The 72,089-nt window shown below is 44.0% G+C and overlaps 2 long non-coding RNA genes across 3 annotated transcripts in view; both read left to right on the plus strand.

The window, feature by feature from the left end:
• Positions 1-17,329: 17,329 nt before the first annotated feature.
• LOC310669362 lies at positions 17,330-44,072 on the plus strand. Its single transcript, XR_014507140.1, has 4 exons — positions 17,330-17,510; positions 18,999-19,160; positions 40,716-40,918; positions 42,705-44,072. It is a non-coding gene; the product is annotated as an uncharacterized lncRNA (long non-coding RNA).
• Positions 44,073-70,655: 26,583 nt separating this feature from the next.
• Positions 70,656-72,089, plus strand: part of LOC310669174 — a 3,766-nt gene continuing 2,332 nt past the window's right edge. The window contains exon 1 of one of the 2 annotated variants that reach the window (XR_014507059.1): positions 70,656-71,349. This is a non-coding gene — a long non-coding RNA (uncharacterized lncRNA). Of the gene's footprint in view, positions 71,350-71,604 lie in introns of those variants that run through there. The other variant, XR_014507060.1, reaches the window with a different exon arrangement.

A 72,089-nucleotide genomic window follows, 5' to 3' on the forward strand; every position in this document is an offset into this window, starting at 1 on the left:
GATGAGAGGCGCAGGAATGCTTTTAGCATTCCGGTATCAGGTTCAGCCTCTCTGTGGCTTTTAGTAGGTCTTAGTAGTTGATGTTGCTGCTGCTCATATTGGTTTTTATTTATTCTCAGCTTTTAAGCTCTTAAAAATTATTTTTATTCATCTTAGGCCGTGTTTGATGGCTATCTGCCTGCTATTTCATATATTGCCATGTCTTTTATTCTTAAGAGCTGCCTTGGAACATATTTGAATAGAAAAGAGGCACAGGACATTTTTTAACCCCCCCCCCCCACAGAAATCAATCAGATAAATAAGAAGGAAAAAATATATCTGTACTCAAAAAGCATGATAGAAAATGTATTATATAAGGCTAGAGGAAATTTTTTTCTTCCACCCACATTTTGAAACATATCAATTAAACCTTCCAGAATTTTACATATATCTGTATACAGCTTTATCAACATTAATAAAACCCACATATGTAACTGTGTATTTTAGGGGAAGTGTACATATTTTGTGTACTTTTTTAAAACCTTAGGAAGCAGGACTGAATGTACTCATAACTGAACGCATGTGAAACTGACATGGAACACAAACACCAGCTCATTTGCCCTTCCCTAGGGATGAGTGAATCTGTCAATTTTGGTTTCTCTCAGTTTTTAATTTTTCAAATCTCTAGTTCCATTCTCCACATGTCCACATATATATTTAGAACTCATGAAAATTCATCAGTGTTTTCATGCAAATTTCTCCTTATACTGTATAGACATGGAACTCCCTTAAAAGGCTTCTGGCAATTGCTGAAGACACACCTCTTTGCCCTGGCTCTTGACACTTGAGGTAGATATTTTTAGGACCCACCTTATTTCTGTGGTAGTATACTATAGTATAGGGACACGGGTGGCGCTGTGGGTAAAAGCCTCAGCGCCTAGGGCTTGCCGATTGAGAGGTTGGTGGTTCGAATCCCCGCAGCGGGGTGCGCTCCCGTTGCTCGGTCCCAGCGCCTGCCAACCTAGCAGTTTGAAAGCACCCCTGGGTGCAAGTAGATAAATAGGGACCGCTTACTGGCGGGAAGGTAAACGGCATTTCCGTGTGCTCTGCTGGCTCGCCAGATGCAGCTTGTCACGCTGGCCACGTGACCCGGAAGTGTCTCCGGACAGCGCTGGCCCCCGGCCTCTTTGAGTGAGATGGGCGCACAACCCTAGAGTCTGTCAAGACTGGCCTGTACGGGCAGGGGTACCTTTACCTTTACTTTTTATACTATAGTATACGGACAAAGGTCCGTATAGTAAAAGCTGTGGTTTTCCCAGTAGTGAAGTATGGAAGTGAAAGCTGGACCATAAAGAAGGCTGATCGCCAAAGAATTGATGCTTTTGAATTATGGTGTTGGAGGAGACTCTTGAGAGTCCCGTAGACCGCAAGAAGATCAAACCTATCCATTCTGAAGGAAATCAGCCCTGAGTGTTCACTGGAAGGACAGATCCTGAAGCTGAGACTCCAAGACTTTGGCCACCTCATGAGAAGAGAAGACTCCCTGGAAAAGACCCTGATGTTGGGAAAGATGGAGGGCACAAGGAGAAGGGGACGACAGAGGACAAGATGGTTGGACAGTGTTCGTGAAGCTACCAGCATGAGTTTGACCAAATTGCAGGAGGCAGTGGAAGACAGGAGTGCCTGGCATGCTCTGGTCCAGGGGGTCATGAAGAGTCGGACACGACTAAACGACTAAACAACAACAAAGTTATTTTAAACTGCTTTTAATATTGAGTTGTAATGTTGTGTTTAATGTTGTATTCCACCCTGAAACATTAGTGTGAAGGGCAGGTAATAAATAATAATAAGATTAATTTTGAAATGTGTATACATTTTTGCTTATTATACACATTTTTACAAAGCATTTTCCCATATATAACACATTTCTGTATGCTATTGTCACCAATATATGCATTCATTTATTTTTTTGCACATAGTGAAAAATTCAAAGAAGAATTTTGAATGCCAGTATCCTAGATCGTTTTAGGAAGTGTGAATTAACTGCATTCACCTATGAATGTGAAAAGAATCATTTTTTTTTATTTCATCCCTATCTGTAACCTAGCAATGTGAGTGAATCCGAGCACTTTCTTAAAATTTAGACCTCCTTCTATAATTCAGGCACCTAAACCCAGTGTGACCCAGCAAAAACATGTTTGTTTTACAGAAAGCGTATTTATTTCTTTGAAAATCTGTGGCTTCCAAGAGACAATGCATGGATCTTGCTGGGAAGAAGTGGGTGGACAATATAAACCAGCCTCACAGCAGAAGTGAACTTCATTTATAAAAGCGTTTTTAAAGTCCAGGATTCCTGAAGAATGCATAAGAAAGCTCTTTTTATTAACCTTGTAGGCACATAATGAAAAGCCCCCTCAGCACAGTTGAAGTGGGATGTAAAGAAGCGGTGCTGAACTAAAAATGTAGCCCACGGGGTGTCCTTTCTAGACAAAAAGGGAACAGCGGGGATAAGTAGAGGAAGTGGGTGTAGTTCTTCTAATTGCCTCACAAGAGACATATGCTCCAACCACCATACGGTTGTTCAGCCAGGAAGTGCAACGCAGAGATGAGTTCAGCACAATACCTTTGAGCTGAAACAGGGAGGAGAGACACATTCTTCACCCCGTGAAAAAAACACCGCTCCCCCTTTCCAGAAATGTTTTTCACTCACAAGGAGCTCAGCATCAGTGCCATTCTACAAATCCATGGAGCAACCACGCTTGAAAGGTGGCTTGCATCCTTTGTTAGTCTGACTCAGACACATTAAAACGGATGGACATGACTGATTTATGTCCAGTATTTTCCACAGATCCACTCCGAATGCATCTTAGTTGGGTATAGTCCACTGTGCACAGATTTGGTAGAGATACTGAGGAGTTGCAAAGGGCAACCAAAATGTTTGAGAGGCTGGAAAAATTCCCCTTTGATCAAAGTTTACCAACAATCAGGACTTTTTTAGTTTAGGAAGAAAGGGCAACATGATAGAAGTGTATAAAGTCATGCATGGCATGGAGAAAGTGGGTAGAAAATAGTTTATCTCCTTCACTCACAATGCTACCACCTAAGACCATCCAATAAAGCTGTAATCTCCTGGTATGCCCCATGGAGGACCTTAAGGTCCATAAAGAGCGACACCCTAGTGGTCCCAGGCCTGAAGGAAGTCAGATTAGCCTCAACCAGAGCCAGGGCCTTTTCAACACTGGCTCCAGCCTGGTGGAACGCTCTGTCTCATGAGACCAGGGCCCTGCAGGATCTGATTCTGCAGGGCCTGTAAGATAGAGTTGTTCCGCCTGGCCTTTGGCTTGGAATCAACTTGATTCCCTCCCCCTCTTCCTTTTTCCTTTCTCCTCCTGTGATGGAACTCCTATTTGGGGACTTCCCTGGCTTTTTTTCTGGCCCACGGAGGACCAGTCTGGATAGTTGGCCTTGGTAAAGATTTGACGTTTTCATCCCCCCAAAAGTTATTGATATGAGTTCCTACTGACATGAGGCTGCATTTTAATGTTGTATTTTAATCTTGTTTTTAAGTTGTATTTCAATCAATTGTTTTTATACTGGTGTTAGCTGCCCTGAGCCTGGTCTTGGCTGGGGAGGGTGGGGTATAAATAAAATAAAATAAAATAAAAATAATAGTAATAATAGTAATCATCATCATCATCATCATCATCATCATAATCTTGGAAGGTTCAGGATTTTCTTATACAGTGTATAGACAAACTGTGAAACTCATTCTCACAAGATGTAGTGATGAGTACCAACTTGGGTGGCTTTCAAATAGCCTTTGACAATATTCATGGAGGATAAAGCAGTCAGTGGCTTCTAGACACAACGGCTATGTTCTATCTCTGCTTTCAAAGACAGTGATATCCTGGGAATCACAAGTGGGGAGAGGGCTACTGAGCTCATGCCCTTTGTTGATAGAGACATCTGGTTGGCCACTGTGAGAACAGAGTACGACACTAGATAGGCCTTTGTCATGATCCCGCGGGGATGTTCTTACATTCTTAAGAAAAGGAGATGCATCTGTGTTGCCAAGGAAACAAGGCAGATACTGGGCCTTTCGGGGCTGGGCTATGGGCATCAGTCGAAAGTGAGCCACGAATCCAGAGCCTTGTAATTGTTAGAATATTTCCGTTCCACCTTAAAAGGGAGCAGGATGTTTGTGTCACAGCCTGCGTATTTCCTGTTTTCACAGGATGTTTCTGTTGTGTCTTTTGCTTTCGTTTCTCTCTCACTGCCGGAACTCTCTCTAGCAGGCAGTCATGGTTTTTCTTTGTTCTGATCAACACTGAATAAACTTCTATATAATGCTCTCCTGGGTGCAAATTTTGCTGTGTGAACTCTGCTGATAGAGTGTGCAAGAGCTCTAGAATGTGGAAAGCTGTTTCTGGAGCTCCTGTCGCTAATTGCTGATACTGCGTGTCTACGGGAGATCAATGGACATCTGGAGACGACATGGAGGTCAAGATGGACTTTGTCTCCCTGGCAGTATCCCAACAGTAATAAGTAAGGAATCTCCAGTGTTCGAAATTAGCCAGGCTCAGGCTCATTTTGCACCTGGCAATGAGCCACTTGAGACCAAATGAAGGTGCCTCGGTGCCAGGATGGTGCCTGACGTCTCCACCAGGAGATGCATGCCTGGGGATCATTGGATTTTGACTGTTTTCACACACTAATACCACATCCTGTTGAATTCTATAAGTCATATTTTATCTGCAAAATCATAATGAATTTCAGGAACCAGAATGCTTTGTCTGTGCAGCCTGAGCAGGAGCAGTGAACAACGTTCTAGTTAATTATTGTCGCTTGTCTTCACTTACCCCATTTTGGCAACTGTAACCTTGGTTTAAGGAGCCATTTAGCCCCAGTTTATATATCTGAGTTTTTAACACTGCTCTGGACTGTAGGTAAAAACCAAGAAACTGGTTCAAGGAACAGGCCAGTGGTCTGGGAGACTGAAGAGGAAGTCAGCACTGGAGAACAAGCCATGAGGCTTGGTGGGGATCAAGCCAGGCCAGAAGAATAACCAAGTGTACCGGAACATACCAGAGGCCAGGAAAACCCTTTTGCTTAAGCAATGCTTACCTGGAAGAAGAGGTCCTCTTCTACTTTTTCAGGTCTATGAGAATCCAGTTGCCAGCCTGTGGGGTGGAGTTAATTCAGGGCACTGAAGGTATTTCACCACACAGCTTACACACCCAGCAGCCCCTGACACCTCTTCATGTATGGTCATCATATAGTTCAGTCACTAGGTGGTACTGGATTAAAATGTACAGTCTTACCTTGTTGTCGAACGCCTTGGTACTTGGACGTTTTGGCTCCCGAATGCCACAAACCCAGAAGTGAGAGTTCTGGTTTGCAAACATTTTTCAGAAGCTGAACGTCCGACGCAGCTTCCAACTGAGTGCAGGAAGCTCCTGCAGTCAATCGGAAGCCACGCCTTGGTTTTTGAACCGTTTTGGGAGTCAAACGAACTTCTGGAATGGATTAAGTTCAACAACCAAGGTATGACTGTATCTGGGTGGAGTCAGGAGTTCCCAGCCATTGTGATGTCCTTGTTTAAGTGAGCTAATTAAGTGAGTCTTGTCTAGCTTCCTCATAGCATATCCCTCAATTGTCCTGATTTAATTGGGACATCCTGTTTTGGAGGTCTGTGATCCCGTGTGAGATCGTGGCCCCGAAAGATGCACGTTTTGGGGTGCCATGCTCTTGTGCAGGTCAGTGTGACCCTGAAAGTCGCACATCCTGGTTTTCCTCCGGGACATGTTAGGTGGTATATGATGGGTGTATCATCTAAACTTTCCATGACAACTTTCAAATGTGCATCTCCTTCAAAGCAACAGCTATTTCTGGAGGGGTCAAGTGAATTTCGGGGGTGGGAAGCACACACAATCTCGCCAATCCTCCTCAAGGCGAAAAGGGTTGGTGGTCACCAGCACCAGCACCTAAATAAGCCCTAGAACTGGGATGGGTAACCCTTTTCAGCCTGGGGGCTATGTGTCCTTCTGAAAGGAAAGGCACATACCAATACGAGATTGGGGCAGAGGCAAAAGTAGACACATTAGGGGGGAAAAAGTGAATTCTACCTTCATGTAGTAAGATAGTTTCTTTGCACACCCCTCTCTCCATCCTCCATCCAGGCAAGCCAGAGACATTATCAGAGCTAAAGGATATAACCCAGCCATGTAAATCCTTTGTGGGGCAAAGCAGGGCCAGTGAGACATGTGTCCTAGGGGGGAGTTACAAGGCCCAGGCAGAGAGATGTGGAGCCACATTCATCCCCCAGGACTGAGGTTCCCCAGACCTGTCCTAGAATGATGTAGTGTCATTCCAAGTGGCTTTATTTCTGGAACGGGTGGTGATGTTTCTTAGCAGCATGGAATAACACTGCATTGCAAGGTGGCATTATTGGAAAATAAAAATGGCAGCCACCAGCTGAAGGAAGGCATCAGGATTGCCAGACTCTGAACAAAAATCTGGGAAATGGTTATGAGAACATTCGAAAACTGGGGATAATGTCCACCTAATTTGGAAAATTACAGTTTTTAGTGGCTTCTCATTAGTATTCCTGAGTGTTTCGTGCCAATCTGTATACGAATCTGCAAGGGTGTTTTCTGTTTAACAAATGTCAGGGATACTTTGTCGTAAAAACATCCAAAGCAAACATCCAAAAGACTGAAACAAAACCCTACATCTACTCCAAAACCCTCTTCCGGAAAGAAGAAAGCAGCCTTGTATCTAAGAGTATCTAAAATAATAAACAGATAAGCTTAGTACATTCTCATTTGACCTTGTCTGGTTTTGACTTCCATTTATTTAGGTTTTGGTTTGTTTTTTTTAAAAAAGATCTGCCTTTCTCTGCTAGATTAAAGAACCCTCCACTCTGCCATTCCCTCTCTTTCTCTATAGGTACTTATGCACTGCAATCAGGCCACCTCTTAACCTCCCTTTTGATAACCCAGCTTTCATGCTGCGGCAGTTCATATTATCTCCAAAATGGAATATGACGAGCTTGCAAATATAGTTAAATACAAATTTGCTTTTCTGAATGTAAACAAATATTTGCCAACAGGGCTTCCCTTTCCCCCCAAAGGCATTCATGTCGCTCTTGTTACAAGACAGTGATGTAGTATTAGAGCACTGAGCTCGAGGGCATGTGTGTTGCTTTGTAGGCAAAGAATAACAACACATCTCCCCACCCTGCCCCTCTAGGAATTCGCTATCTGGATCACACCGCAGTGCAACAGATGACAGTAATTCCAGGGAAGATACAAAAAGGAAAAAACAAACCCACCACATACTAGGAATGAAGGAGAAAATCTTTCTTTATTTGCATTTTAATGAGAAACTATGTACTTAATTCATACAGCTCGAACCAATATGCAAACCAGAACACAGCAATGCATACAAAAACAATGTCATTTCAATGGGTGGGGCAATATAACCCCCTAGGTGCAATTATTACTGTAAAGTATTCTAATGCCATGGGCTGAGGTCTGACTTAAAATATTTCCCTTCTCTGCACGTGTTGCTGTGAGACCTGGAGACTGACCTCCTGGTTGTGGGTGGGTCTATTGGATAGCCACAACACCCGATTGGTAGGTCCCTCATTGCTGGGTTTAATCTGGCCAATGGGGTGCAGTCTAAACAGATCAAGGAACCTATATAAACCCATGCACATGTCCCAGAGCTTCCTCTTTCAGCGCGTGCATCAGAACACCCACCCACCTCTCTCTAATTTTAGGGCATTTTGCGATTGGCCTTGCTATGCTGTCGTCTGTCATTGGGACAGGGCCACAGCAGGAATTTTCCCCACTTGGCTGATTGGCTGTAGCCATTTGGGTTTCGCCTGCTGTGTAGCAATTCGTCACAACTTGTAAGGTTGTGGATAGGCACTGGTTCATGTGATAGGGATGGGAGAACGGTTTCACCATCCCTATGTGAAGGGTATTCCGTTAAAGGAATCCAGGGACTCAACTTGGTTTGGTCAACCCCCGAAAGGGGGTTGTGCCCATGCCTGAGTCCAGGGGAGCATCTGGGGAGTGAACAGAGTCTGTTCCCAGGCTTTTCACCTGCCTCAGGTGTTCAAAATGTCACAACCAAGCACAAAACGTTGGCATCAGTTTGGAGGGGATCCAGAATTTCGGGGTTACACATTAATGAACAGAACATAATGAACTGTCACTGTGAGAACAGAATCTGGACAAGAAATGCATGCATGGATCTAGAAAATGAGAGAGAATATCTTGTTTAGTTATTATCCTTCCATGCTCACATTTGTGAGATCAGCAGGGGACTAAAACTTCAAAGCTAAGATGAAGTTTATTTAACTTTCTAGAAACAATAATCCAGGATGCTTTAACTGGTCCCCCCCCCCCCCCCGGTTGATATTAACCCCTTTCTCCCCCTTAAAAACAATAATCACAATAATCATAAGACATTGTTTTATGAAGAAATAAAAAAGTATTTATTTACATAATCTTCTAGAAACAGAAGCTTACAGGAACAAAATGAAGGCAGGTTTAAAAGTACTATGTTACAAAAGTACAAAATTAAAGTTCTAAAATGGTGTTCTAAGCTGGCCACGCATGCATGTCTGAGAATGGATTGTCGGCTTAGAAGCATGATGAAGAAAGTTGAGGCTGTCCAAGCAGGAAGGAAGTATGCAGTGTTACAACTTCCTGCCTAGGCATACAAAGGAAGTGACCTCACAGAGTTTTCTCTAGCAAATTTACAGTAAAGCTCTTGTGAGCCTCAGCCCCTTCATGGGTCTGTCTGGCAAAGCACGGGTTGTTGGTTTGGCCACAATAATGTCCCACAAATATGGCCTTTAGTCTGACACTGGCAAGACTTCTCTTCTTTTCCTAAATGCAAAGCTGAACTGGACAGATTTCTCAATCTTGAGGTAGAACCAGCCTTCTCATTCCAACCTCCCCCCACCATTTGAGGGATCAGGTTGACTGACAGGGCCGTCTTACCCATAGGTGCTAGGGGTGCAGGGCAGCCGGGCACTGGGCTCTCCGGGATGCCAGGCTGAGAGTCCGGGACCCTAGAGTTGAGTCTGGAGAATTGTCCGCCTGTCGGTCAGAGTGCTGGGATGGGCTCTTCTGCTGTGGGCAGCTCTGCGCTGCGAGTTCAGGGGCGACCGAGCCAGCGAGACGCTGAGGTGGCTGGCCGGTTCCGCCCTCCTGTGCACCAGGGACTGGGCAACCTGGGGGGGGGGCACACCGGGCCGATCTTTGCGCCCTGACGCCGCATATGCTTAAGATAGCCCTGTTGACTGAACAGGGTTAATGTTCTACTGCAGGGGAAGGGAACCTAGGGGCCAATGCAGCCATCAAGGTCTATCTGTCCCGTACTCACACCAACTCCCTCACTGACCCTCTTTTGCACCCTTGAGTGTCTTTGCCTGGCTGAGATGTGCCCTTAGACTCTGATTATGCCTCCAGCGCGTCTGGAAGGATGTTTGTGTGAAGGGTGTGAAATGAGCCTGCCCTGCAAAGGTAAGATTTACATTCCCCACCCCTGCCCTGTCCCCATTTAGTCCCCCTATCATAACAATTGTGCACCCGAACACAAACACTCATTAAAAGCTGCTCAGATTGTTGTAGCCTTTCAATGAGAAATGCTAAATATTTTACAGAACCCTGCCTGGTCAACTGACAGAGTTCATATGTCAAATTAACTTCTGGGGTGGGATGGGAAACAGGAAACAACACCAACAATATGACCTATATTTAGATCACCTCAAAGTGATTTGCAGTGAGCAATCCCTCTTCTCAAAATAGCGTGAGGCTCATAGCAAGCCGTTCCCAAACATCTTCTGAAGAGGAAAGGCTAGTAACTTCATTAGTTCCATTATTTATTATGAATCCCATCCCTCATCCGCCCCAATTCCATTGTAATATCCTACCTGGTGGGAAGTCGCAAGCAAATAAAGAGACAATGCCATCAGGAGGTTTCTCTGCCCTCCCACCCCTTCCTCAATTTCTGCCTGCAATCATCCAAACACACAAAATATCTTATTGCATTTGATATTAATAGCAGCATGGTGTTTGGCTATTGAAAATCCATATGGCTGTAATATTTACAGTTATGACAGTGTAATAAGTCACAAAGGCAACCTGCTGTTGGGGACTCTGCAGCCAGTGCTTTGCTTGCAAGCAAAGCTACTGCGGGCTGGGAAAGCAGAGCATGGAAAGGGGGAGTTGGGAACAGCTCTGATTTGTGAATTCTTTGTCAATTGGCCTCTTTAAAAATGCATAGCCTGTCCCATTCTGAAGACACAGAGCAAGGAGCGTCTTTCAGTTCTGTTGTGCCTGTCCGACCACTAAGCAATACCCAAGTGTATAGTTAGAATACCCCTCAAAAGTGACCACTGTGGGAACCATAGCCTTCCCTTTCTTTGTAGGAAATTCCCTTATTCCAGTGCCGTTTTCCGCTGCTTCCCGCTGCTATCCCGGATTGTAAGATATCCCATAGACTGTCCCCGGGGCAGGTGAGGCTGCTGATCTCTTATTTTCAAATCTGAAAGTTGACAGCTATGGTGGGAACCAGTGGAGGTTGACCCATTAAGGCAAACTGAATACTGTCCTACCAGCATAGCTCTGCCCTCACCTGTCTGCCTTCCTTCCTTACAACCAGCCCAGAGCCCGACTGTCCATGAGGCAGGGTGAGGTAGTCACTTCAGGTGTCAGAAGCCCAAGAGGCAGCACCTCTGCAGCTACCCTGTCTGCCCCACGGCCTCCGCTGCTAGTGGAAAAGCACCACCATTGGCAGCAGTAGCATCTGGTGAGATCTCATGAGATTTCGGGGAGATATTGAGAGATCTCATTGGAACCCAATGCTGTCATTGCTTGGCGTGCACCACTACACAACCCATGTAAGGTAGACAGTGGCAGTGCAGCAGTGTGGCACATTCCCGTTTTGCCCCAGGCAGTGAAACGGAATGTGCCACCCTGCAGCTTCCTCCTCAGTTTCAGGGTTGCCTCAGTAGCGAGGAAGAGGATAGTTGCAAAATTTCAATGACTTGGTTCTGCCTGTTCTTGGGTCTGGTGCCACCTACTGTTGGCCTCCCTGCTTTTGGCTCCACCAGTCCCAATGGACACCATCCTCCACTAGATGCAACTGTGTTGTTATCAAGATACCTTTGGTGTGGTGTGTTACCAATGTGCAGCAGCACATATGCACCAATGGACTTTGAAGGAGGAAGTTCTTACTCTAAATAGAGCCCCCCAACTCTTCAGTTCTATGATTCTATTACATTTATCGAGCCTATAATCTGTGCAGTAGTGTATGCAGATAGCTGAGTAGTGTACATGTACAGTTATTGACATGTAAGATTCAATGAGTGTGCAGTTGGTGTATATAATAGCTGAGCAGTACAAATCCACAGGTGTATACTCTCTCACACAAATGCTTGTACATGTTCAGAGACAGCTTGTACCTTTCTTCAGTGTAACGGTGGTGTATCTAGTGCTATTCCTACTCAGAATGGATTCATTATAATGAATAACGATGACTAGCTTAGTTCCATAATTCTATTCTGCGTAATTTGACCAAACTGCAGGAGGCAGTGGAAGACAGGAGTGCCTGGCATGCTCTGGTCCATGGGGTCATGAAGAGTCGGGCACGACTAAACAACTAAACAACAACAACATTCTGCATAAAAAATTCTATGTAAAACATAGTTGGTGACAACTCAAAGTCCTCTCCATTCTTTTTTTTGTATTTTTTTTGTAATATTTTTATTAATTTTCACAAAAACAAAAACATTTCATTAAAAAAGCATAAAACATTTAGAACAACTATATACATAATCATTCTTGAATCCCCTGACCTCCCTCCACCCCCTCTCCTGGTTCTTTTATAATATTTTCATTCATGCATGTCAATGAAGTATTTATCTCTGATTACTTCCAATTTCTGTACATTGACCTCTCTCGCCCTGATCTTGCCACTGTGATCCATGCGACAGTCACCTCCAGGCTTGATTATTGTAACTCGCTTTACGTGGGGCTGCCCTTGAAACTGACCCAGAAACTCCAGTGGGTGCAGAATGCCGTGGCAAGACTCCTTACGGGGTTTTCTCCGCGAGATCACATTCGCCCAGTGCTATACCAGCTGCACTGGCTCCTGGTGGAGTACAGGATCAGGTTTAAGGTGCTGGTTTTAACCTTTAAAGCCCTATACGTCCTAGGAACCTCGTACCTACGGGACCACCTCTCCTGGTACGCCCCATGGAGGACCTTATGGTCCACAAATAATAACACCTTGGAAATCCCGGGCCTCAGAGAGATTAGGTTGGTCTCGAGCAATGCCAGGGCCTTTTGGGCAGTGGCCCCAGCCTGGTGGAACGCTCTGCCACAAGATGGCCCTGCCAATTGCCTGCACCTCAGCCAGTACATCACATGAGATTGGTTCTTGGTGGAAGTGGGGCAGCAGCAGCTTCTCCTCCTCGCCCACTCTCCAGCAGCCACTGTGAGCTGCCCAAGGGAGGAGGCTGGCAGCGGTGGCCATGAAGAGGTTGTGGAGAGGCAACAGAATGCCAACAGGATGCTTCCTCACAGCCATGAGCACTGGCTCATCTTCGTCCCCAAGCTCAGCAGTGGTGGCAATGGCAGGAGAAATATGGACGTCCAGGGATCAAATTAGAAACCGGCATGGCTTTCATAATTCGGGAACTGTCCCTGGAAAATAGAGGGTATGGAGGTGATACGACAGCCATCTTCCAATATCTGAAAGGCTTTCACGTGCATATGGAGCAGACTTTGTTCTGCTCCTCCAGGGGGTAGGACCCAAACTAATGACTTCAAATTGCAAGAAAGGAAATTCTGACCAAACATTAGGAATAACTTTCTGGAGGTAAGAGCTGCTTGGGAGTGGAATAGATAACATCAGAAGGTGGTGGGCTCTCCTTCATCATGGGTCTTTAAGAAGAGGTTGGATGGTCATTCTTTAGCTGTGACTCCTGCATTGCAGGGGGTTGGACTAGATGATCTTTAGGGTCCCTTCCAACTCTATGGTTTTATGATACTGTGTAGATGGAAAGTCCTTATCACAACATATCAAACTGAAAGTTTTGATATGTTTTCTTTCTTGAATTGTCCTATTCATTGGGGCACCTTTCTAGATGATTTGGGGTGGGATTTTTAAAATAACAACAACAAATGATTTGATTATAAGGGTTAAGGTTGGAAACCTAAAACTGATCACTTGGAAGTAGGTTCCACTGCATTATATGGGGCTAACATTTGAGCAATGATACCACATGGTAAAGGGATGTGGGTGGCGCTGTGGTCTAAACCACAGAGCCTAGGGCTTGCCAATCAGAAGGTCGGCGGTTCAAATCCCCGCAACGGGGTGAGCTTCCTTTGCTCGGTCCCTGCTCCTGCCAACCTAGCAGTTCAAAAGCACGTCAAAGTGCAAGTAGATAAATAGGTACCACTCTGGTGGGAAGGTAAACGGTGTTTCAGTGTGCTGCTCTGATTTGCCAGAAGCGGCTTAGTCATGCTGGTCACATAACCTGGAAGCTGTCTGCGGACAAACGCTGGCTCCCTTGGCCTATAGAGTGAGATGAGCGTGCAACCCCAGAGTCGTCTGTGACTGGACCTAACAGTCAGGGGTACCTTAACCTTTACCTATCACACGGTAAACCTTGCAGCCCTCCTGACTGTGCCCACAGAGACCTGAACAGAACATCTCCAGTGTTTATCACTCACATCCTCCTGTGCTCTGCAAGCAGAGCTACTGGGGCTTATCAACCTGCAAAAGTTTCCCCAGAACACACGTGGGTCTTTTCTTGGAGTGGGGAGGGAAGGAGAAGAGAAAGCAAGTTGAAACAGGATTGGTTCCTCCTCTGGGGCGCGGTGGCCTTTTCCAGAGGACAGTTTAATCTTTTTAGAAACAGATGAATATAAGACTCAATAATCCGGTAATGCCAACGGTGGATGAGAAGAGAGGGAGAGAATTTCAATAAGGAAGGAATACAGGAGAAGAGGCCCAACTGCTGCAGTTTCTTCTGCATGTCTCCAGAATTTCATGCTGACAGATTTAGGCCTATGTTCCTTGACCTATATTTCTCAGTGAATGCCCATACTGGGCAACATCTGAAAATTCTTGAAACAAGGACTCTTCACACCCGCAATGGGTGGTTGGATTGTTCCCATAAGCTCTGCCTGCATGTTCAAAAGTTCCCAGCACATCCTGGAAGAAGACTCAAGCATACCTAATAATAATAATAATAATAATAATTTTTATTATTTAAATTTTACCCATCTGACTGGGTTGCCCCAGCCACTCTGGGTGGCTTCCAACATATATAAAAACACAATAAAACATTGTTGTATAGTTACTTATCTTAACTCCATACTGTCCAACATTTCTCCAATTAAAAAGGGACAGCGAAATGAGCGCCGCAACCCCAGAGTTGGCCATGACTGGACCTAATGGTCAGGGGTCCCTTTACCTTTACCATATCCTCCAATATTTCTCTGGTGAAAACAGGGATATCCTAAGGGAAAGTGGGACATTCTGGGATCAAATCAGAAACTAGGACTGCTTCTTTAAATCCAGGACTGCCCCTGGAAAATAGGGGCACTTGGAGGGTCTGCTTAAGGGTCAAGTAATGGGAGTAAGTTCATGTTTATTGATCTAGGTATAGAAGATCTGACAATTAATAACCAAATTGTGTAAGTACAAGCAGGTGGGATTGAATTAACATCTATGAGGGAAGTATCAATCAAATTACCCAGGTGTGTAAACCGCCTCATTCTGTTACTCCCCAGCCAAGAGTAGGGCGGAAATGTTCCCTCCTTGCTGAGTGAACCCAACCTGTCCAGCATTCACCAAGGTTTGCCCACTAGGCCTAGAGGACACCCTTTCAGTCCCCTGCAGGCTGAAGTCTGTGCAAGGTAACTCAAATGTGCTCCATATCTCATAAGGCCTTGGGGGGCTTGCCAGTTAGGTTCTGAAATTTCCTTATGCGACTGAACCAAAGATACCAAAAATAAATGCAACAAGGTGTTCAAATGAACCCTACAGTAGTGAGCAGGTGGCCTGGGGCCAAATGAGGATTCGCCCCACATCCTGCTCAGTCCCAAAAAAGTGCAACTAAAAACAACAAAATACCTGCCTGATCACCCTCATCCACTGGGCACTCCTGCTCCCATGACTGCCAGTCTCCCTCCCTTTGTCTTATCCCAAAGGTGGGGGGGGGGGGAGAAAGAGAGAAAGAGAAATTTGCCCCCATTGAAAAGTAGGAGCAGCGAAGTGATTTCTTTATTTCATTTATGAATCACTTCCCATGAAGCATTCTAAGAGATTAACTATGAAAACATAAAAGCCTCACGAATAAAGCCTATATAAAAACAATCTCAAATTCAATACTGATACAGAATTGCTTATAACTTATTAAACAACCTGTGCATGTAAAAGTAGATGAATTATGTCAAACATTCAAGGCAGGGGGCGGGACAGAGTGTTTGGCAGAATCTGCATCTCCTGTTAATGGGGAAGTTGTGTGTGTGTGGGGGGGTCTTTTTGATTCCACAGGCTGGATTCTTATTATATCCTGGCTTTGCAGGCCAAATTTGATAGGTGGGCAGGGCTCGTTACCTGTCAATGTGACCTTGCCATGTGGTTTGGGTGCTTTGAAGTCACACAATCAGGACTTCAAAGCACCACATAGCTCTTGCAGAGAGTCATGCATGGTGCTTTAAAGCTCTTGCTTTTGGCAGGTGTCACCTGAACCATTGAGTTATCGCTGGAACCAATCTGTCACACTTCAACTCTACAACCCAACAGCTGATAGGTGACACAGCTGAAATATTCCCTTTGCACTGGTAGATGTGTCTCTACCTGTCCCACACATGACATCACAGGTTTCGGGAAATGGGGAACTTGCTAGTGCAGCTGATTCAAAGGGTATTGGCTACGAAAAGAGTCTCCATATGGCGACTTCACTTGCTCACCTAGTTCATCAGATTGCAGCTTTACCATCCACAGAACCAAAGTCTGCTTTCCCTTGCAAGTGTCTTCTCAGTGCATATAACATCAGGTGTTGGTCAGATGGATGTGTTTTGGGTGAAAACCACGAATTGGTCCAAATCTGAACCCATGGTGTGTCAATTTTGGCTCACAGGCTAGAGATTTCCCATGCCAGTCCTGTAAGAACATGGGTTACTGGTGTCTCAATGGACTCTAAGGGTAAGAACTGACCAATGAACTATAAGTCATGTGCTACCTTGTAAAAAAAATCATTGGACACCATTTTGAATCACATGTCGCTGGTGGGCAAAGCCAGAGGAAAAAGTTGGTGGAGCAATGAATGTAAATTTTACCATGGTGCCGTAGGCTAGTTTCTACACGCATCTACACACTCCTCTCTATCCTCCATCAAGGAAGAAGAAGAAGAAGAGTTTGGATTTGATATCCTGCTTTATCACTACCTGAAGGAGTCTCAAAGCAGCTAACAATCTCCTTTCCCTTCCTCCCCCACAACAAACACTCTGTGAGGTGAGTGGGGCTGAGAGACTTCAGAGAAGTGTGACTAGCCCAAGGTCACCCAGTAGCTGCATGTGGAAGAGCGGAGACGCGAACCCGGTTCACCAGATTACGAGTCTACCGCTCTTAACCACTACACTACACTGGCTCTCAGTGTGGAAAGGAAAGGAAGATGCTTTACTGGAGTTCAAGGACACAGCCCAGCCAGGCAAAAGCCAGTGGGATGTGAAGCAGGACTAGCAAGAAGTGTGGCTTAAGAAGAGGATTTCTGGCCTGGGGACAGTCCTAAGGGCCAGTTAGACAGGTCTGGAGGGTCACATTTGGTCCCCAAGCCTGAGCATCCCTCCTCTGGATGGAGAGCGATAAAATGAATGGATCACTCTGGCAGAGAAAGTTCAGTCATTGCAAAGTACTGCTTAGATGTGTTATGACCTACAACCCCCACATTGGAGCTGGCTGATTTTATTCCAGTAGAGAAATATCAAGTCTGGCAGTTTTCCATCATCCCTACGATTAAGTCCAGCAATCATTTCAAGCATTCTTAAATGTGATGTGTGTGTGTGTGTGTGTGTGTGTGTGTGTGAACTGTGGCTGATTAACAAAATGCTCTTTGCCCTCAGGTTAATAACAGATTTCTCAGTCCTGCAATGGAGTAATTATTAGTTAAGGAGTTCTCAGCATGAGTTTTTGATACGCTCAAGCCAGCTGGCACCAGTATGAATTAACACTAAGATGCAGCTGCTGTGTGTGTGTGTGTGTGTGTGCATCATTTTCAAATCTAACTCTGTCTGTTCAACATTCAAAGCACAGATTCCGTGACCCACCCCAGTACAAATTCAGAATTTGAGAAGAAGAAATTATCTACTTGCACCCAAATCCACTTTACTTCTGGTGATGGGGATATTTGGCAGCAGTTTAGAGTTGGAGAACCTACAAACCCCTGAATCTACAAAATTTCATTCTGAACAGCTTCACAACTGCTGCCAGAGGTATGTTGCAAGTGTTTGCATTTCATAGATGGATAACAGAGAAACAACTGCTGCACTTGGTGACCATGGCATGGCCCAGAGGCTGTACAGGGATAGCTCAGTTGGTAGAACATAAGACTCTTAATCTCAGAGTCGAGAGTTGGGCAGAAGATTCCTACATCACAGGAGGTTCATCTAGATGACCATTGTGGTCCCTTCCAACTCTATGATTCTATTACTGTAGCGCAGTGGTTGAGCATCTGTCTTGCATGCATAAGGCAGGTGGCAGGGGCCCAGTCTCCAACATCTCCTGGTAGGGCTGGGAAGGAGCTTAGCCCAAGACCCTGGAGAGCTGCTGTCCATTGTTGTGGACAATACTGAGCTAGATGGACCAGCGGTCTGACTCAGTATGATGTAACATCCTATGTTCCCAAGGCAGCAACATGACATATTATAACTGCATTTACTTTGTGTTACAACTGTAGGCTTTATTCAGTTAGGGAAGGACTACGGCATCTAGGAGTAGGGCTGAAGGTCAGTGGCAGAGCAACAGCCTTGCATGCAGAAGCTCCCAGGTTCAACCTCTGGGTAGGGCTTCACACTGGAGAGCCACTGCCAGTAAGCATAAACAAGCTAGACAGACCAGTTATAAGGTGGCTTCCCTTATCCCTGTGGTCCTACCCCCCGTCCCTCCTTCCCTCCCTCCCTGGGGCAGCCCATCCTGTTTGGCCATCCAAGGCAGAATGGGAAGATGGGAAGACCTTGCTGTGGAAAAGTGAGGAGAACCTGCAGCTTCAGGTGAGATCTCAGGGAACTCTTGTGAGGTCTTCTAGAGCTCTGTGAGATCATGCCAGAAGCTACTGCTGTCGATTCTCCTCACTTCTCCAGTGGTGGTGGCAGGGCTGGGTGGGGCACCAATGGAGGTTCCACCCCATGGGATTCTGCTGCCTGAGGCAGCTGCCTCAGTCTTGTGGGTGGGCCGGCCCTGATCCCACCTTCAGATTTTTTATTTAAAAAGTGTTCATTAATCTGAAAAAGAAACTGAGAAACTGAGAAACAAGCAACAAGACTGGCATAACGAGATAGAGGCAGACTGACTTGCTCAAGGCCAGTCATCAAGTCCCCCCCTTCTACACTCCCATTCAATATTTTAGTTAATTTTTCTTTTCTTAGGCCTCCAAGTGAAGATATTTCTATTCCACCCAGGTTCTTAATTGCTCCTCTGCAAATTGTTTTTAACTGCTGGAGTCTTGGAGCACTCATAAAGGGTCTTGTGTCCCTTGGCATGGCTTTTATCGTTGCTCTTTTTAGCTTTGTTTAATGTACTGCTGCTTTATTGACTTATTTTTATGTTGCTTTGAATGTACTATTGTGTTTTGCAAATTGTGTGTGTGTGCATGTTTGTGTGTTTTATCACAGAAAAAGCAACATGCACATGAAGAAGAAGGAAAGCCCAGCTAGTCCAAAATGCTGTTTACTTCCTTTTTTTTATATTGAATTTGTATACAGATCTCCCTCCTGAAGGAGCCAGATTCTCACCAGTTCACACAGTGGCCCACCAGATGACCCAGTAGGAAGCCCAAAGGCAGGACCTAAGCACAACAGTACTCTTCCCATTTGTGATTCTCAGCCACTGGTACTCAGCAACTGGTTTTGCCTCCATCAATGGAGGTAGAATATAACCAGTGTGGTTTTTAGCCATTGATAGTCTTGTTCTCCATGAATTTGTCTAATCCTCTTTTGAAGCCATCTGCATTGGGCCATCACAACTTGTCTAGTGCCACTGAAAGCACAACAAAGCACCCCAGTACCTAGTACAGTGGTACCTCGGATTAAGGACTTAATTTGTTCCGGAGGTCCATTCTTAACCTGAAACTGTTCTTAACCTGAAGCACCACTTTAGCTAATGGGGCCTCCCGCAGCCGCTGCGCCGCCGGAGCACAATTTCTGTTCTCGCCCTGAAGCAAAGTTCTTAACCTGAGGTACTATTTCTGGGTTAGCGGAGTCTGTAACCTGAAGCGTATGCAACCCGAGGTACCACTGTATGGCACTTGAGTTGAAAGGTATATCTTACTGAACAGGTGCACCAATTCATAAGGCAGGAGGGAAGCTTGCATAATGAAATGCTCCTGGGTGCAAAAAGAAATCATTGCAATTAAAAACTAGCAGACCAGTGAAAGGAAGATGCTAGAATATTCTCCATGACAGGCCAGTTTTACTATTTGCAGAGTACCGTATTTTTCGCCCTATAGGACGCACTTTTTCCCTCCAAAAATGAAGGGGAAATGTGTGTGCGTCCTATGGGGCGAATGCAGGCTTTCGCTGAAGCCTGGAGAGCGAGAGGGGTCGGTGTGCCTTCCCACTGTTCCCCGACCTGGTTTGGAGGCTGCCAGCCCCACAAGCTCAGGGGACAAGCCAGGCTCGCTAGGCTTGCGGATAGCAGCCTGTTCTGGAGGCTGGGGTCGGGGGAAGCTCGGGCATCCCCAGCCCCGCACCTGGGGGGGGAAAATAATTTTTTCCTATTTATTCCCCCCCCCCCAAAAAACCTAGGTGCGTCCTATGGGCCGGTGCGTCCTATAGGGCGAAACATACGGTAAATCTTTTTGACATGGAGGCACATTTCATCATGTTCATTGCATGTCAAGGCCCTGCAACCGCTCCTTTGGTGAATAAAGACATGTGGACACCAGCATTTTAGGTTAATGGGCTAAGAAAGGCCACAACTTCATTGGTTACAGAACATGAGTGGTATAGGCTTTAGGCATTGGACCTGAAATGACTATATCAGACTCTTGCCCGCCATGCAGGAAGTCTCTCAAGGGTTAACCACCAGCAGGGGGGGTCTTGTTGATGTACGTAAACTCAGAGCTCACCCTAGGGGCACCGGAACAGTCGTGCCATGGCCCTTGTCACCACCTGGGCTTCGGGCAGGAACCACGACCCTTGGATTCCTTTAATGGAATACCCTTAAAGGGGAGGGGTAGGTGGTGGCCACAACCTCCCCTCCCCAAAACCAAGCTTTCCCAATGCCTCAAGCAGCTCTGAAGCAGCAGCGGTGGATCCATGAATCTCAGGCAGCAGTAGGGCAACGAAGCAACGAAGGAAAGCAGGGAGATCCAAGATCCGTGAAAAATAGGAGCAAGAGGGAGTGCCCCATGTCCACTTAAATGCAGCAAACCACGCCCTCCCCAGACAGCCAGATTGGCTGGCTGGCTGCGACCGTGACACGAGGCCAGGACTCCCTAATAATAATAATAATAATAATAATAATAATAATAATAATAATAATAATTTATTTATACCCCGCCCATCTGGCTGGGTTTCCCCAGCCACTCTGGGCGGCTTCCAACAGAACACTAAAATACAATAACCTATTAAACATTAAAAGCTTCCCTAAACAGGGCTGCCTTCAGATGTCTTCTAAAAGTCTGGTAGTTGTTGTTTTCTTTGACATCTGGTGGGAGGGCGTTCCACAGGGTGGGTGCCACTACCGAGAAGGCCCTCTGCCTGGTTCCCTGTAACTTGGCTTCTCACAGTGAGGGAACCGCCAGAAGGCCCTCGGCGCTGGACCTCAGAGTCTGGGCAGAACTATGGAGGTGGAGATGGTCCTTCAGGTATACTGGACCAAGGCCGTTTAGGGCTTTAAAGGTCAGCACCAACACTTTATTGTGCTCGGAAATGTACTGGGAGCCAGTGTAGGTCTTTCAAGACTGGTGTTATATGGTCCTGAATGGTGCGGGGGCAAGACACGTCCCTGCTAAGCGCGGGAGAGTGCAGGGGCCAGCCTGCAACCCCACCCTCCTGTGAAGGAGAGCAGCTTCCTCACCCACTGAAGTAGTATAGCCCAGACACAGGTTTACCCCCCTTAGTAAAAATAAAACCTGGGAGCCTAGCCTTAGGTGGAGGCATCACAATGAGAAAGAAAAGGGAGACCATTCATTTTCCATTGTGCCCAAGACTAAATTCTGTCTGTCCCCATTTCCTGCATGGAAATGGAGGAAACCACTGCCCCCACCCCCAATGACCTGGTTTCATGGATATTTTAAGAGGAATTCTCACAAATCCTTAAAAAAACTGCATATAACTTAATTGTTTGGTTTTTACTTTAAAAGAATATAACAGTTACAAGGTGATCTAAGGGATGCCACCCCCCTCTTGTCTCTGCCCAGATCCCTCAGGGCCCCAGACCTCTCCAAAGCATAGCTGTCAACCGCCCCTTATTTGGCGGGAAAGTCCCTTATCCCAGCGCTGTGTCCCGCTGCTGTCCCTTATTGATGATGTCCCTTAAATTTCCCGGGTTTCAAAGGAAGCAGCTCCTCTCCCTCCCTCCCTGCCGGCCAGGGAGGAGGGAGACTCCAACTGCGTTGCTTGGCTGCGTTGCTCACCCAATAAGGAGTCTAAGAACGACTGGGGGGTGGAGCTTGCATGCCTTGTGCTGATCAAATCGGCTGCGTTGCCTGGGGACTCGCCTTTGCTCAGCGCTTCCCAGCGGGGAGGTGAGGGTGTGGTTTTCCTTGCTGCATCCCCTTTGCCGGGTTGCTGCGCTGTGGGAACCACCGCTTTAGGCTTCGTTTGGCTGCTGGCTGGGCTCTCTGCCTTTGGCTCGGAGGGGCTCAGAAGTCGAACATACCTGTGCTTGGAAAATCCCTTATTTTGGCTGCTGGTCCCTTATTTTCGAGGCTGCTGGTCCCTTATTTTCAAATCTGTAGGTTGACACCTATGCTCCAAAGCCCTGTGAGCCACTAACCACAGTTTGGAGCCTTGCAGCCTCTTATCAACCCCACCATTACTCAGACCATCTTGCCTGGTTGCTGGTTGAGCTGATCACGAGCAACAGGCCAGCTCAACTGCTTCTTTCATGCTCTTGTTTTTGTCCAAAAAAACGAATTCCCCTTGGTTCTAAGGCGCTGGCTAGCTCATGGGGCTCCTGCCACTGTGTGTATGGAAAGAGTGAAAATGTAGCCATAAAGTTCCTCATTACGTTTTACAAGTCTCAAAGTGACACCCCCCGCCCCGCCACTCCCAGGCTAAAAGTTATTTTTCAAACAGTTCCCCAATACAACTAAGGATATCACAGAATTGTAGAGTTGGAGGGTACCCCAGTGGTCATCTAGTCCAACCCCCTGCAAGGTAGGATATGTTTCAAAACAACACCTGAAATCTGAGGCAGAGACTTTTCACCCATTTAGGGGGGGGGATGCCTTCCATTGTTACTGGAAAGTACACAAATGAAACTGATTTGTAAAAATGTTACATGGGGGGGGGGAAATACGAGAGAGAGAGACATTGCACACACTTTTGTAAATTAAGAAAATCTTTAATAAAATAAATAAAAATAATAATATTATAGTGGGCGCCTGCCGTATTTCACTGGAGATGCTGCTCCAAAAAAGAAGGGCCGTTGTGCTGAAAGCCTTGCTCCGAGTTACTTATCTGGGTTGGGCATGAAGCTGTTGATGAAGCTGAGTCCATTCTGTGGGGCTGTTTCAGTGTTTAGGCCTTGTAACACGTGCTTTTAAAACAAAACAAGAAAAAGCAACCTAAGAAGAATCTCTCCCTGCAACATTTATCATCATTTCTGCCTCCTGGCTAATGAACACCTAAAGCGATTTTCTATTGCTCGTAATTCATCCAAAATTGTTCTAAATGATAGGAGGAAGCAAATTGACAGGTTAATATCACCTCTTGCTTTCTAGGGGAGAAGGGAGCTGATTGGGGCTTCAGTGGCTATCCAGGGGCCTTCAGAATTCAGATAATATCATTGCTGGATTAAATCAACGATCTGAAGGTTGAAAACAAAAGAGGGGGAAGGGGAGGAGGGAAGCAATCAGCAGGCCTGAGTGTAAAATACGTCAGTGCTTCATTGTGAATTGGACATGGCAAAATGGCCTCTTTCTGCTTAGGCAGTAAGGGCCCAGTACTGTTAATAGCTGAACATCAAGCAGATATTTCCTCTCTCACAGCTTCATGTGCTTACTTACTTATCCATTATGAGCCACTCTGAGCACAAACTAGATTGGTGGCAAATAGGGAATGGAAAGGAATTTGGTTTGGTTTGTATTTTAATGCAAAACCACTTGATTAGTGCTTCCTGAAACAATACGTGAAACAAGATGCAGCTACCCTTTGAAATCCACACTCCTCTGAATTTCACAGAAGCACTTCTCCCTCCTAAAAACGTACAAAATGAACATACTAGGGGAAAGTATGTATAAAGATGCATAAGTTTGTGAAGCTACAAACAAAAAATGCTTTATATTAATTTATATTAGGGGCATTGGGAAGAACTGCATACAACAAGGTGCATATTTAGGAGAAATGCAAACTAAAAGGCTGAAGAATCTTCATCGGGACTTGAAAAAAAAATTCAAACCGAAAAAGAAGAAGAAGAAGAAGAAGAAGAGGCGGAGTTTGGATTTGATATCCCACCTTTCACTCCCTTTAAGGAGTCTCAAAGTGGCTAACATTCTCCTTTCCCTCCCCCCCCCCCAACAAACACTCTGTGAGGTGAGTGAGGCTGAGAGACTTCAGAGAAGTGTGACTGGCCCAAGGTCACCCAGCAGCTGCATGTGGAGGAGCGGAGACGCGAACCCGGTTCACCAGATTACGAGTCCACTGCTCTTAACCACTACACCACACAGAATATATATACCCTCCCCTTGTCAGGGCACAATGGGAATGTCTCTCATAGAGTTCTCTCTAGAAAATTTATAGGAAAACTTTGAGCTTCAGCTCCTATCGTGTGCCTTTCTAGCAAAACATGAATTGTTGGTTTTGACTGCAGTTTAAATATCCAACACCAAGGTTTCATAGCTGAGTGGGGATTTGAAGACTGGTCTCCCAAGTACTAATCCTGCACTTTAACCATTACACCATATTGGCTCTATACTACACAAGTTGGTCAATGGTTTAAGTGACATGGAATCATACAGAGTTCATCATATATCCCACTGGTCATGTGATTGCTCCATCTGCTTGAAACTCAGTGCATGTTGACCCTATCACCATCGATCCTTTTATAGCTCCATCATTTCCATCTGGTTGTAGTCTGAGAGAACAAGATACTGGACTGGATGAGCCATTCTTTTGACCCAATACGATCTTTTTTTTGGTCAGACAACAAACACCGACTGCCATCACTATGTGTGGTATGATGGCTAAACTGTCACCATGGTTAGAGGAGTGGAATCCACACGGTGAGAAGACAAAGGTCCATGGAGAGATAGCAATCTGTGCTGCCTGGTGTACAAATTTCCACAGGTGCCTTCTGCATAACGGTAAAGGGACCCCGACCATTAAGTCCAGTCGTGGCCGACTCTGGGGTTGTGTGCTCATCTCGCTCTATAGGCCGAGGGAGCCGGCGTACAGCTTCCGGGTCATGTGGCCAGCATGACTAAGCCACTTCTGGTGAACCAGAGCAGGTCATGGAAACACCGTTTACCTTCCTGTCGGAGCGGTACTTATTTATCTACTTGCACTTTGACGTGCTTTCAAACTGCTAGGTTGGCAGGAGCAGGGACCGAGCAATGGGAGCTCACCCCGTTGCGGGGATTTGAACCGCCGACCTTCTGATTGTCAAGTCCTAGGCTCTGTGGTTTAACCCACAATGCCACCCACGTCCTTTCTGCATACATACAAACATACTGATCTGCCTCATACTGATTCAGGCCACTGGTCTTTCTAGTTTAGTATTGTCTACACTGACTGGCAGTGGCTCTCCAGCTTTGGAGCGGGGGTCTCTCCCAGACCAATCTGTAAATGGATCATGGGAACTTCTGCATGCAAAGCAGTTGCTCTGTCACCAAGCCAGAGTCCTTCACAGCCTTTTGAGGTATGACAAGTGTGGAGATATCACCAGAAAGCATGACAGGCATTGGTGGTAATAGGGTTCAACTTGTTCAGCTGGTTCAGGTGAGGTCACAACCATAAAGAAAATGCACAATTTTCACAGATGCCTAGATATGTCCCAAACTCTCATGAAATAACCACTACAAAAGCCATGGAAGGGCCATAGCCTGAGATGTAGATAACACATAGCTAGGTGGACCAATGGTTTGACTTAGCATAAGGCATCTTCCTATGCTCCTAAAAGTAAAGGTAAAGGGACCCCTGACAATTAGGTCCAGTCGCGGACGACTCTGGGGTTGCGGTGCTCATCTCGCTTTACCGGCCGAGGGAGCCAGCGTACAGCTTCCGGGTCATGAGGCCAGCACGACTAAGCTGCTTCTGGTGAACCAGAGCAGCGCACGGAAACACCGTTTACCTTGTTGCCGAAGTGGTGCCTATTTATCTACTTGCACTTTGACGTGCTTTTGAACTGCTAGGTGGACAGGAGCAGGGACCGAACAACGGGAGCTCACCCCATGCGGGGATTCGAACCGCCAATCAAATAAAGAAAATCAATCAAAATCAGTATTTGGAAAACCAACCATAAAATTCAGCAAAACAGATGATAAAACCTATAGCAAGCTTGCAGATACCAGGTTGAGACAAAATTTAAAAGGTATTCATCCGCTGCTAAGTGACACCAGAGTCGGTGCTGCCCTCTGGAACAGCAGCCCACTATGACTAAAAAGATTAAAAAGACTGCCTCTGAACACCTGCCTAACTGCAGGTGGGGAGAGGCAAATCTGAGAAGGGTCCCTCAAGGTTCAGGCAGTGTCAGAAATTGCGGACACATTTATGTGAGGCTGCCCTTTTGTGGTGAATCATCAAACTGCAAGTGGCAGTCTTCATAGTGAAAAACCTTTGGGACTGACTCTGTTCACCTAGGTCCTGGGGTTTTTTTGGGCGGGGGGGGGGTAGGAAGGAGCAGAAATGGCTTCCTTTTCAAGCTCAGACTTAGAATCATAGAATCATAGAGTTGGAAGACACCACAAGGGCCATTGAGTCCAACCCCCTGCCAAGCAGGAAACACCATCAGAGCACTCCTGACATATGGTTGTCAAGCCTCTGCTGAAAGACCTCCAAAGAAGGAGACTCCACCACACTCCTTGGCAGCAAATTCCACTGTCGAACAGCTCTTACTGTCAGGAAGTTCTTCCTAATGTTTAGGTGGAATCTTCTTTCTTGTAGTTTGGATCCATTGCTCCGTGTCCGCTTCTTTGGAGCAGCAGAAAACAACCTTTCTCCCTCCTCTATGTGACATCCTTTTATATATTTGAACATGGCTATCATATCACCCCTTAACCTCCTCTTCTCCAGGCTAAACATGCCCAGCTCCCTTAGCCGTTCCTCATAAGGCATAGTTTCCAGGCCTTTGACCATTTTGGTTGCTTGAGCAAAATGATCCTTCCAGTGTTTTTCTTCTAGAAAACTGCTGGTGGTACTTACCCGTGAAGTTCTTACAGTTAAGTGCCACACTTTTAACCAGCGCCGTTCTTCTAGGAATAAAAGGTGCCAGTACTTCGTACCCTTGAGTACCCCCAGGAGGAAAAAGTACTGATCCTTCCGAGCTCTGGAGTGTTTCTGTATTCTGATTGATTTCTCCTGTCTTATTCTCACAATCCAAGGGAGAAGTCCTTGATTTCATCCCCTAAGAAGAAGAATCTGATTGCAGGAGCATGACTCTGAGGCTGATGGGAGTAGGAGTCAAGGGTGCAGTTTCCCTGACATACATTCACATCAAAGAACATCTTTAATAATATATATACAGTATACATATATTTTAAAATACTGCTTTATTGCAATGCAGTGCTTAATCAGTGCACATTAGCAAGGTGGAGAGAGCCCTGGTGAATCAGATTAGCTAGTCCAGCATCCTGTTTCCCACAATAGCCAATCAGATGCACCTGGAGACCCCATAAGCCGGACAGCCTTTCTCTGTGTCCTGAATTGTGATGTGGAGAAAAGTGGAAAGAGAAAAGTTTTTCTCCCCTTCTCTAATACTAGAAAATGATATCACCTAGCAGGGCTGAAGGGTGGGAGGCTCAGAATCAGCAAATGGAAGGACTTCTTCACATAACATGTAGATACGCTACGGAACTCATTGCCACCATATATAGTGATGAAATAAAAAAAATTAAGGTCTTGGATATGTAATAAATGTTCATAAATGTACCAAGCAAACACATACATACATACATAAATAAATATATAAAACACATGTCTGAAGCAGCACAGGAAAACAGTCCTGAAACCATTTTGACTCCCAAACTGACCAAATGTTTTCTCTGCAAGGAGGGAGGGGGTGAGGGAACCTTCCCATTGTCTCAGGAATTAAGTAATTACCATCTCAAAGGAATGGCCAGACTACCAGGAAAGGCAATCAGATAAGGCATTATCAGATAACCTGGCAGACAGGAAAAACAACAACATTCAAATTTCTGTTGTAGACCACCTTTTCTGTGATGTAGGTATGATGTTTGTGGGGGGTGGTCTTGGATTACACCCCTTCTGTGATGTATGCATGATGTATGGAGGGGTGGTCTTGAGCTCCAGGGCAGGGAATTTAAAATGTCTATATAAGGGCAGGCACACCTTGGTTCTGGGTCCTCCTCCTTTCCTGCGTGTGGGGGGAGCACCCTGTTGCAACCGTTCAATAAAGATCAGGCTTACTAGCTGCTTTGCTTCTCAATATTCTCTGGTTGGCCTCTGTTATTTTCTCTGACCGATGGAGAACCTACAAAAGACTCTATAAGGACTCTTGTGTCCCCCATTAGAGAATCAGGGCAGATTTTTGTTTATTACAGTGATGATCAGACAGGCAGCTTTAAAATGTTGTTGTTTAGTCGTTCAGTCATGTCCGACTCTTCGTGACCCTATGGACCAGAGCACGCCAGGCACTTCTGTCCTCCACTGCCACCCGCAGTTTGGTCAGATTCATGTTTGTAGCTTCGAGAACACTGTCTAACCATCTCGTCCTCTGTCGTCCCCTTCTCCTTGTGCCCTCCATCTTTCCCAACATCAGGGTCTTTTCCAGTGAGTCTTCTCTTCTCATGAGGTGGCCAAAGTATTGGATCCTCAGCTTCACGATCTGTCCTTCCAGTGAGCACTCAGAGCTGATTTCCTTAAGAATGGATGCGTTTGATCTTCTTGCAGTCCATGGGACTCTCAAGAGTCTCCTCCAGCACCATAATTCAAAAGCGTCAATTCTTCGGCGATCAGCCTTCTTTATGGTCCAGCTCTCACTTCCATACATCACTACTGGGAAAACCATAGCTTTTACTATACGGACCTTTGTTGGCAAGGTGATGTCTCTACTTTTTAAAATGCTATCTAGGTTTGCTATCTAGGTATATAAAAGCTTTAAAATAGTGTCAGACAAATTTAGGGAGGGCAAACCTGTCCACAGCTAGTAGGCATGATGGCTATGTTCTAGTCCCACTGTCAGAGCCTTTGCTATGAATCATGGGTGGTGAGAGTTGCTGAGTTGCACTGGGTTGCCACTCTGCAAATAGGATGCTGGACTATATGGGTCCTTAATGTGATCCACCAGGGCTCTTATTTTATGGTCTTAATATTGAGATGGAACATGGAGAGGGGAGAGGCACAAAATGTACACAATGAGTTGAAAGCTGAGGCCAATGATTTGCTCACAATGATTTGTATAAAATTCAATTCTATCTTATTAAAATGAATCAGTGGAGGGTCCCTAGTGATTAAATTTACTTTGGAAAGATGCCCCCATAATCTGGAAAACTGGGGCAAAGATCAAAATGAGGGAGCGCTGAAGAAGTCTCCTTGTTTGAGAATGCTGACTACTGTTGGAAAAAAAACACCCTATCCGCTGCAAAAAAAAACCAGAGAGGGAAGTTAAAACTTCCCCCAAAGCTTGTCCCTCTAAGGATGGTTAGCTTTACAGACTTGTCCCTTAACCCAGCAGTGACACATTAAATCACTAAAGTTTCAATAACTCTTACTGTATCTCCATGGAGACGTGCACCATATGGAGTTAATTAGCAGCGCAACAAAACAATCAATTAGTTCCTTAATTAGTTTTCCTGGGGAAATGATAACAAACGCAAACAATGTATTCAAACAAATGTCCAATCCTCATTGATGGTTTAGTGGCCCCATGGAAGAGGCTTCACGCTGGGTCCTCTTCGTGGGCTTCGATTTATTCCAGACGTATTGAGAGCCAACTTCAGCAGCTCGAACAGCCGCGCCTTTCATCTTGAAGATCAATTATTTACAATACCTGAATACAATGGAGGAGAGGAAGGTGGGGAACCTCTCATTAAAACGGGGAGGGGAAAAAATGAAAGAACAGAGAATACAAAATCCCTTTGGCAAGATGATTGCGGGAAGCTGGGAAGCTGTGGTGCAGCAATTTGTGCCGCGGAAAACACTCCTGCAGTGCTGGAATTGACAAGATTTTTCTACACATTATCTCAGCGTTAAGGATCAGGTGGGATAACTGGACCTTCATTATTCAAACAGATTAAGAAGATCAATAGAGATTGTCTCAGCCATTAATTTAAGAACTAACAGCTGAATGTTAGGGCACCAAGTCTCCTGTTTGAGGGATGAACTGGGTTGCTCTTTCTTCCTCCTCCTCTTAATAATAAATAATAATTTTTTATTTATACCCCACCCTTCCCGGTTCAAAAACCAGGCTCAGGGTGGCTAACAATAAATTTAAAACACTTAATTGTAAAAGCAGAATAAAATACAGTATAAAAACATGAATAACAATAAAATTCTAAGTTCAGAAATCAATTTAGGGGAAATCCATCTAATAAGCATTAGATAATCACCAGGGCTAGCTGGCTGAATTGGCCCTACTTGGGCCAGCAAGGAGGCCAGGGGAGAATTAGCTATGGGGTCTCAGAGTGGGTAATCTTCATAAAGGGGAGGGGGAGGGGAAATAAGGGAAATAAAAGATCAGGCTGAATTCAAATTAAAGGCCAGGAGGTATAGCTCTGTCTTACAGGACCGGCGGAAGGAGGTTAAATCCTGAAGGGCCCTAGACTCAAGGGACACAGCATTCCACCAGGTAGGAGCCATCACTGAGAAGGCCCTGGCCCTGGTGGAGGATGGTCTGACTTAGGGCCCAGGACCACTAAACTATGGTTATTCATGGACCTTAAGGTCCTCTGTGGGGCATACCAGGAGAGGCGGTCCCATAAATATGAGGGCCCTAAGCCCTTGTATCATAGAGTTGAAAGGGACACCAAGGGCCATGTAGTCCAACCCTCTGCAATGCAGGAATCACAACTAAGAATCCCTGGCAGATGGCCATCCAAACTAAGAACATCCATGGAAGTAGAAACCACCACCTTCCAAGGTGAGAAAGACTGAAATTCTTCATCTGTTATCACAGTGACTGAATAAATCTAAATTAAAAGCTTTCTTGTTTACTCCCGGCCCCTTGAAACCATTGGGAGGGGAGGGAGAGAATTCCTCAGGCCTGACAGAAGCTATCTTCCCACCAGGTCTCTGCTTCTTCCTACCATGAACCGTATCTCTCCTCCTCCCAGTTCTTCTTGCCCCTTGAAAAATCTGATCCTGCAGGGTGCTGCTCCTCCGCAAGCAGTTTTCCTTGTGTGCAGGAAAGCCACTCGTGAAGGAGCAGCACCTTAGGGAATTGGATTCTCCCACTCAACAGGAGGGTCCAATCCTGCATGGTGCTGGTGCATTCCAACCTTTAAAAGAACTTTCATTGTTGTATGTATGTTAAAATAGGGTTGAAAACCCTAAGAAAAACTTTAGCCTTACCCCCAAGTTGCTACAGGGATGGATGTGAGGGGGTGGCCCCCAAGCTATCACAGGGTGAATTGGCCTGATCCTGGGACCACAAATTGGAGCCATAGGTCAAATCGGGAGTTCCATGCAGAGTCCTACTGACCACTGCAAGTGCCACATAATATTTGTTCTGCACTTGGAAGGAAAGGATGCCAAGTATGGCAGCAACTATGCGCTGGAACACTCTACCTACTATTTTTGGCCCTGCTAAAAACTTTTGTTTGGGAAAGGCTTACCCAGACATGTAAAACTGACATGTTATTTTATGAAATTTTAACTGGGGATTTTATTTATTCTGTTACACTCCACCCCAATCTCTGAGTGTGGACAATGAGGCACAGTAGAGACTGTTGTGTCTTTTTGATATGTGGTTTATTTACACATATACACAACCTGAGTCTAGATGGAACATCAGTTTCCAATGAGTTTCTGTTCTTCTCATGACCACTGCTTTGCAGCCCAGCAGCAAAAGGTCATGTCTCTCTCTGACACCCAACTTCCTCCTAAGCTTTTATTTCTCTGCCCTTTCTATAACAACAACAACAACAACTTATCTATTATTTATACCCCGCCCATCTGGCTGGGTTTCCCCAGCCACTCTGGGCAGCTCCCAACAGAATATTAAAAATATGATAAAACATCAAACATTAAAAACAGGGTTGCCTTCAGATGTCTTCTAAAAGTCAGATAGTTGTTTATTTCCTTGACATCAGATGGGAGGGCGTTTCACAGGACGGGCGCCACTAGCGAGAAGGCCAAAGCATCACTCCTTTGATGTGCTAATAGATTATTATCCCAAGGTCCTCAAAGGAAATTAGGTTGACACCATTACCTTTTTTACTCATGTTGATTTCCTGGGGTTAAGAAGTGTCCAATACACAACTTGGGAAGTTTGCCTAACTTAATTAGTCTTCCACACTGGGTAATTAAAGGAATAGATGCCTCTGGCACACAGGTCAAATACACAGATGGATCTATCTTAAACACACATGAGCCTAGTGATTTTCCATTTCTAACACACACACGCACACACACACTAAATTCTTATGTTTACTGAACCCAGGCCTTTGGCACCCACAAACCTATAACAATATCCCCCCCCCCCAAGAGACCAATTTGCTTTTAACTTCCAACTTTCATCCAAAACTTTAATGGATATTCCATATTTGATGGGTTCAATCCAGTGCTAGCCCTACTCAGAGCAGATCCTTGAAAACAATGGCCATCACTAAATTAGATCCATTGATTTCAATGAGACTACTCGTGTAGAACTTGGTTGGATACAACCCTATGTAAACTACTTTTTTTGAGAGCCAGTTTGGCATAGTGGCTAGTGAGTTGGATTAGGTCCTAGGAGACCAGGGTTCAAATCTCTACTAGGCCATGAAGTTCACTGGGTGACCCTGGGCCAGTCACTGTGTTTTCTCAGCCTAACCTACCTCACAGGGTTGTTGTGGAGATTAAATCAGGAGGAGGAGGACCAGGTGCATCACCTTTGAGTACTTTGGAGTGAAAGGTAAGATATAAATGTAGTAACTAAAATAATAAACATTTTTAAGATGAAGCAGTATATAAATTCGATTTCATAAAATAAAATAAAGTTCACCCAGGGAAGGGGTGGGGAAAACAGGGACTCTTCAGGAGACGGAAGAGAGAAGAAGGAGGGTTGAGTAGAAGTCACTTCATGGTAACTTTACAATGTCAAAAATAACTGTGTGATTTGCACCTGAAAGCTGCTTTAAATCTTGGGAGCGTATTCTGAAATGCAGCTTCCCTGACAGCCTCCTGGTTAGAATGCAAATATATGAGCTTTGCTGAAGTGACCTGTGCTAAGTGGTTTAATGCGAGAGGCAGTGAACGACTCATGAATTCTGTATTAGACACCATAGTTCCATGATGTTGCAAGTGGCTTCCCAATAATGAAACCTTAACGTATTTATCACCATCGCTCAGGCAAAGAGCATCAATATTTTCAAACTGCCAAGAGAGAGAGAGAGAGAAGGAGGAGGAGGAGGAGGAGGAGGAGGAAAGAAAATTAACTGGTTACTTTAAAGGCATCTATCTGATTTGTCTCCTTGTACATTTCAGGCAGCCTAGGTCATCTTTACACACATATGAGTTGTATCTTTAAATATATACATTACCGGAGGGTAGTAAGCGGCCATAATTTACATGGCGTATGTATTTTTCTTCATTTGCAAGGGAAAGAACTCCCAGTACTTACAGATCTGTCCTGGCTCTGCAGGTTTTTATATGCCGCAAAATCATCTTGTCAGCTACTCAATAGCTGTTCACTCAGGGCCAAACTATAGGCTGTGTTGAAGCTCTATAGGTGGAATCTCAATACTCCAACATCTAAGGACCTAAGCCAGAGGTGGTTACTAGGGAATGGGGGTGGGGATACACATCACATTTAAATTGAACTAACCCAATTCCCACTTTCCGAAAAAAACAGCCATCCTTCAAAATTTGAACTTCTCTGAAATTTGTAGTGCGGGTCTCCAACCAAGTAATGTGTTCAAAAATGCCCACACTGTGGTAAAGTGTGTGCATAAATGGCTGTATAGTGAAAATAAAATGCAGACATTCAAGGTTGTATTTAGCGAGCTTCTACTTGGAGAAGACCCATAGAAAATAATGGGTCTAAGTGAGGACTTATCCACAACTTAAAGGTCCATGCCCAAGTGCTTTTTTTTCATCTTTTGCCCCCGAGCTCTCCCTGTGCAAACTTGCTCTTTAGCGCTCAGTTGGAGCAAATGGCAAATTGGGTTTTCTGCAGATTGCTGTTTGCTCCAATTCAGCTTTAAAGAGTGGGTTTTCATGGGGAAAGCTCTGGGGCAAAGTGTAAGTGTGGATAAGCTCTTAATCATGGTAATTAATTTCTATAGGTCTAAGTAAAACCTAGATGAAGATGAAAGCTTTGGGGGGCCTTTTAATCACAATCTATCTGGTGTTTCAATTTTCTTTCCCCAAATTCCCTATTCCTGGGTGCTTTGTTGGGTTTAAATTGTTTTAGATGCTGTGCTGTGTGCTGATTTTACCTATTTTGTTGTTGTTTGTTGTTGCTGGGCTTTTGCGGTTATGTTTTGTTCTATCTTGGCTTTCATTTCTGTTGTGATTTTGCACTTTGCACTTTATTATTTATGAAAAGGGAATGTGGTTGTGTTGTAGAAATATGAACCAGTGGGCTTTGGAGGGTCCTTGCCCACTACTAGAGCTTCAAGACCCCTCAGGAAAGATCACTAGGTGATAAGAGAAAAGACAGAGGCAATGCAACCCAGTGTATCAGAGCAAAGCAGCTTTAAGCATGGGTGAAACTAGGATTTATTTCACCTGGGTCAAAGACCCCATTTGGCACCACCCCCATGCGCATTTGAATCCATGCGCATTTTCACACACACACACACACACACACACAGGCTGAGAGCTTCAATGGCACTCCACTGGAGGCTTCACCTGGGACAAAAAACCAAGCTAGCGTCCCCTCCCCAGCCCTGTAGCTAAGGCTGTGCTTTCAGCTTTGATCCTGTTTATTCAGTTGTAACTGAGTTCCTACAGATGGGCAGCAGAAGAACCCAGAACAAAGACATGTTTGAACTTTTATACCTTAGGTTTTTGGGTGGTACCAGAGGTCCCCATGAGGCCTGGCAGCTGAAGCATTTATCTACAGTCAGGGGTCAGCAAACTTTTCCAGCAGGGGGCCGGTCCACTGTCCCTCAGACTTTGTAGGGGGGTGGACTATATTTTGGAAAAAAAAATATATGAATGAATTCCTATGCCCCACAAATATCCCAGAGATGCATTTTAAATAAAAGCACACATTTTATTAATGTAAAAACACCAGGCAGACCCCACAAATAACCCAGAGATGTGTTTGAAATAAAAGGACACATTCTACTCATCTAAAAACACGCTGATTCCCAGACTGTCTGCTGGTCGGATTTAGAAGGGGATTGGACCGGATCCGGCCCCCGGGCCTTAGTTTGCCTACCCATGATCTACATGCACCTCCTGTGTGTGTGCATTCTCTGTGTGCATTCTCTTGCTTTCTTTTTTTTACAACAGCTGGATGCACAGCGTGCAAATATTGATAAGATCAACACCATATTTTTCCTTTTGTAAAAGCATTGAAAGGGGGTAACATGGGGGTGTAAGGTGGGTCTCCAACTATTTCCCCTTGTGCCAGGGCCTAAATCCAGCAGCCCCAGCCCCACTGAAAAAACCCAAAAGTCTGTAATCCTGTAACAGACAATAATCATTATGGTCTTGCAATAAATGGACATGGTTGTTCATTCACAGAGGTTGTCAATCAGACATGACATTATAAATTGCTTTGTATATGTTTTTATTGTTAGAATAATAGAACTGCAGAGTTGTAGAGGATTATCCCAAGGGTGGCGCTGTGGGTAAAACCTCAGCGCCTAGGATTTGCCGGTCGCATGGTCGGTGGTTCGAATCCCCGCGGCGGGGTGCGCTCCCGTTGCTCGGTCCCAGCGCCTGCCAACCTAGCAGTTCGAAAGCACCCCCGGGTGCAAGTAGATAAATAGGGACTGCTTACCAGCGGGAAGGTAAACGGCGTTTCCGTGTGCGGCTCTGGCTCGCCAGAGCAGTGATGTCACGCTGGCCACGTGACCCGGAAGTGTCTGTGGACAGCGCTGGCTCCCGGCCTCTAGAGTGAAATGAGCGCATAACCCTAGAGTCTGTCAAGACTGGCCCGTATGGGCAGGGGTACCTTTACCTTTACCTTAATCTAGTTGCAACCTCTGTAGCACTGGAATCATACCTAAAGGATCCATGACAGATGGCCATCCAACATCTACTTAAAATCATGCAATGTAAGAGAACCCACTAACTTCTGAGGTAGTTTGTTCTACTGTCAAACAGCTCTTACAGTCAGAAAGTTATTTCTAATGTTTAGTTGGAATTTTTATTTTGGGGTTTTTTTTCTTGGCAATTTGAATCCATCTGTTCATGTTCTCCCCTCCGGAGCAGCAGAAAACTAGCTTGCTCCATCTTCCAAGAGACAGCCCTTCGGATATTTGACGATGGCTATCATATTGTAAAGATGTGTACAGAAACTAGGAGAGGATATATTAGTTAGATGTTATCCTTCCTTACTCACATCTCTGAGTTTAGCAGAGTACACCCCTTGCAGCAAAAATAAGGAAGCTGTTGATAAGCTAGTTTTAGTCTTTTGTTTAAGTAATCCAGGATGCTTTAACACAGACTGGATTTATTTCTCCCTTTTAAAACAATAAATCACGCAAAACAGTCTTCTTATGAGTAAAGAAAAAATTACTCAGTTTCACAGTAGCAGTCTTGAGGCAGGCTTAAAATGTAGTTACAGACATATAGTTTAGATTAGAATTGGAGTCTGAGCTGTGACTCAGACTCAGTACGTGGGCCAACATCGCTAGCCACGGATGAGGCACTGAAGAGATGAGAGAATCAGGAATTTTATAAGAGTATCAGTATTTTATAAGGAATAGTTTATAAACTAAATACTAATGAAATGTAGATTATTTTGAAGTGAACTAACTTAAATCCACTGGTCACAGACTCAAATGTGGACTGGAACACAAACACATATCAATTGGATGATGCACATGCAAATTTTGTGATGCAATTTCAGTTCAGAAAAACATGCATAGAGAAATGTATTAATAAACTTACAAAAATGCATACTTTGGGGCAAGTGTTCACAGGATATAAAAATGTATTTGTGTGATTTGTGTGTGGGGTGAGTGGGTGCATTTAAAAAAGGGACCAAATGGTTCTTCAACGGAGCACATTTGGAACTCATATGGAACAGAAATAAGCCGATCCAGCTAGGGATGTGGTTTAATGTTCCATTTTTTAATCTGTAAATTCGCTTTACCCTGTGTTGCACAGCTCACAAGTTACAGTTTAACTAGGAATTTTTCTAAGATTTGATTCCAGAATTGGAGAGCTGCCACCAGTCATTGTCAACAATGCTTAGCTAGATAGGCCAACAGTTTCACTTCTTATAAAGCAGCTTATTATGTTTTCCTGTTTGAAAGCGCTGGTTCTGGATGTAATAGAATACTTGGAAGTAAGAAATGAAAAACAGGCAGCATTGATGTTTATAGATGCTGAAAAGGCCTTTGATAATGTCTCTTGGGAATTTATGAAAAAAAGTGCTGGAAGAAATGGGCTTTGGAGAAAACTTTAGGAAAGAGATTCAGGCAATATATTCGGATCAAAAAGCAAAATTAATTGCAAATCAGGTGGTAACAGATGAATGTAAGATACAGAAAGGAACAAGACGGGGATGTCCTTTATCACCTTTATTATTCATTTTGGTTCTAGAAGTCCTGGCGAGAAATATTAGGGCAGATGAAAGTATCAGAGAAATTATGATAGGGAAAAAGACATAAATTAAAAGCATATGCTGATGACCTTGTAATTACAGTGGAAGATCCTAAGAATTTTTCTGAAAGTCTTAGAAAAAATACAGGATTTGGGGCAAGTGACAGGCTTCAAATTAAATAAAAAGAAGACAAAGCTGTTAGTAAATTTTTTATCAGAAATGAATAAAAAAGAAATACAGCAGGGTATAGAAATAGAGATTCATAAAAAAAAGTTAAATACTTAGGAATCTGGCTTACAACCAAGAATATCAATATCTTTAATGACAATTATGAAAAAAATTGGGGAGAAAAAAAAGGAATTTAGAAAGATGGGGAAGAATGAACTTATCATTATTAGGGAGAATTGCAGCAATTAAGATGAACGCATTGCCAAAAATGTTATTTTTGTTTCAGTGAGTGCCAGTAATAAGTGACCTAGCATGTTTCAAAAAATGGCAAAAAGATATTTCAAAATTTATATGGAAAGGGAAGAAGCCAAGAATAAAATACAAATTAGTTACAGATATCAGAGACAGAGGAGGCTTCGCCTTTCTGGATCTTAAACTATACTATGAAGCTGCATGTGTCACTTGGATCTGGGACTGAATCAAATTAGACAATATGGATATGTTAGAGTTGAAGGACATTATAACAGATTTGGATGGCATGTGTATTTGTGGTATGATAAAGGAAAAGTACATAAAGGATTTTATAACCATATAATTAGGAGATCACTTTTAAAAGTTTGGGAAAGATATAAAGATTTATTGGAACAAAAAACTCCATGGTGGTTGTCACCACTGGAAGCAATATCAATAAAATCAATAAATAGGAAAGAAAAATGGTTTACATATAGAGGCATTTTAATAGAAACAGAAGAAGGGAAATTAAAATTGAAAGCGCTCGAAGAGATTTGAGAACATGTAAATGATTGGCTGCAGGATTATCAATTAAATGAGAGATTTAAAGAAGATAATAAGAAAGGATTCAGTTATGCTTTATCCAGATTTCAAAGAGAAATTATAGATGATAACACTAAAACATTGAAGAAGATGTACAGTTTACTGTTAAGAGTGGGAAACCAAAGATGAAGAGGTTAAATGTGTAATGATTAAATGAGCACAAGATTTAGGACATAATATAAAAATGGAAGATTGGGGAAAATTATAGAATGGGAATTTAAAATTTACTGATTGTATATGGTAATTTTGAAAGGAAATTATATGAAAATGATATATCGAGGGTATATTACTTCAGTTAAATTGGCAAAAATGTATAGAAAAAGTTCCAATAAGTGTTGGAAGTATAAAGAGAAAGAAGGCACATTTTATCACATGTGGTGGAACTGTAAAGTAACCAAAAGCTATTGGGAAATGATTTATAATGAAATGAAAAAAATGTTTAGGATAACCTTTGTTAAAAGACCAGAAGCCTTTTTGCTAGGTATTATAGGCCAAGACCTGCCAAAAGAGTGGAGGAAACTATTTATGTGCGCTACAACATAGACTCTATAAAGTCTATGATTGCAAATTATAGTTTGCCAGATCCAGACTAAGTTGCAAACTAGGTTTGATTAGGAGACGCTTCTTATCCCATCCCTTTATACACAAAAGATTTATCCTCAAGCATAAATCATGTTTCAGAGCAGCCTTTGGGGAAGTGCCAACCTCAGTGATAGAGCATCTGCTTTTCATGCAGATGACCTCTGGTTCAGACCTGCCATCTCTAGGTAGGCTTGAGAGAGACCCCTACCTGAACGGAGAGCCAAGTGCAGGTAATGCTGGTCCAAATGGACTGGCTCAAAATAAGGCAACTTCCCATACTCTTACCTGACTTGAGCTTTTACGGGAGCCCTCAATAATATTTCCAGAAGCAAATTTCTCCCGCTTTAATGGTCCTTGCTTTTGAAACATGCAGCATGCTGCTGCATGCAGAAGGTCAAGGTGTCAGAAGCTAAGACAGGTGGGGGGGGGGGAGAGAAGAAATGTCAGGGCTGATTTTATTGTTTTTATGATGCTACTTAGACCCAATAAAAAAAGTGTCATTTTTAGTTATAAACAATTGGATGGCTGTCCAGTAGATTGCAATGGCCTTATTGAAATGTGAAGCTCCCGGTCGGGTTGTGTTTCTAGCTGGTATTTTAACTTGCTGATGGGTCTAAAGACCTCCTTGGGAATCCTCTGGCAGAATTCTCAGGGAGCACCTTATGCGAGGAGGTAGCAAATACACTCCAAGAGGCTTGCAAGAAAAACTACATGAAAGGGAAATGGATAGGGATGGAGGAGGGAATAAGCAGGCAGTTCTTAGAAACAAGTTTATTTAGTGAATTTAGTGAACTCATCCTATTCCCCTTTTCTGGCATGCAAGTGGAGTAGGAGACCAGCTCCTGTTCCCACTTCTAGTGTGCCTTCTCTGCCCATTCAGGGAAAAAGAGTTCTCTGATAACACTCCTTGAAGTGCACAAAGACCTTCAGCTCCATTTAAGAGCCTGGGGTAGCGCCTCCATTCTACAAATTTATGGCAAGGCTGCCCTTGGAATACTGCACATTGTTCTGGTCACCTTATCTCAAAATGGATATTGTAAAGCTCCCCCACTCCTCAAACTTTCCTGAATTTTCCAGTAAAATAATATGTACAAAAATGCATATACTGGGTTAAAGTCTGCCTATAAATGTATATATTAGGGAAAATGACATAAAAATGCATCGTATTATGAATAATGCTTTGCATAAATGTGATTTGCCTATCCATAGTAGTGCTGACCACCAGCTTGGATGGCTTTAAAAGGGGGTTAGACAAATTAATAAAGGGTAAAGCTATCAGTCACTGTAAGAGGCCTTTGAATATCATTTGCTAGGAATTATATGTGCAGAGAGCGCAGTTGCACTCATGCCCTGCTTCCAGGATTCCCATTGGGGCATCTGGTTGGCCATGGAGGGAACAGAATGTTGGTCTAGATGTGCCTTTGGCCAGATCCAGGAACATACTCTGCTTTTGTTCCTCTCTTCTTACAAAGGAAGATTCTCTGTGTGGGGAGGCAGGTCCCCACCCCTACCCCGTGATCCTTCTGTGTGCGGCTGCTGCAGCCAGAAGTAAACTGAACTTAACCCAAACTTTTTTGTTTTGTTTTTTCCCCGTTAAAGCATTCTGGTCTCTTCTGTTTCTCCAGGGACTTTGGGGGCTGCGTGACGATATTCCTCCCCATTGAGGAAGATTGATTTCTTGTCACATAAGTTCAGCAGTTAAGAAAAAAGGTGCTTGTCCTGTTTCCCACACCTGTCACATTGACTTCTATAATGAACCCGTTACACAGACCTCGGAAACGGATGGAAACCTCTTCTGACAGCACTTGTCAAATGAATAGGCAGGAAGGTGAGGACAATGTATTCAATGCGGTGAACTTTCAGCGCTTTTGTGGACACTGACAGGGGACTCAGGCTCAGTCGTCAGATTGGGGCAATGGATTGGGGTGGCATGGGGTGGAGAGGAAGGAAGGGAGATGTGGAATATATTTGTTATTTATTTCTGTCAGTCCCATTCAGAAATCTGTCTTCCCAACTTCTTAAAAGTTTTTCCTCCCTTCTATGAAAGAGGCCTTCCATTTTCCTGCATCAGACACCAGCAAGGTCTAGGATATGATTTGGGTGGTTGCCGGATGGCCAAGGTGGCAGAAAGTGTGTGTGTGTTGTTCTAACTAAGCATTTATCCCACCCCCTATGTCTTTGTCAGTTGCACCCACTTTCTGATCCGAAGAAGGACCATGAGAGGAGTTACCTCTTAAACAATATATATATAACATCTTCCTCTCCCCCTGCCCCCTGCTGCTGTTGGTGGGGTGCCACTCTAGACTGGAGGTGAATTTCCATGCACATACTGTTTTGGAAAAAGAAGCCTCGTTTGGTTTATCCCTGCAAAGGACGTACTGGACTCACACGTACAATAGGGGTTGGCAGGTCGCCAGGCTTTTTAACCTAGTTTCACCTTCCTCTTTCTTCTGCCTTAGGTTTGGCACGTACACTTTCATGAATGCTGTACAGCGGGGCCAGGGTGCACCCTTCAGGTTCACATACCCAAAGTTATGTGGATTCACATACCCAAAGTTAGCAGGGAGGGAGAATCTACTTCTAATTCTTTGCTGCATGGCCACAGACCGCGGCTGAACCTAGGAGAGAAGAGGGAAAGGATTTAAGCTTTCCTCATCACTTAACCTCACCTGACCAGAATCCTGCAATTCGGTTAATTTTTTAATAGGTTGCAGATCTTCTAAATTGTTATATTTACTAAATATAGTAAATAAGTTGGTGCACGTCCGTTGGCAATGCTTGTTTTACCTGTGCTTGTTTTATTGGCGGATTTGCTTTGAACGTTGTTGTTCGTTTTATTTCTATCCCGCTTTATATTCCAGGGGGGTGGGGGGGGTGGGGCTGGAATCTCGAAGCAGTTTACAACTTACATTAAAACATCAAGTGAAGCAATCTGTAATAAAACATTACTAAAGTACACATTCAAAGCAAAGTAATTAACAGGGAAGTATTTTATTTTAAAGATTTTGAAACGAAACATTACAAAGAAGGTCAGCTACAGAATGCACATTTAATGCAGCAAGGTTAACAAAAAATATCTCAAACTTTTCAAAAGAAATAATTACTACGGGAAGTCAAATATAAAATATAAAATGCACATTTGAAACAAGATAATTAGCAAGAGAATAAAATAGTATCATATGCATATATTAACTTTGTTATGATGTCTATCTGTAGCTATATCTATGTATTTAATAGTTATTCTCATTGAAAGACAGGATATAAATGTGCAAGTAAACAAAGGTAAAGCATATAAAGTTTCATTTAGTTGCCATGGTACTGTGTCACACAGGTTACATGCGCCATAAGCTCATGATTTGTACAGGAACATAACAATAACCCTTCTGAATCAGGCAACAGGCCCATCTAGTCTAGTATCCCAGTGGCCAATCGGATAACTCTGGGAAACTCACAAGCAGAGAATGAGCTCAATGGCCCTTCCACAACACTATGTCTTCCTTACAGCTGGTAAGACAGAGATGGGCTGTCTCTTAACATGACAGTCCCACCTAGCAATCGTTCCTACCCTTTCTGAAGTTGGGGCTCTGAGTGCCATTTTCTCTTTCCCTGGCCAGGAGATGGAAGGAGAAATGAATGAAAAGGTGGAGAAAGATTTGAGTTTTGTTGAGGTTGCAGTTGGGAATTTGGGACTCTACATGACAAAGTGAGAAGCTGTGATGGCTTAAGCGTTTTGGTGAAGGTCCTGGCAGTTTCATGGCAACTGGAGAATATGTGAGTGACTTTAACAATTTTGGATTCTCCCAGTTTCTCATTTTTCCGGTCTTAAGTTCAGCTCTCCATATTTCTGCATCAGTTTGTGAAAATTTATATATGAAAATGTATCAGCATTTCAGTGCAATTTCCCCCGCTCTGCACATTTGTACGTGTGCAATCTTTGTCCAGCTCCTCCCCTTTGACCTTACCGCCTTGGGTGTCTCTGCTGGGAGTACGAGACTCCTGGCAGCTTCGCTCACAAGGGTCATAGGAATGTGCAAGCCCACTCACCGCGACAAGGTGATGATCCAGCGAGTGAGAAACCACGAGTAGCTGAGTGTCATATGTAGTTTGTCCCTGAAAGGAGACCATAACTTTGGTATAGAGCTAACACATAAAGGCCAAAGTGGATTTTGGTTCTATTTTAAAGAGTCTTGAATATTATTTTTTTTCTTTCCCTCCGTAGAAAACCTCCAAAAGTTCTTAAGAGTGAGGGCTTGGTTGGGTAAATTATGAATATCTTTCTGCAGAACATTTGGGAGCATAATTATTATTATTAAAAAAAACCCAGCTACTTTGTATTGTTTTCCTTTTGCTTTCTTGGTTAGCTCTGCCAAGATTTACATTGTATAATTTAAAGAGCTCTGGAACAGCAGTAAAGAGGTGTTACTCTCCCCTACCCCAGTGTGCTGCTGTTTTTAAATTAAGGGCAGTGAAGAGGGGAGTCTGAAAGGGCTGACCTTGAAAGTGATATTAAGAAGACAAGGAAAAGGACAGGTGATTGGTAAATTTGGTTGGACTTGCTGTGTGGCAATTTAAAGAGACCTAATCAGGCTCAAAAGAACAAAATCTATATAGAGTCTGGTCTGAGCTTTCAACTCTGCAAGGTTGAAATCATGCAAGTTAATTGCATGGAATATACGATTGTACTGTACAGTGGAAAATTTGAGGGCCAGCCAAGGAAGCTGAATCCTGACAAGACATAGGTGTTGTGTCCAAGAGGTGGAGAAATAGCCTGTTCTGGATGAAGTTGCACTCTCCTGGAAGAAGCAGGTTTGTAGCTTGAGATACTACATTGTCACTGGAGGCTCAGGTGACCTCAGTGGTTGGGAGTGTCCATTTCCATATATGGCTGGTTCATCAGCTATGACCCATTTTGAATAGTGATAACTTGGTGATGGTACTCCATGCTCTGCTAACTGGATTACCGCGATACAACTCTACATGGGGATGCCATAATAATAATAATAATAATAATAATAATAATAATAATAATAATTTATTATTTATGCCCCGCCCATCTGGCTGGGTTTCCCCAGCCACTCTGGGCGGCTTCCAAAAGAATATTAAAATACTGTGATACATCAAACATTAAAAGCTTCCCTAAACAGGGCTGCCTTCAGATGTCTTCTAAAAGTCTGGTAGTTGTTGTTCTCTTTGACATCTGGTGGGAGGGTGTTCCGCAGGGCGGGTGCCACTACCGAGAAGGCCCTCTGCATGGTTCCCTGTAACTTGGCTTCTCGCAGTGAGGGAACCGCCAGAAGGCCCTCGGTGCTGGACCTCAGTGTCCGGGTAGAATGATGGGGGTGGAGACGCTCCTTCAGGTATACTGGACCGAGGCCGTTTAGGCCTCAGAATTTTCAGCTGCTCCAAAATGCAGCGGCCGGATTACTTGCTGGGGTTCCATTTAGAATCCATTTTGAAACATCTGTACTGATCACCAGCTCATTTCCACACCCAATTCAAAGCGCTCTCAAGACAACTTAGGGACCAAAGATGCCTCCTTCAATACAGACCCTCTCAAGTTAAGATCAGTAGAGGGAACCCTCTTGTGAGTTCTTCCACTCGCAGAATTTGGGAGGGTGGTGGTCCAGGAAAGGGTATTCTGGAAACTGTACGTGCTGCGAACTGTAGCTCTGAAAGGTCAGCCCCTTCAACAAATTGCAGTTCCTGGGTTTCTCCATGACTGCTAAAGTGGTATAATAGTGGTTCAAATGTATGGTGTGGATTGGACATATGTCACAAAATTTGGAGAAAGATCTGAAGGTTAATTACCATCTGATTTGCACATTAATCTAATTAATCATAGTGGGATGCTTTTCCAGAGGAGAGAGCCAACTGTGATTCTACTTTATGATGAATGCTTTTTAAAATTTATTTGCTTGGCCCTTGTACCTGCAAACTGGCTATAGGTTTTATCTGTTCCTCTGAATTTTATGGTTTGTTTTCCAACAGCTGATTTTGGCTGTTTTTTCTTTATTTGATCGAGTCAGATAATTGGTTCATCTCGCCTGGTATTGTCTACATTGGCTGATGATGACTCTGCAGGATTTTAGACAGGGGACATTACCAGCCGTACAGGAAGATGTCAAGGATTGAACCTGGACCTTTTTGCATGCAAAGAAAATGCTCTACCACAGAGTTATGGCTTTTCTACCTCTGTATCAGCTGTTCCTGCATAAGGGCGCAGGTAGAATGCATTTTATATGGATTTATGCATGTAATCTGGCAGTTCTGAGCCTGTACTGGACTGCATCTTGCACTGAGCACCTGCTCATGACTGAACTGCTTGCCCATTCTCACTGTTTTTTAATAAAAAAAAAAGCTTAATAATTATATGCAAAATTATATGCCAGGAATACATATCATGCTTATAATATGTATGAAATGAATAAAGCCCCATATTTCTGCAACATGATTTTATAAGAATTAACCTAAGTGTTTTTATACAGCTTTATGCATTGTTTTATGAACCTGTTTATGTCCTGGTTATTTGAGGAAACCTGGAGTGCACCATACATAAAATAATACATATAATATTATATGTACAGAAATGTGTATGGCATTACACATAATACATTGGAACCATTAGCATTTTTAGAGACACTTGGTAAAAAGCAACAAAAAATAAATAAGAAATAATGTCCTTTATGCTTCCCATGAAGCACCCAAAAGTGATTTATAATGAATATATAAAAGTTAACTATATAAAAACTGTTAAAACATTTGCATATATAAAAAGTTTAAAACAAAAACAGCGTATCAATCAATTAATAAATCATCCTAGATGCATCCCTACTTTTCCCTGTTGCTGCTTGATATTACATATTTATCTCTAATTCACCTTTCATTCCTTATATTCAATTTACAAATTAATTTTTTCCTTACTCCTTATCCACCAGCTGTTGATTTATCAATTCCCACTCGTATATTTACATAACAATATCATATTCCCTTAGAAGACAAGAGATTATACATACCCCTTCCTATCTACTTTAAATCATGACTTATTATTTCTATATTAATTTTTTCTTTCTTTTCATCTTACATGTGCTGCCATCTGTATCTATCATCTCCACCATCTTTAACTTTTCAGTAGTTGCCCACCTTCACTTTTCCAGTCCACACTCCTCACAGCCAGTGTCCATCTCCTGTCTAGCGCCATATTATCTTGCAATTCATGTTGTCTCCACAACATTTGCACTCTATTATCTGTTGTGAGGTTCTTTCTCAAGGACAGCCATCTGGCATTAACTCTAAACAAGAAGGGCTCTCTTCGTGTATTCTAACAAACATTGTCGCAGAGACCAGGCCACAAAGTCCATTGGTGATGAAGACCATCATTCCTCAAAGACTTTTAAATACTAATAAGATCCCTGGCCTCTGCCATGGCTCTGCCAGTTTTGCATCCACCGTGTTTCCAGACAGAATTACAAGTCTCTCTTGTTTCTTTTTTTAAAAATATGCTATCATCTCCAACAACTCAACCTTTGGTCTTTATTTCTGTTTTCCCCCTCAATCAGTCCGGGAGAGGGTAGGGAATATCTCTTGATAAAAATAATAATTATATGTATAAACAGTGTCCCTTTTCCTCTCCCCTTGCTTCAGCAGTTTCACACACACCTTTCCAACACAGTTCCAAATTTATTCTGTCTCCGGGAGTGCAGAATTCTAGCATTCCAAACTAAATTGTAACTCGAAGAGAAAAACAAAGTCTTTCCCCTTTCTCCTTCACTTCACAAGCTTCTCTTTTATTTAAATACAGCCAGTTATATCAAGCTAAGGTTTGTTTAAACTCTAGGGTCCTCTTTTGTAAGCATTTGTTCCATTAAGGGTAACCACAAAAACAAGGAACCTTAAAAACATAGAGAGCTACCCATCTCCTCTTCCAGTTCTCTATGGCAGGAATCAACTTCATCACCAACCTTGGTTCCAGCATCCAGATTTTTGTCAGCAGCTTGTCCCCCACACCTTCCCCACATCTTTAACTTAGTTCCAATTAGCCAAATTGAGAAGGGAATCTGCACCTGCCATGGCAGATACGGAGGCTGGCTCACTGGCAGAGAGCTTGAAAACCCAGTGCCATTCTCTTCCAGCCCGTTTCAGAGCCTTCTTGCTTCAGCAGCGGCAGGATCTGGATCCACGGTGACCACAGGTTCTCAAGTCCCCCTGAACTGTCTCAGGGAGTTTCAGGGGACATCTCAGTCCCAGTTGCCCCCCTCCTGTCTGTCGGAGCCTATCCTGATCACAGGAAAGCAGGCGCCATGGCTGCAGCAGAAGCAGAAGCCCTGCTGACCATCATTGTTGACAATGCTGAGCTAGATGGACCAATGGACTGACTTGAAGCAGGGTAAGTTTCTGTTTTCTATATTCCCAAGAAGGACAATAGGCTTCAGATGAGCTCCAAGTCTCATAAGATCTAATGAGGTTCTGTTATGCCATGTTTGGCTCCAGCTCATAACCAGGATAGAACAATACATTTATGGGCACGGTGAAGAGTGTAGAGAAACATTTGGGTGGGTGGGGGAATTGTATCATGAGGTATGAAAAATCATCAGATTCAGAGATGTTGCTCTATTGTCAGAGAGAGAGAGAGAGAGAGAGGGAGGGAGGGAGGGAGAGAGATGTATGTAAATGCATTTGATAATACTTCAGGGTCCTCTCTCCTTTCAAGACTATTTCCAGCACAAGAGATTTGACAGGACTTTCCCCCTTGGAAACAGATGCTTGCATAATTTTTCTTTCCCTCTCTCAGATTCAAAGCCCACAAGGTAAACCAGGAAATGTGACTAAGTACCCAGTTTGGCAATCACTTTGTTTTCTTTGGATTCCAAAGCCTTTAATTCCCTTCCATCCATATTAAACATCTGGAAGTGAACAGTTTCTGTTTGGTCAGAGAAAAATTGCCGACACAACCTGGTTGGCCTTCTCAGAAAATAATATGGAGTTGGGATTACGCAATGTCAGGGTGGGGTAGAAAGCAGGAAATCGGGCTGTGATTCGGATGCAAAACAGCACACAGACACTACACACACAGAGGAATTGGGAACTGTTTCAAGACATTCAACAGAGCATCCTTCTCTAACCTGGTGCCCTAACTTACCGAGATGAACTGCAACTCCCACATGTCATAGTTAAGCAATGGTATTTGCTACAAGGTGTAGGGATGGCCGCTAGCTTGAGGGGCTTCAAAGGGGGATTAAAAACATTGCCAGAGGAGGATAAGGTTATCAATGGATGACTGTATGCTGCCTCCTGTATTAGTATGCCTCTGAATACCAGGAGCTAGGGATCTTGAGTGGGAGAGTGCTACTGCACTCGTGGCCTGCTTGTGAGTTTCCCAGAGGCATCTGGTTGGCTGCTGTGGGAACAGAATGCTAACTACGTAGGCATTCATGTTTAAGCCCCAGCCAGCATGGTTAATGGTCAGAAACAATGGGAGTTGTAATGCAAAATATCTGGAGGACACGAGGTTGGGGAAGGTTGCTAGGGAGTGTCATGGCACTTAAGAGCTGCTAGGAAGCATCATGGCACCTTCCTCAAACTAGTAAGTGATGAACAGCACCCCAGATTTAGATTTACTCTGAATTCAATTTAGTATACTTCCAAGCTGTTTTGTGTGGAATCACTGTCTGAGATGAAAAGGATAGTCTTGCATCAGAGGCTCCTTATCTCTCTCCTCAGTAGCCTTAGGAGATGAGAAGGGAAGAGAGGAAGGGAAATGGGTCTCTAAGGAGAGCCACAAAGATGGGCAAAGGCTTCTCTCTTTTTTGTCTATGATCCTCTTAAGCTGTCACTCCCTGATTCTAGGGAAGCTTATGTGTATTGAATTAGTTTCTGAGTTAACAGAGGGCATTAAAAGTCTGAAATTTGGAAGGGAAATGGCCCCCCTCAGCACCCACACAATTGCTTTGCCCACAAATGGTTTTAACAGGTCACGTGTACATAGCAGTACCTCACATATAATTTTTTCAGTTTGGGTCAAGCATGGCTCTCTCTTTCCATTCCTTAATTCAGGGATGGAGACTCATAGGCCGATGGGCCAGTGCAGTCCTCTGGGCCTCTCTAGTCTCTGTGTCTCTTCCCAGGCCGGTCCTGCTCTTCCCAAGCAGCACCAGTCAATACTAGATGCTTTTTACATGTACTGCTGTCAAGCCACGTGTCCTCCACCCTATAGTTGTGCATCCTACTGGTATAGCAATATTTGCAAGCAATGACAAACCTAGACAGCATCTTAAAAAGCAGAGACATCACCTTGCCAACAAAGGTCCATATAATTCAAGCTATGGTTTTCCCAGTAGTGATGTATGGAAGTGAGAGCTGGACCATAAAGAAGGCTGATCGCCAAAGAATTGATGCTTTTGAATTATGGTGCTGCAGGAGACTCTTGTCCCATGGACTGCAAGAAGATCAAATGCATCCATTCTTAAGTAAATCAGCCCTGAGTGCTCACTGGAAGGACAGATCCTGAAGCTGAGGCTCCAATACTTTGGCCACCTCATGAGAAGAGAAGACTCCTTGGGAAAGATGTTGGGAAAGATTGAGGGCACAAGGAGAAGGGGACGACAGAGGTCGAGATGGTTGGACAGTGTTCTCGAAGCTACCAACATGAGTTTAACCAAACTGCAGGAGACAGTGGAAGAAAGGAGTGCCTGGCGTGCTCTGGTCCATGGAGTCGCGAAGAGTCGGACACAACTAAACGACTAAACAACAACAACAGCACATTTGCAAAGCTAAGCAGGGTCCAATATGGTTTCAAATTGAATGGGAAACTGCTGGACTAGATGCCTCTCAGTGTCACTCTTAATTCTACAATTCTATCTGGTTATTCCTGCCTATGTGTAGAACCTTACATTTGTTCCTATTGAAATTCATTTCATTTCAACACAGTGTTTGCAGATGTAGATTTAGGGGAGTGTGACTGGTTCAGTCGCACTGGGTATCGAGCCTTGGGGTGCCGTGGGGGATGCCACAACTATGAGTTAGAATGGAGAGTGAGAAGTGGGTGTTGGGGTACCAAATTTTGGCACTGCACAGGGTGCCCCTGAAATTTGAGACCCTGCAATATGTCAGCGGTTCTTGTGTGTATGAGGGAAAGAAATATATTAAGGAACTTATAGCTGATTCTGATTATTGAGTGACATATGAATGTGTGAAAAAAAAATATTTTTTCTCAAAAAATTAAATGCCACACTTTCTTGTGCTTATTCAGTCATATTACATATTATCCTTTTCTAATTCCAGTCTTGCTCCTTGATCTGGTCAAGTCAAGAAGTGAGTGGTTTGTTGTTGTTTTTTACTTGTTCTGCTAAAACTATGAAAAACACAGATTAAAGATTAAACACAGAATATGTGCATGTATACTTCAGATTTCCTAAAGTAATCAGCACTTAAACATAATACAACAATGCATATAATGGTATAAAATACTTAAGTGTTAATATGTATAAAATTATTCTTCAGAAATATAGTATCACATGGGACTTTATTATACACATTATATGTATAATATATGTATAGGTAAAGGGACCCCTGAACGTTAGGTCCAGTCGCGGACGACTCCTGGGTTGCGGTGCTCATCTCGCTTTATTGGGCAAGGGAGCCGGCGTACAGCTTCCGGGTCATGTGGCCAGCATGACTAAGCCACTTCTGGCGAACCAGAGCAGCATACGGAAATGCCATTTACCTTCCTGCCGGAGCGGTACCTAGTTATCTACTTGCACTTTGATGTGCTTTCAAACTGCTAGGTTGGCAGGAGCAGGGACCGAACAACGGGAGCTTACCCCATCGCGGGGATTCGAACCGCCGACCTTCTGATCGGCAAGCCCTTGGCTCTGTGGTTTAGACCATAGCACCACCCACATCCCTATAATATATGTACCTTTATGCATGAAATTAGTTGAGCTTTTTATTATAAGACCTAGTAATATATGAGTATATCAGTCAGCACTAGCTGTAAAAGGTTGTCTGATGCATGCATGACCAGGTTGGCGCTGCCAAATTCCATGTATACATTTATTCAAGATGGATTCTTCTGTGACCCCTGGGAGCACTGCGCTTGCATAGTATGTGCCCACAAAGGCAAGACTGGATCTAAGCTAGTCATATCCATTATTTTCAATGAGTCTGTTCTGAGGAAGGCTAGCATTAGATACAACCTAAGATCTGGAAATAAGGAACAAAATGGGCTGTTTCCAATGCTTATCAAAGTAGACCTGCTGAAAATAATGAGCGTGACTAACTTAAATCTATTAATTTCAGTGGGTCCTACTCTGAATAGAATTTAGCTGGATACAACCCGGTGGAGTATTCCCAATATTTTCCAATAACCTGGACAGAAGCTTGATCAGGTAATCTAGAATTCTGGGGTGCAGGTCATAAGTGAATCTTTAAGTCAGACATTCAGCTGCAAGATGCTGAATGCTGAGAGAAATCAAATGCTGTACAAGGTTGTGTGATTCAGCCCTTAATGATGGGCCTGTAGAAGCACCTTAGGGATCAAAAAGATCTCTCTACAGCCATCCTCTTTGCCTTTTGATTTCCTCCTTTCTCTGTTCTTATAATCTTACTGTATTTTGTGTGTGTTTTTTTAAGACGGAAAGTATGTTTTCTTTTAGCAAGTGAACAGCCTTAGGCTATGAGCAAAGGAGCTGAGATTTCACAGAGATAAAAAGTCAAACAGATGAAACTGTGTGTATGTGTATGTGTGTCAACACCAGTTGACAAGATTTCTGGCTGGTAGCGCAGGATGTTGAGAAACCAAATCCCAGGTCAATGTGTGTCTGGCTCCAAAGACCGTACTCACAGGGAATGTTTGAGTGACAGCCACAAGCTATGCAATGCAACTGGCTTGCTATTTCTAAAATAGAGCAGAAAGACCATAGCTCGGCAGAAGAGCACACACTTTGCTTGCAACTGGTTTATCTAGCTCAGTATTGTCAACCACCTCCTTCCCTTTAAACCCTCTTGAGTGTTGAGATCAGTAAAGGGGCCTGTGCCACCTCTGGACGTTCAGAGGGTGGTGGCCTAGAAAGGGCCTTCGCAGTGGCAGCCCCCAAGTTGTGGAATTCCCTTTCCACAAAGGTGTGCCTGGAACCTTCATTGTATAGATTTCATCATATCCTAAAGACCCACCTCTTTATCCTTCCCTTTGACCATTGAGACATAATATATTTTCGAACCCACCCAATTATTTTGCTTGTAAAATATTTTAACTGATGTTAATATTGTGTTTGTACTACATGGCTTTTACCTGCCCTGAGACCTTTTGGTGAAGGCAGGTAATAAATCTAAATCAGCATCAGCCTCAGTGGCGTAGCGTGGGGGGTGCACGGGGGGCCGGCCGCACCGGGTGCAACATTTGGGGGTTATGGTTAGGGGGCGCAAATCCACGGGTTAGGGGGCGCAAATTACTTGCCTTGCCCCGGGTGCTGACAACCCACGCTATGCCACTGATCAGCCTTGAGTCATAATCCTTTGCACACAGCAGTTATTATTATATTTATTTATATCCTGCCTTTCCCCCTGACCGGAAAGCAAGGCAGCTAACACAAATTAAGACAACTTGGATAAAATGCAACAAGCTCAAAACATTAAAAAAAAAATAATCATTAGAGAGTAATGAACATGTAATAGAATTAAAAACAAATCTATCAAAATACATATAATAAAGTTTTCCTTAAAAAAAGAGTTTCCAAAGGCCTGTCAGAGGAAGGACAAGGAGGGAGCCACTCCAGCTTCTCTGGGGAAGGAGTTCCAAAGTATGGGAGCTGCTGCCACTGAGAAGACTATACAGTGGTGCCTCACAAGATGAAAAGAATCCGTTCCGTGAGTCTCTTCGTCTAGCGGTTTTTTCGTCTTGCGAAGCAAGCCCATTAGCGGATTAGCGCTATTAGCTATTAAAGGCTTAAGGGATTAGCGGATTAGCTGCTAAAAGGCTATTAGCAGCTTAGTGCCTTAGAAAAAGGGGGTGGGGAGTGAAAAAAATTTGCAAGAATCGCAAGACATTTTCGTCTTGCGAAGCAAGCGCATAGAGAAATTCGTCCTGTGAAGCGCATTGAAAAACGGAAAACCCTTTCGTCTAGTGGGTTTTCCGTCTTGCGAGGCATTCGTCTTGCGGGGCACCACTGTATTGTTGTTTCTAGCAAGGTTTGAGGTGTTATATTGATGTTGTGGTTGTTGTTGCATTTATACAGAATTGACAAATAATTAAATGCTGCCTTTCCTATTGTGATGAAAATGTTTGTTATTATGTTTGACCTTTATTTGAATGTGTTGATTTTATATTTTTATAGATTTATGAGACCCTAGGGCCTTATCTGTAAAGTGTTGTATACAATTGTTGTCGTTATTATTAATTAATTAATTAATTAAGTTTATATATCACCCTTCATCCAAAGATCACAGGATGGTTCAAATATAACAATACAAAATGAGAACACAAAATACACAACACAATAACAAAACAAGCAAACGATAACCTCCAATAATCCCGCTCTCACAAACACATTGAAAAGGATTGTTTAATCAGTCAAAGGCATGGGTAAAGAAGACTGTTTTTGCCTGGCACCCAAAGGTATATAATGATGGTGCCAGCCTTCCTGGATACAACACCCCACAAGTAGGAAGCCACTGCAGAAAAGGCCTGTTCTCCTGTTGCCTTCGGAGGGGGGCACACAAAGATGATGGTCGCAGGGTCTGGGTCAGTTCATATGGGGACAGGCAGTCCTTGAAGTATGCAGTCCTGAGCTGTTTATGTCAGATGAATAAGAAGATAATTCCTTCCCTCGCAAATTTCAGCGGTTCAGGAGTATAGTCTCTGCACAGCCCTCCAAATTGTTGGAGCCCTCCTCTGGTGGGATGGGGCAGAGCAGGTTTCTGGGGTCTGTGGCCATAGCAGAGGTACAGCAAGCAATGTGTTGACACAGTAAATGGCTCACTCTGCCTCTTACAAATGGGCTGCTATGTCGCTGAATTATTTAAGTCCCAGCAGCGGCCAATTATGCAGATCCAATTATCTGTTTAGGGAAGCTTAGCTGGAACAGCTTGTAGTTGTAATGCTTTATATTTCCACCATCACCACTGCAAGCCCCACTACCAGCAAATGCTGGTTGAAAGGGGCTTTCAGATCATGAATGCATCGATGTCACTTAGCATATGGGTTTAAAAGAAGCCTCAGTATCATTTAACAATGCCATTTTTATCCTCATTGCATCAACACATACAATGGAGGAAGTGGTGGGGTGTCAGGAGCTGTGAAGGGAGAGAGAGAGGGAGCAAGTACAGGGAAAGAGATGAGTGTAGATGAGGTGGGGAACCTCAGGCCCTGGGGAACCAAATGTGGCCCTCCAGTCTTCTCTGTCTGACTATCTGGGTTCTCCACAGGCCACACACCATCCCTGGCCACCTTCCCTCTCCCCAGGAAGCACCACTAGTCAGCCCTGCTTTGTACCTTCATTCAGCATTTTTGCCTGGTTGCAACGTGTCCATGAACTCTTTTAAGACCTCTTAAGGTAAAGGTAAAGGGACCCCTGACCATTAGGTCCAGTCGTGGCCAACTCTGGGGTTGCGACGCTCATCTTGTTTTGTTGGCTGAGGGAGCTGGTGTACAGCTTCTGGGTCATGTGGCCAGCATGACTAAGCTGCTTCTGGCAAACCTGCTTCTGGCACACGGAAATGCTGTTTACCTTCCTGCAGGAGCGATACCTATTTATCTACTTGCACTTTGACATGCTTTTGAACTGCTAGGATGGCAGGAGCAGGGACTGAGCAACGGGAGCTGACCCCGTTATGCGGATTCAAACCGCCGACCTTCTGATCGGCAAGTCCTAGGCTCTGTGGTTTAACCCACAGCGCCACCTGCGTCCCAAGCTAAAGACCTCTTGCTTGTGTGTAAAAACACACCTAATGTGCAAAAGGGAAACTTACATTTGTTGCTCTGCCCACTTTTGCCTCTGAGCCCACCCACCATTTTGATGCAGCCTTCAGGCTAAAAAAGAGAGACCATCTGGAAATAGAGCTCTGAGGAGTGAAGTCAGACGGGCTGTAAGCATTTTATATCCTTTAGCTGCATGGTGCTGGGGACTCCAACTCTCGCCAGCCACCCAGCAAGCCTGGCCAGTGGGCAGGCATAATGGGCAGAGGCACCAGGTTGCCCCCATGATTGAGGGAGCCCAGCGTGTGGCTCGCTTGTGTGACAACACACGCATGTCACATGGCATCACACGTGCATCTTCCCACACTGCACAGACTAGGGCAGCTTTCCGCTAGGCCATGCTGGTCGGAGAAGAAGAAGAAGAAGAAGAAGAAGAAGAAGAAGAAGAAGAAGAAGAAGAAGAGTTTGGATTTGATATCCCGCCTTTCACTCCCCTTCAGGAGTCTCAAAGCGGCTAACATTCTCCTTTCCCTTCCTCCCCCACAACAAACACTCTGTGAGGTGAGTGGGGCTGAGAGACTTCAGAGAAGTGTGTCTGGCCCAAGGTCACCCAGCAGCTGCATGTGGAGGAGTGGAGACGCGAACCCGGTTCCCCAGATTACGTGACTACCGCTCTTAACCACTACACCACACTGTGTCTCCCAACTAGAGCTGCGCGGTAAATTGATAAATTGTCAGAAACCAGTATGGCGTTCAGATCACGATACTGGTTTCAGACAATTTCAAACCCTTTAAGTGCCTCTATTTTAGTGGGACATCACGCATTTCAGAAGCCCATCCCGGTTTCTGGTTGGAGCCATGAATGTCTCACTTTCCCTTCCTGAGCCGACTGCGGCAGCTATCGGCACAAACCTTTTCTTTTGCAAACAGAGCAAGGAAGTGTGTGTGTGAGTATTATACTTTACTTTTCCTATCTCTACGGTGTGCCTGCATGTTGGATGTTGGGACTGGGCTCATGATCAAGCAGCCAATCCAAGCCTGCTACCTAGACTTACCCAAGCTTATCCACATAACACCGGTCTTGAAAGATCTACATTGGCTCCCAGTACGTTTCCGAGCAGAATTCAAAGTGTTGCTGCTGACCTTTAAAACCCTAAACGGCCTCGGCCCAGTATATCTGAAGGAGCATCTCCACCCCCATTCTTCTGCCTGGACACTGAGGTCCAGCGCCGAGGGCCTTCTGGCGGTTCCCTCACTGCGAGAAGCAAAGCTACAGGGAACCAGGCAGAGGGCCTTCTCGGTGGTGGCACCCACCCTGTGGAACACCCTCCCACCAGATGTCATAGAGAAGAACTACTACCAGACTTTTAGAAGACATCTGCAGGCAGCCCTCTTTAGGGAAGTTTTTAATGTTCAACAGACCACTGTATTTTAATATTTTGTTGGAAGCTGCCCAGAGTGGCTGGGGAAACCCAGCCAGATGGGCAGGATATAAACAGGGTATAAACAGGGTATTACAAGAAAGAAGATTCCACCTAAACATTAGGAAGAACTTCCTGACAGTAAGAGCTGTTCGACAGTGGAATTTGCTGCCAAGGAGTGTGGTGGAGTCTCCTTCTTTGGAGGTCTTTAAGCAGAGGCTTGACAACCATATGTCAGGAGTGCTCTGATGGTGTTTCCTGCTTGGCAGGGGGTTGGACTCGATGGCCCTTGTGGTCTCTTCCAACTCTATGATTCTATGAAATAATAAATTATTATGATTATTATTATTATTAGCTCTTGGCCATGCTGGTGCCCAGTAAGCTGCCCATGAGCAGGGGGAAAGACTTCCTGAGCGGGGGGGGGGGGGGATCTCTGCTGGCACCTTCTTTTGTGGCCCTCTCTGTCTCTCCTTCCCTCTCTCTTTGTCTCTCTCTCCTTCCCCACTTTCCCCCTTTAGGGTCTCCCATTTACGCTGCATGCCTCATTGTCAGGATCCCCACTCCACCCTAGTGCATTATCCATTGATTGCAATTAAGCTGACTCTATTTTACAATATTAGAAAGATCTAAGGAAAGAAAGAGAGAGCTTGCTAGCAAAAAGGATCCCCCAAGCTCTCTCAGTCCTAATTAAAAGTTATTCATCTAAGGCCAATGGGCATTTGGATAGCTAGTGTGGAGATTAACCAATTCACCTTGGGTACCTCTAAACACAACTTTAGAATGTAAGTTAAAATACACAGCTCTCATGTAAGGTCAGGGGAAGCTTCCCTCCCGCCCCACTTTGTGGGGTGTCTGTGTCCTGATTTATACATCTTGAAATCTTAGCAGACTGAAAAGCCTAGCAAATAAAGTGCTGGGGGGGGGGGCGAGTGTGGTGGGAATGGCTGAAGCACTTGGCACCCCAATTTACCACTAAAAGTTTGCTTCTTTCCTTTAATCACCATACTGCTTGGACCTTCATATTGTATTTATTTATTATCTGATCCCCAAACCAAGGAGATAAGTGACTATACAATCTTTAGAAGACATCTGAAGGCAGCCCTATGTGTTATTATGTTTTTATATATGTTGGAAGCTGCCCAGAGTGGCTGGAGCAACCCAGTCGGATGAGCGGGGTATCATTGGAGAAAGGTTGGAGGGTATGCAATTTGAGCTGGCAATGTCATACCAGCTGAAATTGCCCGCAGACAGCAAAGGCTCTGTCTACCTGCCTGCCTGCACCTTTGAGAAAGCCCCCTGCCCTTCTGGCTCATGCGAGCCAGAGGGGTATGGGGGTGGGGCTGAGCAGTTTAAGAAAGCCCCAGTGCCCCTCTGGCTTGCATGAGTCTGAGTGGTATAGGGGCTTACTCACCCCCCCCCCCCGAGAAGTTCAACAAAGCCCCGATGCCTCTTCAGCTCATGCAAACTGGAGCTGTATGGTGCTTGCTCAGTAGGGCTGGGCAAATTGAGGTATTTAGCTGCTGATATATCACGATGTCGAAAACCAAGTATCACCCAGTTCTTCCACCAATGCTGCACAAACTGGTACAACCTCATGTGATGCTGCATCCTCTGGAGGAGGTCAAGCACTCTGGTGAAGCTAGGCACTGAAGCAGTGACACATGACATCGCAAACGCACCAAGTGTGTTGGGGCTGCTTGACATTGAGGGGGCCAGGCTGATGACTTGATCTCCTTGAGTTGGTGCGCTTGACGATGGGAGTTGCAGTGCAACAACATCTGAAGGATCACAGGTTCCCTACCCTTGCACTAAACTAAGAGGTCTGGCACAACTAAGAGTGTTGTGGACTGCCCTGGGTTCTGGGTTTCATCACCTCTTGTGTAGCTGAACTGAGTTGGTGGGCAAGTCAGATGCTACCAGTCCATTTTCCATTGTGCTTTGACAAGAATGCCAAACAGCACAATGCAAGCTCACTTTTCCCACCTATCCTTCATCTCTCAGAACCTTCTTAGTAATGGTGGCAACAGCTGCCAGAGCCTTCCTCCAACCACCAGAGCCCCCTCCTCTCTGGGCCCACAGTGAGTGGGAGAGAAGAAGGTAGCATGATTGGATCAGATCTCAGTGATACTGTGGTGCTTGCAAGCTCACATAATTCCAGAGCCTGTCCTGGGCAATGACTTTCTTTCATGGGGAACATAAACGTCCAGACATCTTGTCAGAACTTGGTAGACTTCTCCAGCTGAGCAACCGAGGAAGTGGCAACGAACTACTTGGCTAATCCTCCAGTGGTGCCACTGAGAGCATAAATGCATTCTTCTCAGTGTGCTTTGAAACTACATGCCGTTACTCCCTAACGAATGAGGAGGATCCCGTTGAGAACAGGAAGATGACAAATGCATGAGCATCAATGGAGCTTCTAATTGCTCTCCTTTTTTCAGCTTTGGGTTTCAGTCTCTGTGAAACATGCCAAGTTACTTAAGAGCTCCTGCTTCATGGGTCTGCTGTTATCTCTTCCCCCTTGTTACATGTTTAATTGATCATTCTTTTCCCTGGCTCAAATGACTGCTTTTAGAAACTAGTCAGCAAGGAGTTGCTTATGTTCCTTCATCTGCCATCCCTTCTGGGGCTGTAAAAAACACTGATGAAGCACTCATCACAGCAAATTAATGGACAAATCTGTCCTAGCTTGACATTGCTGTAGTCGAGTCTGAAGGTATGTTAACAACATATATATGAGTAGATTTCTTTCTCAACCTGGTACCCTCTAAATGTTATTGGACTACAACTTCCAGAAACCCATATCCTTCAAGTGTCTTGATTTTCCTGGGATATCCTGGAATTACAGAAGCCACCACAGCTTCTGATTTTATCCCAGAATGTCCCATTTTCCCCATCCAGCGCCGCCACCATCGAGTTTGCAGAGGAGCATGATCCAGCACTTGCAGTGGTGCTGCACGCTTGCACAAGTCAGCTGGCTTCTATGAGAGCGCAGCACCAAAAGATGTGCATCACGATTTTCAACAGCAGAATATTGGAGGCAGTAGTGCCAACTTGAGTAAAATATTGCAAGGGCCCAGGTAAATCCTGCCCTATATGCTTTATCTCTGCCACATATTCTTTGAATGCCCAAATATGGGTTAGACCAGGCTTCCTCAACCTCAGCCCCCCAGATATTTTTGGCCTACAACTCCCATGATCTCTAGCTAGCAGGACCAGTGGTCAGGGATGATGGGAATTGTCTCAAAACATCTGGAGGGCCGAGGTTGAGGAAGCCTGGGTTAGATGATCCGGTTTGCAACCGGAGCGTCCACTGTACAGTGTGGTACCTCAGGTTACATATGCTTCAGGTTACAGACTCCGCTAACCCAGAAATAGTACCTCGGGTTAAGAACTTTGCTTCAGGATGAGAACAGAAATCGTGCTTTGGCGGCACGGCAGCAGCAGGAGGCCTCATTATCTAAAGTGGTGCTTCAGGTTAAGAACAGTTTCAGGTTAAGAACGGACCTCCGGAACGAATTAAGTACTTAACCCGAGGTTCCACTGTACTTGTGATTGAACCATGGAGATGAACAATTGAAGACCCATGTGGTCTAATTATGTGGTTTAATTTAACAAAAGCTAACAAAAACATTTCCCTAACAAAGGCTGTTGATGCTTTTAAAAGTTTTCTCATCTGTCTATCTCCCTAGATAGAGTGAATTATGGAAACAAAGTTCTCTTAGGAACAGGGGAAGGAGCTGGATATGTTTAGCCTGGAAAAGAGGATATTGAGGGAAGAAATTATTGTGGTCTTCAAATATATGAAGAGCTCATTTGAGATAGAGAGGTATTGTTCTCTGTTTCTCTCTCAGCCCCACTCACCTCACAGAGTGTTTGTTGTGGGGGAAGAAGGGAAAGGAGAATGTTAGCCGCTTTGAGACTCCTTAAAGGGAGTGAAAGGCGGGATATCAAATCCAAACTCTTCTTCTTCTTCTTCTTCTTCCTAGGCAGGACTAGAACCAATCAATGGGAATGGCCAGGAAGTAGATTTCAGTTAAACTTCAGGAGAAATGTCCCAATGGTATTAGCTGCTTGACCACAATGACTGCTAGACTGTAATGGGAGGTGGTGGACCTTCTTATGCTGGAGCTACTTAAAGAGAGGCTGGGAAGCCATTTGTTGGAGATGCTGTAGTTGCATCCTGAGTCCTGCATGGAGCATGGGGTTTAAATTAGAGCAGTTGTGGGAAAGCTTTGTATTCAGATGTTGCTAAACTACTACTCACATCTTCCCCGGCGATTGAACATGCTTGATGAGGACGGATGGGAGTTGTACTTCAGCAACATCTAGAAGCCCATAGGGTCCCCACACCTGGATTAAACCATCCTTCCCCAAATTGGAGCCTTTCATCCACCTTATGTTTTTGGATTCCAAGCCCTGACCATTGGTTGTGCTGACTGGTGTTGGTGAGAGTTGGAGTAAAGCTTGGGGAAGAATGGATTAGAGAGAACTCCCAGGCCCCTTCCAAGTCTATGATGTTTGTTGCCTTTATCCCTTGGACTTCTTTGTGAAGTGGAATCCTCTCTTTTTATATTTCTAAAGGTTGTACAGAATTTCATATAGCTCACAGTCCTTTCAGTCCATTAGCATATTCTCCCCCCACTTCTTAAATGGTGTGAATTCATAAACCCGATGCAAGTTTTAATTGTTTTGTGTTGTTTTAATGTTAAAAGAGATATCCTTTAGATCCTTAAGATTTCATAGCTGGAACGTGCCAGGTCTTCGATTCTTTGTAGAAATACTTTGTGTTCATTTCCATATTGCTGTATAGCTGTACCAAATGTTCCCTGCTGCGCTGGGAGTAGTGGTGGAGGATATCCCCTGGAAACAATTCCTTAAAACTCATTTATCTCACTTTTCATGGCTGGCAATCATAAGCAGTACTTCTCTCCACGCCTCCCCAATGTGCTGCTGATGCTCGAGGAGATATTTTAACCCCCTTTTGTTCATTTCACAGCCAGCTAGGGATTGTGTAGTGTGTTTTGTCTATGTCTGTTTCATGGGCTTTCTTACCATCCTGCACCCTAACATCCAGGGCAGGTTACAACACAGAATAATGCAATATTACAATCAAGCAAAGCAATTTACATCACAGTATAAAAATATCCCAATCAGTAAAGACAACTTACATTAGAAAAAAATGTGTGTCAGGGAGTCAAAGGTCAGGATAAAGAAGTGTATATTCCATGAACTACGAAAGCTGTACAATGAAGATGCCAACCTGTGAGGTATGATGTGATGATCCCTGATACTATAAAATAGCATGATGAGCTGCATCGCAGTATGTGTCCAATGAGATTTGGCTATTTCTTGATGTCATTAAGGGTTAAAGAAGCCCTTTCAGAATAAAGGCAGAGCTTCCTTTACAAAAAGAATCACCTAGTCAACTAGGGATGGCAAAATGAACACATTTGCAGCCTCTTTGCCCTGATCTAAAAAATGTTTGAAACAGGCGTGCCTGTTAACAAAACAGGCCCTTTTCCCTTTCTTCACATCTTGCCCAGGGTCTGACAGCAGAGCTGATCTGCACCAATAACACTTCCTTGTTCTATATTTGCCACATCAAATCATGTTTCCCTAACTGTAATCTCTTGCTTAGCTGTGCCTGTCCGCTGCCATAAAAACTGATACACAAACAATGGGTTTGAATTCAACATCATAAATACTAATTGCATTACGGCAAGCAATTTAGGGGTACTCTCATTTTTACTCCAGAAAATCACCATTTTATAGTTCAAATCGGGGAAAATAAATACAGTAAATGGGGGGAAAAGCACTGCCTTTAGCTCAGCATCCCCCCCCCCAAAAGAGGGTGGGAGACCGTGGTCCCTCAGTGGCTCAGCGTTAAGAAGAAGCTACCTTCATCCAACAGCAGCAGCTGTAGCTTTATTAGTGCCAAGCTGTGCGGGGGGGGGGGGGGCTTTGTGTCCATGGGGGCGGGGAGAGAGAGAGGAGAGACAGCACATCGCCCTCTTAAGTCAAGTGCGCACAGGCACCGCCACGCATCCCTCACGCCCTCTCAGAACCTCTGCTCAACATCTCCTGAGAGGCCGCCAAGCCTCCAGGCTGCTTCCATTCAGCCTTAGGCACGCTCCCAGCTAGGGAAAAGCTGTGGGGGTGTGGGGTGTGGAGAGCACACCGCTGGCAGTGTCCCATCAGTCACTCCACTCGGAGCTACTGAGGAGAGGGAGGTGGGGATGGTGCGCCTGTTCCTCTCGGTTCAAGTGCGCCCCTGCGCCCCTCTCCCAAAGCCCAGCTAGAATCCTCAACTAAATACAGTATACCTGGGGGGGGGGGGAGGAACCCACCCACAAAGAGGATACTTCACGCTCTTTCTGCAGGGCACCTAAACTATCCAAAACCTCGCTGCTGCTGCTGCTGCTCCAAATGTTTAGGGGTACGCGTACCCCTGTGTCTCCCCAGAAAAAAGTACTGACAGCAAGGATAGAAAACCTGGGAACTCCAAATGTTGTTGGACTCCAGTTCCCACCAGCCCCAGTCAGTGTAGCCAATAGTCAGAGATGATGAGTGTTGGAATCCAGAAACATCTGAAGGGAACTCCTGCATTACATGAACATTTCCAAATAACTGATTAGAGACAGAGAAGGTTTCCCCATGGAAATCTAGTGTACATGATGAAACCTATTTTTTTTACTGTATTGCAGATCAGCTCTGCCAGGGATGAAAAAACCTGTCTAAAGGATTCCTAGCACACTGGCAGTGGTGGAGCTTCATGCTCCGGCATGGGGGGGGGGGGAGAGCAGACAGGGGCGGGGCTGGCACGCATCCCAGGGACATGGCGCACTATCCGCAGGGGCGTGGCATGTGTCCTTGGGGCATGACACACATCCTGGGGGCATGGCACACCGCCTGCAAGGGCGTGATGCATGTCCTGGGGGCGTGGCACCCAGCGCGGGCCAGCCACGATGGTACCCCACTGAGATCGTGCTGCTGGGGGCAGTGCACTTCCCTCACACTCCTCTTCCTCTGCCACTGCACACTGGTCTGTTTTTCAAAACAGACCCAGGAAATTTGGCTCTCCAGTATTAAGGGACAATTTCAGGAGTATCCTCATTGGAAGCCCTGGGATATTTTGGTTCAGCAAGAACCTCCAAATCCAGCTACACGTTTCTCTTAAATCACGGCCAACTTTAAGATGTGCATATTTGCTGCCCCAAGTGTATTTCTTTCTGTATTCCTGAAGCATTTCAGTTCAACAGGAGCCTTCACATCCACCTTAAAATTTTGCATGACTGCTGTAATGCAATCTATGTGGGGCTGCCTTCAAAGTTAAAAAATGTGGCTGGTTCAAAATATGGCCACCAAAGTTCTGATGGGGAATTGACACAATTATTGTAGCAGCTGCAGTGGTTGTTAGTGCGTTTTGAAACCCAATTTAAAGTACCAGCTTTATCTTTAACCTTTTTTTTTTGGTTTGTATAATTATTTGTTCTCATTCCAACCTATGTTAGATTAGTTGGTCACTTAATTGGGGAGAAGAAGGATTTTTGTTTGTTTGTTGTTGAAAGCATGATTGGCTTGGTGCATAGCTGTCAACTTTCAGATTTGAAAATAAGGGATCAGCAGCCTCACCTGTCCCAGGGACAGTCTACAGAATATCTAACAATCCAGGATAGCAGCAGAAGCAGCGGGAAACGGCGCTGGAATAAGGGAATTTCCCGCAAAAAAAAGGAAGATTGACAGCTATGGCTTGGTGGCTGTTTTCTTTTCTGCTTGCTTAAAACTGTTGAATCAAGAGGCTTCCGGTCCTACCTACCTTAATGGAGGCAGCCCCCACAAAAGCGGGGGATCACCGACAAACGAAAAACAAGGATGACAGAGGGGAATGGGCTTCATTCGCAGTTCGTCTTGGTACCTGGCTCTCACTCTGGCATGGAATGTGGGAGGCAGGGAGGCACTGAGTACAAAAGCACTTCACCTGGCACCTCCTGCGCTGCCATTAAGAAGCACAGGTTCTCTGTTTAATTGGATCTTTAATTGGCTTTAAAGTACTGGTGCATGATGGAAAAGGGCTGCAACAACATACTACTGAATATATCAGCTACATGGATCAAAGGTTAGAATTGAGATAATATTTTTTTCAGCGTGAGAGTCAGTTGGGGAGACAGAAGCTCATGGTTTGTTTATTCTAAGCTTTCATATATTTATGATTTGGCAACTCTCTCCAGAATATAATAAAAAGATTTTTGCAAGTGAGGAAGGGACGTTGGAGCAATATTGATATTAACAAGCAAAAATGAAAACTCTGTGTGATCTGAAATTAAGAAAGGAGGGAGAGGGGAAGCTTTAGTATGACTGTGTTGGAAAGACAGAGTAATTCCCCTCACCTCTGTTTAAAAACAACAGACAAGGAAAAAGAGATTGAGATTTGTGTGTGCTACTGACAGAATGTAATTTAAGATAAAGTTTAATTGGGCCATAAATCTCTCACTGGAAGGAAAAGAATTTGGGGCTGTGATAAGAACACTGCAAGGATTATGGGAGTTGTAAAGGAGTATTAAATCTTCTGAGTGTTTGAAAACTACCCACCTTTTCCTAGGCTGAGGGGAAAATGGAGAAAACCTGCAACATGTTTTACTAGTGAGACAGAATGTTTTCTAGCCTGTTCCAAGACATTGAAGCAAGGGACGGAAAGATAAGACCTTGAGAAACTTTGAGATTCAGTTGTGCCCCAAGCCACGATGGGAGAAAACAACAGCTAGGAAGCAAAAGAGACAACACCATATATGGACAGAAGGAATCTCCAAGGACTTAACAGTTTTCAGCTGCAGGGCAGAATAAAGATAATAGTTCCTCACTTGAAGCTTTATAAATTTATATATTGTAACATTTATATATTGGAAATCATTAATTATGCAGCTGTTGACTAAGGGATTATTATTATAACTGAAATGTAGTTGACATTAATTAAGATTATGGAATGCAGTGATATAAGATCGGAAATGCATCCAGTCCACCATATGGGGAGCCACTTTAACTAAAATGTATTAATTGGAAGTTAATTGGCATTTTGATAATTGTATAATTTGGGAATTAATTGTTATTGTTATAATTTGGCTATTATCGGGGGTATATTAGAAAACACACACACACACACACACACACACCACACACACTGTTGAAACAAGAGGGCCTGTGGGCAATATGATTTCACTGATTGACAGGCTTGTGCCATTGGCAGGAAGTGTGAGCAGGGACGAGGAATTCAGAAGAACCTGGTGAGAACCCTGAGGCACCTGCTTGGCAAAGAGATAGTTTCCTAACCTATTGGTGGCTGGCTCAAGGGGAATTGATGACTTAATGGCTCCAGTACAAGGAACCAGGGTAGTCTGGCACAATAAGAAGGTGATGGGATTCATTCCCTATAGTCCTCTTCAGCAAGGCTGCATGCACTTAGTGTTACTTGAAAGCACTCATTGCTTGTTGCAAAGCCTTGCAATTAATAACCCCTGCCATATGCCTCATATCTGAATTCCAATGTCAAGGCAAAGGGGTTGACAAACTCATACGGTAAGTTTTATTAGTACACTGAATGTGTATTGATTATTGCTAGTTTTATTAATGTTCTTGGTTTATTGGTTTTTGTATTCTATTTTATTATTGTTGAGAAATATATAAAATTTATGCTTGTGTAAGCCACTTTGAGGGAGTTTGACTCATAATGGTGGGTCGTAAATATTTTTAGACTATACTGATCAAGGCCATTTATCAGTAATAGAAACACCACTGTTTATTTTCAGAAAACACCCAGCATGGCAATGTTGGCTTGATAAGGTACTTAAGATTTCTTTTAAGAATATGAAGATGTAAAAGGAGCCTATCTGGATCAGGCCAATGAACCAACTAGTCCAGCATTCTGGTCCCATGATAGCCAGCCAGATGCCTTTGGGAAGCCCACAAACAGGGCATGAGCATAACGGCAGTGTTTCCATTTCTGATTCTTAGCAACGCTGCCCCCAACAGTGTAGGGAGAACATTGCTGTGGTGACTAGTAGTCACTGATACCCTGATCCTCCATGATTTTTAAAATCCTCTCTTAAAGCCTTCCAAGTTGGTGGCCATAACTACTTCTCAAGGGAGCGAATGCCATAGTTTAGCTATATGTGGTGTGATGAAATCTTTTCTTTCATCTGTCCCAAATCTCCCAGTGTTCAGCTTCGGATGGTGCTTCTGTGATTCTGACCACATCAGCATGATGTGATGTATTTTGACAGGAGGAAACAAAAAGAATAATGGGCCAAGCCATGTAATTAATCTTGACTTTAATAAAATATTTTGATACTACATCTCTCAGGAGACAGCCTAGCAGTATAATTTATATTGATGGGGATGGATGCAAAGCTGCCAGAAAGGGCCTAAATTACAGTATGAAAAAGGATAACTGACAGGGGATTGACATGGAGGAAGTATTCAGCATTTTGCTATAGGCCTTTGATTCTACATAACTGTGGCAGTAGACTTTTGTGAGGGATATACCATGACAGATGAGATTCATGTGACGGATCATGTCTAGAAACTAGACACTGGCACAGAGGTTGTCCGTGTGGCACCCACAGGAGTCAGAGTACCTATAAGCTTCTCCTATGGAAGCCAGGAAAGGTTTCAGTAAATATCCTCCCAAATATCCACAGTTCATGAGAGACTCTTTGCTCTTTCTGCTCAGTCACCTGTTTTGCACTGGCTTAGCATCTACAATGAACATGCCCCCTAAAAGATGCTCACATTTAATTGGATGCTAGGAACAGATGCTTGCCCACTTCTGTTCTGGAAGGAGCAGAGGTGCAAAGAGCTTCTCAGGGAACAAGCATGGTGGTGCCTGATGCTGGTGTCTCCTCCCTTATTTTCTTATTTTCTTTTTTAACTTAGAGTTTTTTAAAATTACAGATCAATAAACAAGACTCATAAGCACAACTAAGAATTAAGTTCCAGTCCTCCTTTAAATGCACAGGGGGGGGGAGAAAACCTATACAATAATTAAGAAATATACAGACAGCAATACAGAAAGCCAACAAAGATAATATATAGAATTTAAGCTAAGGACCAAAGCTGTTTAGGTATAATACCTGTCCATAATGGGTGGTGAAGCTCTGAGGGAGGAGTACTCCCTTTTATCACAAAACAAATTCAGCAACAGAGACCAAGTAACTGAGAATGATGTTTTAGATTTAATCCCTAGCTGTCTGTTACACTCTGTAACTTTTCCTACAACTGCTAACTGCCATACCCTTTTTCACCAGCCTTTTAAGGTGCAGTGGGAATAGTATGTCTAATGCTGGGTGTATTCCAACTTAGCTGCTGTTACTAGGTGGGTAATTAGGTCTCTATATAATGACAGAGGACAAGATGGTTGGACAGTGTTCTCGAAGCTACCAGCATGAGTTTGACCAAGCTGTGGGAGGCAGTGGAAGACAGGAGTGCCTGGCATGCTCTGGTTCATGGGGTCATGAAGAGTCGGACACGACTAAATGACTAAACAACAACAACAACACATTTTGCAGGATTTCTGGAAAGAGTGTTAGCAATGCTAAACCTGGGTCTGAAGGGATAATTTGTTGCTCCTGCCATTTTGTGGTTCTGTCTCTTCTTCTGATGTCTTGGATGTGACAGCTATTTTATGCCCCATGGCAGATGTTTTGTGATTGGCGCCCACTTCACTTTCTCAAAATCCTAGTATATCTGGGTGAATGCTAGGTTAGAATCCTTACTGACATCTAGTTTTCTATGTTGGAGTATGAAGGAATTTTTTTTGGGGGGGGGGTATACAAGCTCCCACCTATTGTCTAAAGCAATATATTGCAGACACAGGTATACTATCTCACTGAGGCTGTGGTATTAGACAGCTGAGGCTTGCTGAGGCTGTGGTATTAGACAGCAGTCAGTCACGAACCAGAAGCCTGGAATTGAGCCTGGGAACCAGAACACAGGAAAAAATGTTAAGGACCACCTGATTCCATATTCTCCACCATTTTAATGATGCGGCACTTTTGATACCATTAGCAATCGGGAGAAAAAACCCCTCTTGCAACTCAGAGCTTTGTCAAAATTTGAAAGCAGCAAATCTCAATTGTGGGATGCAGGTTGGGCCCTCACATGTGCAAAATCACTGGTTGTCAAGAATCTGATCCAGCCCATAGCTGAAATCATTTCCTATCAATGATGGTTAGATAAATATGGAGTTATAGTAAAACCACCTGGGTTTTATTGTGTATTTCTCTTTAAAATTTATCCAAGTCTGTATTTCACTGGTGTCAATGTAATGGTGCTAATAGCAATATAAACTAAATGAATAGACAAGGAATTGGCTAATAGCAATGCAAACAAAAGAGGAAAGAACGAACTGACATAATAAAATGTCAGCCAAACTACCAGTAAAATAAAAGCATTGATGTCTGGCAAATTCTTGAGAGATGATTTCTTGTTCCACCGGGCTGTTTTAAAGTGATGTGTGAATGAATTAATTGATCTAAATGTTACAGGGGATGAAAATGGAATCTTTTCTTTTAAAAGAAGCATATAATGTTTAAAAGAGAGATGGGGATCTTGTGACCCTCCAGACGCTGTTGGAATCCATCAGAAATTTCTTCCCAATGTTTAGTTGGAATCTCCTTTCTTGTCATTTGAATCCATTAGTTCAGGTCATAGCAGCAAAAGTAGCAAAAGACAAGCTTGCTCTCTCTTCTATGTCAGATCCCTTCAGATGTTTAAAGATGACTACCGTGCCACCTCTCATTCTCTTCTTCTCAAGACTAAACATGCTCAGCTCCCTCAGCCAATTCTAGCTAGCCTCATACTGGACGCCTTAAAAGAGGACACAGACAAGAATTGGGAAAGCTGAATGATGCTGTAATGTTTTAAAAAATGTACATGGAAAAATACACCGCACTCTTGGGTTGCCATACATCTGGATTTTCCCAGACATGACCTCTTTTTCAGGGATGAAATCACTGTGGGCGGATTTTTAAAATTTTGTAAAATGTCCAGGTTTGGAGGGGGGCGTTGCGTGTGAGGGAACTGGCTGAATGGCAGCACGGTTACAAAAGGAAGTGGTGGCTGCAGCGCTGTTGTTTCTGGCAGCCAAAAATCATAGAATCATAGAGTTGGAAGAGACCACAAGGGCCATCGAGTCCAACCCCCTGCCAAGCAGGAAACACCATCAGAGCACTACTGACATATGGCTGTCAAGCCTCTGCTTAAAGACCTCCAAAGAAGGAGACTCCACCACACTCCTTGGCAGCAAATTCCACTGTCGAACAGCTCTTACTGTCAGGAAGTTCTTCCTAATGTTTAGGTGGAATCTTCTTTCTTGTAGTTTGGATCCATTGCTCCGTGTCCGCTTCTCTGGAGCCGCAGAAAACAACCTTTCTCCCTCCTCTATGTGACATCCTTTTATATATTTGAACATGGCTATCATATCACCCCTTAACCTCCTCTTCTCCAGGCTAAACATGCCCAGCTCCCTTAGCCGTTCCTCATAAGGCATCGTTTCCAAGCCTTTGACCATTTTGGTTGCCCTCCTCTGGACACGTTCCAGTTTGTCAATTTGTCAGTGTGCTTATACACACACATCTGTCCGTTTGTCTGTCACCAAGGGAGGCAGGTGAGGCCAAGGCCTGAGAGAGCCGGTGCATCCCTGAAACATATGTTTATACTAAATTTAGGAAGAAAGTGCTGGATTGTATAAATATGACTGTTCAGGAAAGAAAACCCTAATATTTTCAACAGAGAATATTCTTCCGAGCTAAATACTTACTATATGGAAGTTACCAACTGTACAACAAAAATGGTCTTTACGTGCTCTAATTGTAGCCAAGAGGCTGATATTGATGAACTGGAAGAATAAAGACATCTCCTTTAATCAGTGGATTGATATGATAACACCTGCAACCTATGAATGGACTGCTTAAAGATATAGACTCTGCTTGGATAAATACGACAATATTTGGAATGAATTTATGCAGAATGTAGTAGGCTATTAATATTTACATTAGTATTAGGATAATAATATCAAATTTATAAAAGGATGTATGGGATAGGGTATTTTTGTATATATTCGTATAATGTTTCCTTCCCCCTTTACAAAATTGTGTGGAAGAGGGACAGGGATTTGTGCAAATTTCCTAGTTAAAATCCACAGGGTGGAATTCAACAGTGCATTACCCTGTGTAGACCAACCATTAACTACTTACCTTCTCCAGACCACAAAGTGCTTTTAAAAGGACTTTCCTTTAGAAAAAGAGTTATTGTCCCTTGCCTTATTTGGCTATGATTCTGCACTGGTCCCCCAAAATTGGGACATTTCTAGGAACAAATCCTTCTCAAATTTTCCCTGAATGAAATTCTTGGCACCAAAATTTTGAATCCATTTTGGCTGCTCTTATTAAACAGAGAACTCATAGCAGCACGGAGGGCATGCTTCTTTAACACACTAAATCCACTTGTCACCCTTCTGCTATGGTCTGAGGAAGCAAATCTGAAAGCTCAGACATCTATTGTTGGCAAGAAAAGTCTCTTGACATTTTCACTGTAGAACAAGTCCCTTGCTCTTCAGGCACCACTTAAAATCAGCACATTTCTAAGTACCGTAGCTCTTCATTGGTCTTTTTACTGTTTCCAACAGAGAATGCATGAATTCAAGAATCGTATTCAATTATGGATAAGGATACTTAAGTGTTTGGGCTTGACATCTGAATTGACAGACCATGATTTGTGTGATCAGCCAGTGATCCAGAACCAGAAACCATGATTTGCACTAATTATGGTTTGGGGTATGAATTGTCTGAACGTCTGAATTGACAAACCAGTGCCTAACATGGTGATAACAGAATAATCAATGCAAGGAAAGAGTTGAAGCCCAATAAAGTAAAAGAATTGGTAAGGGAACATCTAGCTACTTTAAATGAATTCAATCTCCAGGGCCTGATGAACTGCACCTGAAGGTACTAAAAGAGCTTGCAGATTCAATCTCAGAGCCTCTGTCTATAATCGAGAACTCTTGGAGAACAAGTGAGGCCCCTGAAGACTGAAAGTGGGCAAATGTTGTCCACATCTTCAGAAGGATGGGGGTTGGAGTGGGGAGAAGACCCAGATAACTACAGACCATTGAGCTTGACATCAGTACCAGGAAAGGACCTATAATAGATAATTTAGTTGGTCTGTGGGCACTTAGAAAAGGATGCTTTGATTACGAAGACTCAGCATGGGTTTCTCAAAAGCAAGTAATGCCAGACAAATAAAATTTTTTTTTGATAGAGTTACAAGCATGGTGGATCCAGGGGATGCTGTGGACATAGCGCATATTGATTTTAGCAAGACTTTTGACAAAGTCCCCTGTGATATTCTTGCAGAGAAGCTGGTAAAATGTGGACTAGACAAGGTAACTGTTAGGTGGATTTGTAGCTGGTCAATTGACCAAACCCAAAGAATATTCAGTAATGGTTCCTCATCATCTGGGAGGAAAGTGACAAGTAGGGTGTTGTAGGGTTCTTTTCTGAGCCTCATTCAATTTTTAGATGACACCAGACTGGTAGGGGCTGCTAATGCTGTTGAAGACAGAATTGGGATTCAAGATGACCAAACTGATTTGAGAACTGTGTCAAAACAAAGAAAATGAA

Source organism: Podarcis tiliguerta (genome assembly GCF_965153285.1).
Source record: "Podarcis tiliguerta genome assembly, chromosome: Z".
Lineage (NCBI taxonomy): Eukaryota > Metazoa > Chordata > Lepidosauria > Squamata > Lacertidae > Podarcis > Podarcis tiliguerta.